We start from the raw sequence: 71,157 nt of genomic DNA, 5'->3' as shown, positions 1-71,157 counted from the left end.
CATCCCTAAGAAAGTGCAAAGTTCTCCTGGGTTTTTGGGCTCAGGAATCTGACAGATAGCTTTCTTTCTTCCTTTCTTCCTTCCTTTCTTCCTTCCTTTCTTCCTTCCTTTCCATGTGGCCATTTCCATGGGAGTCCATGGACGGTAGACAGCGAAGTTGGTTACAACTGCAGACCGCTCTCCTTCTCCATTCCCGGTCTGAGGTCTCAATACTAAGGGTTGGGTCTCTAGTGGGTACAGCAGGGCTGGGGCTGTTGGCTGGGTTTCTACTCTGCTGTCTGCATATGGTGGGGGTGAGTGTAGTGTTTTGGGCCCTCACCAGGGAGCTGCTGAGGCTGTACACTATTATCCCCCCCACCCATTTCAAGTATATTTTTAGTTGGACTTAAATTGCATTTGTCACATAAGTCCTTTCTATTCCACAGGGTCTCAAACAGCTGGGCATACACGTGCTCAGTCCATTTGTCAGTCCACTGGAGAAATAGGAGCAGCTGCAAGATGGTGTTTCCATCCACTGAACCCTGGAGCGACCCCTGGGCTTTGACCTACCTTGAACAATTCCTTGACCTTCCTAGGAAGCATCCCTCCAACCCATAAACTTATGGTGTACCTTACCTGTTCCTTGATGTATCCCTGGGCATTCGGTCCCCCTGACCGTTGCGGGTGTTCCTTGACGCTTCCCTGGGCAGCCGGTCCACAGACAGCCGTGGGCCTTCCTTCTGCCTTCGACCTGAGTTGCGTTGTCCTCAGCGATCTCCACCTCTCGAGGCCGGTCCCCCGCAGGGAGTTCCCTCCATTGAAGAAGCTGGTGCATGCTGGGAAGTCCCATTGGTCACCACCGCCAGAGATTTGACACCGTTGAGAGACTTGGACAAGGCCAATTTGGGGTCTGGCCTTTGAGCCCCACGCAGATTGGGTGCCAGAAAACTGTCGTACCCCTGCCCCAAAGGGCAGAGTCAGTTGGTAGACAGGGGTGGGTTCTGTGCAGTGCCGCGGATACCAAATAAGCAAGACATTGAAGGGTGGAAGGCTATGAAAGCTATTTATTGTTTCAGCAAGACATGGCTGCGGCCCCTGGGAGCCGCAGCTCAAATCCAAAAGGCACCCTCTGGTGGGGTGTGACACTTTTTTATACATTTCGGTTGTACTTCAAAAAAAAGCATCTCCCAAAAAGGGAAGTTCTCTGGTAACTTTCCGCTTTGTCCCTCTCACGTACTCGCCACTCACTTTCTTAAGGGAAGTAGCCTTGTTTCGTTTGACCTTTTCAAGTATGTTTGCTTTTTCTAATTTTATAAGTGTCTGAAGGATATGTCTGGCTTGCGGTTTTAGGCACTTTGTTAACTTGTCAGCAAAAAGGGCCTGTCATTGATAAGATTAGCAAAGCAGTAAGTTTTAAGCGTTCCCCTAAATTCATGCTTTTCCTGTCTTTGTTTCTTTCCACCACACCACCCCCCGTTACTCTGTATTGATGGTTGCTACAGGTTCTTGGTTTGGAAGCAGAGAAGGGGATTGAGTCAGGTACGCAGGCATCATCACTAAGGGCCCAATCCTATCCCACTTTCTAGTGCTGATGCAGCCATGCAAACATGGCATGTGATGCATCCTGTGGTGTGGGGAAAGTCAGAGATGCCTTGGTCCCTTACCTTGGGTCTGCATTGTGTTTGCATTGGTACTGTAAACTTGGATAGGATGGGGCTCAAATTTATGTACTTAGGTTGCAATAGTGCACATACATACCAAGGAGTAACTACCACTGAAATCGAAGGGCTTAACTTCTGAGCAGAAATGCATAGAGCTACATTGTAAGCCGGTGGGTATCTGCTGATCAGGCTGGGTTTACATTCCTTCTCATAGAAGTATTAGAGTGCTTAAAAAGATTGCTTGCAAGAGTTATTGGCAGGCTGACACAGACATAACATCAAAGCTATGTTAAAAAACAGTACTATGTACATTAACAAAGTTATTAATATTTTATTTCTCACCTTCAGATGCAGTGCACTGTATCAAGTGCCCAGAAGATCAATATCCAAACAAGAACCAAGATCAATGTCTTCTTAAGGAAATCAGCTTCCTCTCCTACCAAGAATCTTTGGGGATCCTTTTGGTTTCCCTGGCTATTTCCTTGGCTGTGCTGACAGGGTTGGTGGTGCAAATGTTCCTGAAGAACTGGGAGACTCCCATTGTCAAAGCCAATAACCGGAACCTCACCTGTATCCTTCTCACCTCCATCCTGCTCTGCTACTTTTCCTCCCTTCTATTCATTGGCAAACCAGGGAGAATGACGTGCCTTCTCCGCCAAGCAACCTTTGGCACCATTTTCTCCGTAGCGGTTTCTTGTGTGCTGGCAAAAACAATCCTCGTGGTTCTGGCCTTCATGGCTACAAAACCAGGCCACAGGATGAGAAAATGGCTAGGGCAAAATATGGCCAGCTCCATTGTTTTGTGCTGCTCTCTCATCCAGGTGGGCATTTGCACTGCATGGCTGTCAACCTCTCCTCCATTTCCTGATGCTGACCTGCACTCCCAGCCTGGACTCATCATTCTGGAATGCAATGAAGGTTCTACCACCATGTTCTATTATGTTCTGAGCTATATGGGCTTTCTGGCCCTCATCAGCTTCACTGTCGCTTTCCTAGCCAGAAAATTGCCAGACACTTTCAATGAGGCCAAGTTCATCACCTTCAGCATGCTGGTCTTCTGCAGTGTTTGGATCTCCTTTATTCCGGGATATATGAGCACCAAGGGGAAGAACATAGTTGTGGTGGAAGTGTTTGCCATCTTGGCCTCCAACACTGGGTTGTTGGCTTGCATCTTTCTCCCCAAATGTTATATTATGCTTTTAAGAGCTGATCTGAACTTCAAGAAACTCAGAGAACAGAGAATGAATATTTGACACCCTTTAAAAAGTTTGTTTTCTTCATTTTGCTACATTTATATGTTGGTATGCTCACATATGACTGAATGCCTTTCCAAAGCCCAATGGAAAACTTGCTCTGTTACGTGAAAATCCCCTTTTTCCTTTTAGGTGTGATTTTCTCTCTATATCTGGTTATGTACTATGGACTAAGTGTCCATACATTCAACAATTAGGTCAAGTCACAAACGCAACCTCCACCTCCCTGTGGTTACACATAGAGGCATCTTAAATCCACCTCCCTATGAAGAAGTCTGGCATCTTAAATCCACCTCCCTATGAAGAAGTCTGGCATCTTAAATCATTGTTTAAGTGTCTCCTATTCATTGTATTGTTTTAACTCAATCACTGCTTTAGTACTGTATGCAAACTGGAACTGCCTTCTTGTGTTGATGATTCATGGTATTGTTTAAGCCAGCCACAGACCCCATTGAATTTTGCTGATAATCCTTTCAATGTTTTACACACTCGCAAGCACCCAGCAGGTAGTAAGGAAGCTACAATCCAACTTAGCTCTATTTTGGAAAAAACCCTTTTTAAGAGAGGGCTTCCGCCCACTTGCTCTCTCTCTGGCTCCCCCTCCAAGGACCAACACATCTGTGTTGTGTCAGAGGGTCCTCCACACAGGACTCTTCCCCCCCCCCCACATCCAACTGACCTACAGGACAGGTAACTATCTTGCGTCTGGAACTTTTTCCCTTCTTCCCCCCCCTTTTTCTCCCCTTCTCTCCCCATCTTTAGTTAGCAACTGGGTTTGGCAGGTCAGGGACCCCTAAAATCCTTCCCTACAACCTTTCCTTTTTTCCAATTTCCTTGGATAAGAATATAAGAACAGTCCCACTGGATCAGGCCATAGGCCCATCTAGTCCAGCTTCCTGTATCTCACAGTGGCCCACCAAATGCCCTAGGGAGCACACCAGATAACAAGAGACCTCATCCTGGTACCCTCCCTTGCATCTGGCATTCTGACATAACCCATTTCTAAAATCAGGAGGTTGCGCATACACATCATGGCTTGTACCCCATAATAGATTTTTCCTCCAGAAACTTGTCCAATCCACTTTTAAAGGCATCCAGGCCACTCACCATCACCAAATCCTGTGGCAAAAAGTTTCACAGAACAACCACACGCTGAGTAAAGAAATATTTTCTTTTGTCTCTTCTAACTCTCCCAACACTCAATTTTAGTGGATGTCCCCTGGTTCTGGTGTTATGTGAGAGTGTTATGGAGGCCTCCTCAAAGTAAGGTAATGTTTATCATTTACACTGGGTCTGCATCAGCACTGGAAAGTTGGAAAGGATTCGGCCTCTTAGGACCTGATTGCAGAGGCACAAAAAAGCTCCCGAAAGAAAAGCTGAGCTATGCTGTTAACCTTTCCATTTCCTCATGGAAAGGTGGGTTCTTGGGTCTTCCACCACCTGGTGCTTCTGAGGACATTTGCATGGGTCTCTGAGGCTTGCGGTTGCAAAGGCACTTGACTTGAAGAGTGAAAACGGCCCCTTCATTTGGCCCATAAACTTGCATGTAAGCAACACTCAAAATGGAGGTGGGTTTTCTTCAAAGGGGGGGCGTGGTCTCTTATAAAATTGTGCTGCTTGCTGTTGGAAAGTTGGTTAGGATTGCACCCTATATCATTTTTCTATACTCCTGCTAACTGGGAAGAGAGGCACCTTTAAAAATATGCTCATCTTATGTTTAGCAGAGGGAGAGCAACTTTCCCTCTTCCACAAGTCCAAGAAGCCCTATGTAGGACTTGTAGGCCAGGGTCAGGGGTTAGGATACAACAGTGGCCTTCTCCACTGATTCCACGCAATCCTCTTCCACCCCATTCCACCCTCCCCCACCCAGAAATGCCCCCTCCTTACATCCTTTCCACCCTTCTCCTGCTCAGTGCTGCACTGACCTCCATGCACCAGTAGCCCCAGGAAAGGCTGTGGTGCCAGAACACCAGTGCAGGGGGTGGGCAGAAAGTGACAGGGAGAGGGAGAAAGGGGTGCAGTTTAGGGCAGGGAGGGGTGTGTGTTGAGGCTGGGATGGGGACAGTACCAGCAACACGAGAACTCGTAATCTCCTTTCCCCCACAAACCAGTTCAGCCAGCGAAAGATTATCCTGAGCAAGGGAACAAATGACTAACTCCCCCCCCCCCCCCACAGCAGGATGCAGCATGCATACTGTGGCTGAGTAACATTATTTTCAGGAGACATGAAAATTTCTGCAACCATATTAAAGTCAGCTTCTTGCTGCCAGTTGTCAGTGACCGCCCCCCTCCCAGTGTGTGTGTGTGGGGGGGGTGAGGAAGGTGGATAGTGCTGTTTATGTCATGTTCCAAGCACCCACAGAGATGGTAGGCAGGGGGTGTAAAAATAAGGCCCACAGGCCAGGTGCGGCTTCCAGAAGCAATTTCTCCAGCCCCCGTTATAATTAAGGCCTCTCAGAATAATTGGGCTCTCTCATATTTTGACAATATGAACGAGATTTTTCTCTTCTGTCATTTGAAGCTAATGAGTTTCTATGTGAGAACAAAGTGCTCATTTCTGGCCATCATCTGCTTAATGATGTCACTTCCAGCCCTCAGCAGGCAGCATGAATGCAGACTTTGTCCCTCTGTATGAAATTTGACATCCCTGTGGCAGGCCTTTTTAAAGGGGTTGGTAGTTATGGCCACTAAGCATTTTACTCCCTCAAAATCATGGTGTAAATCCTGCAACATCATGATGTCATGTCACCTCCCTATACTGCATTTTAGGAGTGTAGACTTAAAAAAATGTGTAATCAGCAAGGACACCAGCTGTGAGCTGAACAATAGACAAAGCAGGCCATGTCACACATCCCATGTTGTTTGCTCTAAACCAGGTTACAAAGCCTCATTTGCAAGATAGCAGCAACCTTTCAAAGCCTGCCACATACAGGAACAAAAATGGCTCAAACTTCATTTCCATTTATTTTACATGATTAGCCACATCCACTACATAAGGCGGGGGAGGGATTGGGTGCCGGAACAGGGGCAAGATTGGTAGTGGGTTCCCAATATCATATGCAATGTATGTACTTACTTACTTGCTTGCTTACTTATTAGGGTTGTGGCAAGAAAATGATTGAAGAGCACCGCTCTAAACTTTTAAAAATGACAATAGGATATACCAAGAGTTACATTTCAATTTATGGCCCAATCTATTGGACAGAAATTTTTGTCCTTTTTCATCTCACAGCACTCTGACAAGGCAATAAAATTGTCAAGACACACTATCATTTTCTTAATCATTTAAAAAAGTGATTGTTGATAAAGAAACAACAAAACAAAATGCATTAGCGCAAGCTGAAATGGAAAAACACATCCGACTCAAACAGCAGCTGACTGAAGAATGGAACAGGTTCTGTCCTCCCTCTCACTCCCCCAATGGCCCAATGATCTTCCTCCAAACTCTCTCATGACAGGTTCCTGTATCTCACAGTGGCCCACCAAATGCCCCAGGGAGTGTTAAGGTTATTTTACAAATTATGAGATGATTGGTGTAGGATCCCAGTCTTGTCCCAATGTGAGCAGGATGCAAGAAAAACATCAAATACAGCAGAGTACTTTCAGCAGTTGTATTGAGCAATTGATATCACATTCAGAGTAATCAGAAAACAGTCCAAGAGTCAGCACGGAGAGCAGTCAGTCCAAGTATAACAAATCCAAATCAGTTTCCAATAATACACAGTCAAAGGTTCAGTCCATAAGTCAGTAATAACATATACATACAGTATCCAGCCTCCTCAGTCACTGGCAACAGTTATCTCCATCAACTCCCCTACTGCTGCACTGGAAGCTCCAGCAGACTAACCTTATGTAGTCGGCTTAGCCAATCAGGGTGTGTCAGTCCCAGGTGCCTGCTTATTCTGCTGACTCAGCACTCAACACCTGCTCCCTGAACCAACTTGTAAGCTGTGGTTCTGCTTCCCTCAGAACTCAAAACTGACAGGGAGCGCACAAGGTAATAAGAGACCTGCATTCTGGTGCCCTCCCCTGCATCTGACATTCTGAGGTGGCCTACTTTGTGGGCTTTTTTTCCACAAAAGTGAGAATCTTTGAACCTTGAGCCCAGTTATGGAGAACGTCAAATTGGCATTTAAGACCACCTCAAACCTACACTGAAATTTCACTTCAGGCAAAATTCATTCAAGCAATAGAAACTACCGGTGTTGTTGGGGGGGGGGGGGGAAGATCAATTTCATTTTCCCTGCAAACAGTGGCATATATATCCCACCCATTTAAACAAAAAAATAAAAATAAAAGGACTTAGGTCGGGGCTAAACTGCTGCAGAAGCTGCCTGAAAGGCTTGTGTTGAGAGTCAAGTTCACAAGTGAATGGAGAAGGGATCCGCTGCATTCCGTATCCATGCGCTGTTCCCTGCGGCCAGAGATTACCAGACACAATGGAGGACAGAGTGCGTCTACCTTTAAAAATTGTGTAGAAAAAGCAAATTTGGCAGCTGCAGCCTAACAGGGAGGAGTTCAAAAAGCTGAACATGCTCTTCTTTTCCTCTTCTATACAATGGTTAAAGGTAAAGGCACTCTGTCCTCCATTGCATGTGGCCACCCTGCCTGTAGCCCACCACCAATGGAGCTTTTCCAATCAGTGTTCTGATTCACTTCCACTCACTGGCACGCAGAGCATCCAGGCAATGGTCATAAGAGAAAGAAGGGGGGGAACCCATCTATGGCTGCGTCTGTCTCACCCTTTGTCCTCCTCTTTCCCCTGCTTCACTTTGACTTGCATGGTCCTCTCTTCCTGATCATTTGAAACAGATCCAGTGGAAAGCAGGGGGCTGTGCCAAGAGCAGCCAAAGGTAAGGTAAGAAAAGGGATGGAAGTAGTTTGTCCCCAACCCTCCATCCCACCCTAGACAGGCAGGCTTTGTTTCCCAGGTGGTTGGTACTGATGATCTCAGTAGGATGCTCCAGAAATGAAGAGGAACTCCAAACAGCATGAGCATATGGCTGGCTGGTAGCACCTCAGCCAAAGGACACTCAACACTTCAAACAAAGGGCAACAGCACCTCAAACAAAAGACAAAGTCTGCAACAAGAAGATGTCCCAGTAGCTCTTAGGCTCCTGAACCAGTGCTGAGATTCATGGGGGGGGGGGTTCAAAGAGTCCAAAAATAAATAAGAGAAGCAAAAGTAGTGGGGGGAAAACTGGACATTCATCACACAGGGAATGTACAATCCCGGCCTTAGTCATTTTTCCAAATGGCTCTGAATGCTGCTCACCTGTAGTGGTGGGCCTGGAGGTGTTGCACGTGTAGGCCTTGTGGGGGTGGCAGCTGCTACGGCAAGGTGAGGGAAGGATAGGATTGTGTCAGTATTCAGGCAATTAGGCTACAATTGGATTCACACTTTTCTGGGTGTATTAGGGCCCAGTCCCATCCAACTTGGCAGGTCCGATATGGCTGCAATGCCGTCCTGAGGTAAATGTTTCCTTACTTTGAAAAAACGTTCATGACAGCTACACCACTGAAGAATGCCCTGTTGATACAACTGCATCAGCCCTGCAAAGTAGGACAGGATTGGGTCCTTAGACATAGTAGGATATACTTCTGAGCAGAAATGCTTTGGATTGCACTGTTAGAATCAATGCAACATTTGGTAAATGACATGTGCAAATGCTCAGTCATCAGCAGAAATTAACTTTTCCCACTACTGCCTCTCTGAGGAGCAGCAAGTAGAGTTCATGAAATCTTTCAAACCTTTTTTTCCCCCAGTAACATTCAGACAAACAACAATTCCCATCAGGGAGGTCTTGACAAATGTGTAATTATCAAAGCACAACTAATAATTTTTCTCCTTCTTGCAACTGGCAGAAAACATCCAGAAGAATAAAATTATGCGTAGCTACATTCAGAAAGCAGTTCTACGCAGAAGTCAGAGCTGAGATCCAGAGAGGAGACTGGGCTTCAATCTGTATTTTTTCTTTAAATGTTTAGTCCATCAAACAATCAGAAACTTTTGGTGGCAGCTCTATCTCAATAAATTCTATTCCTCAGTGATTCTTTGGAGAACTGTGTGAAATTCTAGAAAAGTTTTTATTTAACAACTTCTTAGCTCTTCTTCTGTTAATTTTGCAAACCAATTTACAGAAGGAAAAAATGAAGACTTATGAATAGATACATAAATATAGTGCATTGGCAATAAACTGAATCAATACCTAGGAGAGAACAGAGCAGCAGAGTGATCTGAAAGGGATTCCTACTGTGGGAGCCACTGAAAAAGAGAGAGGAGGTTGGAATGGAGGCTGGCAGCTGTGACCTGCTTGGGGGTGCAGTTGCACCCAGATGGTTATCTTTGCTGTACTTGCTGCTGCAGTCCCCTCGAGTTATGTGTGAAGACATTAATCGCAGGTGTAGTTATGACAGAACCAGCCAAGACAACTTGTACAGGCCAGGAGAAGCTGTGGTTGGTGGGATTCTCTCTCTCATACGTCATCGTAGATATCTGTCAGACCTTAGGCATACTCCACGACGGAGTCGTCTCTTGTATCAGTAAGTTTCTCTTTATGTTTTAGTAGGGGTAATAGTACTAAAAATGCTAATTTCCTGTCGCTGATAATGGTTGCAAACCGCTGAATTAGAGATGAGTTGACAATGACAGTAGATTTCACACTGTGGATCGGAAGCAGGTTGTTTATGGAAATATGTTTACACTTATTTTAAACTGGCATTCAAAGAGAGAAGAAAGCAGGAGCTTGTAAAAAGACAAGATCTGGATCTCTCACAATTGAAATGCACCCAAACCTGATGAACTAACCGATTGATGGAATCTTTCTGTAGCACTTACGTACAAAGGAAACAGTAACTTTGATGAAAAATGCATATTGTATTGTTAGAAAACACAGGCGTGTGTGGCAACAGACAAAAGGGCATGCTCAATTCTAAAGCCTTGCCTGATACTTTTGATCCCTGGAGTTTATAATCCTAACAATAATTTTTTTGGGGGAAAAATTTTTCCCAGTTTCAGAGGGGACACAGTTTTACCAAATATGTATTTATTTATTTATTTATTTATTTATTTATTTATTTATTTATTTAGTGCTTTTCTAAAAACCCAAAGTGGTGTATAACAGACAAAGCACATAAAAAACAAAACACTAAAATCAATAGTTAAAATAAAACCATAAAGAATCAATGAAACAATTTAAAAGATTGTTTTAATTTACGATTAAAAACAATTGTTAAAATAATTTAAATTGGTAAAATAATTTAGGCTGCAATCCTGTCCTCACTTTCCTGGAAGTAAGTCCCATTGAACACAATAGGACTTATTTCTGAGTAGACTGCTTTAGGATTGTGCCTTAAACAATTTAGGCTACATGTGAGTAAGCACCTTTGTACACAATGAGATTTGCCTCTGAATAGACAGGGATAGGATTGCAATCTTAAAATATTTAGGAACTGAGGGCGCAATCCTAACTTGTGCTGGAACAGGCAAGCCAGGAGGCTTGCGCTGTATCCAGCGCAGGACTGTGGCAAGCAGCAGCTTAGCCAGAGGCAAGGGGAAACATTTCCCCTTACGCTTGGGTAAGGGCTGCTGGCCACAATGGGTCTTCTTGGACTTGTGCCACCTCAGGAGGTGGCGCAAATCCAAGGAAAGTGGAGCGGCTTGAAGCTGCTGCTTTCTCCCTGGGGACGGGGGTTGGGATCTGGCGTAACTCCCTCTCTCCACCCACCTGCCTCCGGGGCTGCCTGTTGCCCTCCCTCCCCCTGCCCAGGAATGCCTCCCTCCCTCTTCCTCCTCACCCCCACACCTACATTTAATCCTTGTGTCAGCTCATCTGAACCAACACAAGGAGCTGGGGGGAAGCTGGTGTGGAGGCTTCCATCAGCCTCTGAAGGCCGACGCATCTCAGACTGCCAGCCTGGCTTCCTCCCTAGGAGACACAAATGTGCTTTATGGCACTTTTGAGACCCTCCCAGGCCGGCCCAAGCAACTTGGGCCAGCATAGGGGGCAGTTAGGATTGCGCCCTGAGCGATCTAATGAATTAAATTCTGAATAGTGTACTCTTTAACTGGTTTCTCAGTAGGAAGACCCGCATTTTTTAAATGGGACTTACTCCCAAGTAAGAGTAGATTGGATTGCAGCTCGAATTCACTTCCAAGTAAACATTATTAGTGCAAAATAAGGCTAGACTACATTTACTCTAACCTGGAAATAAAAGCTCACGTATCAAAAAATGTGGGGTGGGCAGCCCAATCTGCATCCAAGTTGGCACAGCCAGGCTGCATGGCATGCCCTGAATTCAATGCAATCTGGAGGTGGCTGCAGGTCTCCTCAGGTTAAGGGGATTTTTTTTTCCTCGCCCTGAGTAAAGCCCCAGCTATTCTATGAGGCTTCTCAGATTGGTGCTTACTTAAAAGACTGAAGGGAAAGGAGAGATGCAAAAGATCAAAGCAAGACAGGTAGGAATGTCTAAAGGGGAAATGTTTGACAAAGATGGCAAGAAGTTTAAAATGCAAAGAGGAGGTATAACAAGTTCCTGATGCAGTTCACTGAGTAGTCCGTTCCCCCCCACCCCCAACATTTCCTATCCAGGCTGTTCCAAGTGGATCTAGTTCATGCACTCATTCGGTGAAAGGGAGTGCTTTTGGTAAACTAATAGCTGTTTTAATGACGAACTTCTCAAACCAAGGGTCACAAATTAATCTGATTGGATGAGTTACAACTCCCTGAACACCTAGATCTGCTCTTTGACCTGGTATGGTAGGTGGTCCCCAACCAGCTGAGATGTGCCAGTGTCAACAGGAGGGCTGGTTGGGACCTATTCTCAAGGAGTCACACAAGTAGGCAGTCAACTGCTACTTCGGCTTGGATGCCCTAATAGACCATTCTTCTGTGCTGGCTCTCAAGGAACAAGGTTCTTTCAGCCAGAAATCTCAATTGCTTGGTATAAGAGGCTGAACATAACAGAAATATCTGTTTTCTCAATTCCAATCTCAATAGTTTGGTATAAGAGGCTGAACGTAACAGAAATTCAGCTGCGAGTTGAGTGGATGCCAAAAACAGGCAAATACTTTCATCAATCAGGGATTCTTAGCATACATGGAAATGCGAAGCAATCCATATATCCTACTACTTTTTAATTCCAGATTCTTTTTTAAGAAGGACCACACAGATAAAATGACATTAAAGCAAACTAATGAAACAGGAGTTCCACATCAATGACAAGGTATTTGATTTACCCTTCCCATCGCATCCAAACTCTAGTGTTCAAACAGTAAAGAAATACTGATAGCATCTGCATGAAAAGATCAGGATATTCAAACATCAAGAAGGTCTATTATTTCATTTTGTGTGCGTTGAATGCAAGCTAATTGTTGGTTCTTAAACTCAAGGATTTCATAATCAATAAGAAAACCACTAAGCATAGCCATCTATTAAATAATTGATAATTGACACCCCACCCAGAGGCATAGCTAGGTCATTTGGCACCTGGGGCCCATAAACTTTTGTTACCCCATATGACACAATCAATTATCAATTATTATTAATTATATTATTAATTAATTATATTCTCAATTAATTTATTGATTCACTTTTTTTACCACCCTTCTAAGCAACTCAGGTAGGTGAGACTGAGAGATAGTAGTAGTCATGACATGAAATGAATAATATGAATGGTCAGAAAATAAATGCAGTGAATATTTCCCCACAAGCAATGGATGAAATTCTGCATCAGATGGGATATAACATGATGGTATTATTTCTAAAAGTCACAATTTCCAAAATTTTGGAGGGAAAATCCATCACGGATTACAAGCCATGACGTGTTTGGTCTGTTTTGAGTTGCAGTGGTTCTCAAACTTTTAACACTGGGACCCACGTTTTAGAATGACAATCTGTCCAGGACGCACTGGAAGTGATGTCATAGCTGGAAGTGACATCATCAAGCAAAATAAAATAATTATAAATAAATTGAAGAGATAATTAAATAAGGGGAAGCCAGCCCTGTTTCACCAAGTGAATTTTTGCTATACCCTGCCTGCAATAACACCCCCTCCCCACAAAAAATCAGTGCACTTTTCAGCCCTCTCCAGTGCCCACCTTACCAACTGAAGTCTCTGTTTATTCTTTTGGGGGGGGGGGTGCTGCCTTCTGGAATATTTGTTGAGCTCCACTTTCATCAGATTGGGACCATGCACTAGCCTTGCATTCTCCTTTGCTTGACTTGACAAACAGCCAAAGCACGTTGGCTTACTCATGAGTAAACACAACCCAGTGGCTGACTTTTGCTTTCCATAGGGCTCAATAGCCCTTTCCATAGGGTCCAGCTGCTTGGAGGGAGGGACTTCCTTCTTGGGTATTTTTGGGGGGCTGCTTTTATTGGATAGGAACCATTCTGGTGTCGTTAGATTCCTCTCAGACTACCATTTCCGATGCACTAAGGCAAATTCGCCTACTCACAAGTAAAAGCGCAATAAGGCCCGGTTTCACTTTCTATAGGACTCCATACATTTTTTTGTTTCCATTTTTTTGGCCATAATGTTTGATGGAAAGGAGATATTTTACCCCAGTTTTTTCATTTTATTCTGCTGGAAATTCCGCATCCAACAATAAATAGCATGATGGGGTTATTTGTAACCTCTGTGATGTTAGCGATGTTGGGTTATTTGTGGTGTTCCCCCCCACAAGTCTAGTACCTGGGATGGATCTCTCCTGCCCCTACTAGCTACGCCACTGACCCCACCCACTAGTAGAGGATATAGAAATGTTTCCATGTTCTTGCCCTTCCTTTCCCAAAGTGTATCCTACTACCAATGATGAACGGTTTGGGGCAGTTGATTGCAATATCAAACATCCCTGCTTGTAAGATTGCATGCAGGATTGGGTTGAATCCAGTTCTTCTCTGGGGTTAATCTTGCTTGCTCAGTCTGGCATGGATAAGATGTTCTGCAGCTTGTGTGTGTGTGAAACTAATGACAATTATCTGTGATCAGAACTTTCTCATTCTCATGTGATATTCATTGCAGGATACTGAACAAAAATTATCAGCATGTCCTATCTTTGATGTTTACCATTCATGAGATCAACAACAATCCCAAGCTCTTGCCAAACAACACCTTGGGGTTCCACATCTATGACAACATGTTTGATTCAGCCATCACTTATGAGACCTTGTTCAACCTCTTGTTCAAAGACCAGCGGACCACATCCCAAGACTCCTTCTTGTTTATACCCAATTACAAGTGTGGCAGAAGCAGTGATGTGATTTCAGTCTTTGGGGGGTACACCTCAGACAGTGCCATGCAGATGGCCACCATCCTGAGTCCATACAGGATTCCACAAGTATGTCCATGAGTACTTTGAATCCCTTTGCTGTTATGTTTTCATCGGATGCAATTTTCTTATATTTACCTGCACATTTTTTGCAGTACAGAGTGGGGCATGATTTCAGCATGCAGAAGGTAAGAGGGGGTCTTCTTAGGGTGACATTTGTCCACTTGCCCCAGGATAGACCCAGCAGCTGCAATGGGTTAACTTGAACCTGTGCCAGCAATACCACTGGCTGAAATCCAGTGGATCAGTCCAGTCAAAGGGTTAGGATACAGTATGTGCCGGCGGTGCTGAACATACCCCCTTCTTAGTCTGATCCAACCATTCCCCATTCCCATCTCCTCAACACCTCCTCCCTGCCCTTCCCCACCTTGCACTGAACATACATGATCCAGGGAACATCCTAACAGCTGTGAGAAAGCTCCAACCATCCCGCTAGCACATCAGCTCTCTGTGCTGTCACAAAGCACTTTATGGCAATTTCATGACACTGTGCACCAGTGGAACATGACAAACGTGGGCGCAATCCTCTCCTGCGTTGGAACAGGCAAACCAGGAGGCTTGCACTGTATCCAGCACAGGATAGTGACCATAAACAGTTCAGCCAGAGTGAAGGGGAAACAGTTCCCCTTACCTCCGAGTAACAGCTGCTGGCCGCTATGGGTCTCTTTGGATTTGTGCCACCTCAACAGGTAGTTCAAGTCCGAGGAGAGCGGAGCAGCTTGAAGCTGCTCCTTTCTCCCTGGGAACATGGATTGGTATCTGGCATAATGGGATCCACCTCCCACTCCCTGCCCGCCCACCTCCAGGGCCACCCACCACCCGCCCTTTCCCCCCGCCCAGGGACACCTTCCCCTGCCTTCCTTTTGTGCTCGCGTCGGCCCAAACTTAGGGCATGTTTGCGACCCTCCTGGGCTGGCGCAAGGGACTTGTGCCAGCCCAAATATTGTGCCAGCTAAGTATTAGCACTTAGTGTTAGCTGAATATCTGTTTGTAGTAAACATGGAATTTCTCAAAATTCTAATCAGGTTCATTCCATTCATTAGTTCACTCACAATGCACATGAGGCCATGTTCAGTGATAAAAGAATGTTCTCTTCTTCCTACATCATGGCACCGATGGAGACCCTTCAGCACGTGGGGATTGTCCAGCTGCTCCTGCATTTCAGGTGGACCTGGATTGGCCTCATTGTTGCAGATGATGATGACGGAGAAAGCTTCCTGAGGAAAATGATTCCTCTGCTTGCCCAGAATAGCATTTGCACTTCTCTCTTGTTAAGAACTCAAGAAATGGAAGTCACATATTTTTCTGATGACTTTGAAACTATAAGGTTAGAACTTTTATCAACTGAAGCAAATGTGATTGTTGTCAATGGGAATTTTCAGTCGCTTTATTCCCTAATGGTCACCTTAGATCGCCTAGAATTCTTTTCGAAGATTGAAATAGGGAAGGTTTGGATCACAACGTCCAAGTGGGATTTCACTCTTGGAATCAGTTATGGTGGCTTCTGTACAAAAACGTTCCACGGTGCTTTGTCTTTCTCAGTCCAGACAAACTCAGTTCCAGGATTCCAGGAATTTCTCCAGCATGTGAAGTCTGATGAACCTCTGATGCATTTTCTCTGTGTGTTTTGGCACTACGCATTCAATTGTATACCACCCAGTTTAACGTATAAGAATCTGGATGGAAAAAAGTGCACAGGAGAGGAGAAGTTGGAAAACCTGCCTATCACAATGTTTGAGATGAATATGGGTGAAGAGAGTTACAGTATCTACAATGCTGTCTATGCAACAGCACATGCTCTACACTTGTCACATTTATTCAGGGAAAGGAGACCAGGGGCTAGAAGAAACTTCAAGTATATGAACATTCAGAAGTGGCAGGTACGGTATCCACTTGAAAGAACTCTTAGTGTGGGTGAAATGAGTCCAGAGGACTGAACGGGGATAATGTCAAGAGACTGTCAAGAAGCTCATTGGAGATGGGTGAGTATGGGTGAGATGCAGCCACAATGTTCTCTGGTAAGCTGATAGGAAGGTAAAGGATCTCTGTTTCTTTGCTCTTTTCCTGTAACTTAGAGGTCCACAGTAGGATATTTGCATATGAGCCAACAGTTACGTGAACCCACTGATAGAATGGAAAGCATTTCTCAGGGTTTGTATCTGTGGATTTCATTGTCTCCATTATAGCACCTTTGCAAGTGGCCATGGGTTGTATCCAAAGCAGGATTAATTATGACGAAGTTCACTGAAATTGCGGCACTTACATTCATATAACAAAGGGCGCAATCCTAACTATGCCCTATGCCGGCCCGGTCAGGGAGGGTTGCAAACGTTCCATAAAGCACGTTTACGCCTCCTCGGGAGGAAGCCAGACCAGCGCTCTGAGAAGCACTAGCCTGCGGAGGCTGACGGAAGCCTCTGCGCCAGCTTCCCCCAGCACAAAAGGTAGGCGGGGTTGGGAAGGAGGAGGGACGAGGCATTCCTAGGCAGGGGGAGGGAGGGCAATGGTCGGCCCTGGGGGAAGGCGGGCAGAGAAGGGGAGGCGGGGCTTGGATCTGGAAGTTAAGCTGTATCCCAACCCCCGTCCCCAGGGAGAACGGAGCGGCCTCAAGCTCTTCTGCACTCCTCGGACTTTTGCCACCTCAGGAGGTGGCGCAAGTTTCAGGAGACACATTGGGGCCAGCAACCCTTACACAGATGTAAGGGGAAGAGTTTGACCTTGCTTCTGACTAAGCCGCTGCTGACCACAATCTTGTGCTGGATACTTCACAAGCCTCCTGTGTTGCCTGTTCCAGCGCAAGTTAGGATTGTGCCCTAAGGCTGCAATCCTATACACCAGAGGTTCTCAAAATTTGGCATTGCAACACCTGAGCCCGAGAATTTCTGAGCCTGTCATTCTTAAAATATGGGGTCATCAGCGCTATTTTCAGAATTACGGAGGCCCTCAGATGTCCTCTAGAGGGTGGGGAAAACCTATAGGACACTATGCAAGCCTCCCTGCACCTTTGAATGGCTGAAAAGCTCGCATGACCAACTTCCGGTTTCGCGGAAACTTCTTTCCAGTTTACGAACCGCTGATATACACCTTTATCTGGGAATAAGTCCCACTGAAGTAAATGAGACTTGTAGAAATGCATAGGCTGTTTCATTATTCCAGGGGTACTCAGTCATAACTAATCTGCAAACTTGCTGAGTGGAAGGTGATGGCAGCCACCTATAGCATAGCCTTTTGCACATCATGACTGACTGTAAAATGTGTGTCCAAGACACAACCGTAGAGTGAAGAATAGGATTAAGACTCCACTTTGGTGACACTCAATTGTATGTCTGAATCTAGCTGAATTATTTTCTGGAAAACATCAACTTTAACAATGGTGCTGGCCATGAAGTCTTCTTTAAGAATGGGGAGTTGCAGACCACGTATGACGTCATCAACTGGGTCACTTTCCCGAACCAGACCTTCCTTAAGATTCAGGTTGGAACAATTTCACTGAATCAAGAGTTGCTCATCAATGAAGATGCCATTGTGTGGCACAGCAGATTCAAGCAGGTGGGAATGAACCTCATAGCATGCAGAAAACAAGTACAAAGTACCAAGGTCCAGAAGGAACGTGAGTGAGCCAGCTGGCCACATACTGGACACCCGAGCACCTTGCCCTCCTCCAGTTTGTAAGAGAGCCACAAGGCAAGTTGGTCCGGGGTAATTTGTACCAAAGGCTAAATAAACTCAGCCTGTACTTACCAGATCACGTTATTGTAATCAAGTAAAATCTGTGATTATCCCTTGTTAAAATCCAGCAATTTGTGTCATGTTACTAAGTAGAAATAGTACTAAAGAAAAGAGTTAGGCTGTAATCCTATACAAACATACCTGAGAGTAAGTCCCTCTGAATACAATTGGACTTAGTTCAGAGTAAACTGGTATAGGATTGCATAGTTAGAGTGCAATCCTAACTTATCTTTAAGCCAACGAAAGTCCTCTGCGCCAGCCTGCAAGTTTTGCAAATGTGCTATAAAGCACATGCGTGATGACTCATGCTAGCCAATGTGTGTTAGCCTCCCGGAACTGAATCCCAACTGGGCAGGGGTAGGTTTGTGCCACCCTAGGATAACCATCATGGGGGGTTTGAGAGGGTGACAGGAGATTGGTATGGGGGCATTCCATGGTGGGGAAGCATGGAGCGGTCAGTGGACCGGGCACAGGAGGAGGAGGGTGGGACTGACCTGGAAACCTAGGCTGGATCCTAACCTCCTCCTTGCAAGCCCAGCATTACAGCTGGCTGCACAAATCTGCATCAGTGATTTTGATGGCGCAGATCCAAGTAGGCCCATAGGGTTGACTGCCAGGCTACATGGGTTAAGGGGGGATAAATCCCCTTACTCCAAGTTGTGCAGCAACCACCACCTACCCAATACTGGATACAACACAGGCCAGTAGACCTGCCTGTTCCAATGCAGGATAGGATTGGCTTGCCCATCACTTCAATGGGAATTATCCAATTGTCCCTACTGCCTAGAAATGTGGCCGAGTTCAAGGACTTCCTTAAATATCAGATTTGGCTTTGGTAAAATGTGTAGGGTGTTAGAATTTCTCAAACCTCTTCTGCATCTACACGTTTAATTTAGCTAGCGAATTCTTAATGATTATAAATGTTCATGTCTAGTTCCTGATAAAACATGCCTTAAATAAAATTTTGAAGTGACATCTTCAACTCTTGAGAAGGTGAGTGCCATTTTCTTATAGCTTTATTTTGCTCATGCTCAGAGAGCACTGGAGTTTCAGCAGTGAATTCAGTTTTTGGAATATTTAACACATATTATGCATGAATCTGAAATAAGAAAAAAAACCATCTTCATTCAGAATTTTTAAAGATAATGTAATCTTAAATCAAGTTTGAGCAAATATGGGAAACCTATCCATTTGGTTAACTTTTACATTACATTTGGTGGGTTTCTGCTTATTGCAAAAAGACTAAAAGTTCAACTGGAATTTCTCCTGTCCAACACTGCAAAATTTTGGAAGTAGACTTCAAAATGAAGTCAGTGCAGCAGAAATTTAAAGTATTAGTCAGAATTTAGCAGAGGCTTTTCTGAAAATTTCCTGCAATATGTTTGATTATTAGATGCCCAATTCTACATGTGTTGAAAGCTGCCATCTTGGACACAGCAGGATAATTCAGGACGGGCAACCTGTTTGTTGCTACAGCTGTAGGCCCTGCTCAGAAGACATGATTTCAAACCAGACAGGTGAGTAGCATTACCCCATTTCCCCCCTGAAAATGTCTTCAGATATATGCGTACTATCACAGTTAAAGATAATATTGCTAAAATGAATTAATTTTTTCCAATCATATGGATAAAATGAATCTTGACATAGACATCAGTGGAGAAAAGGAATTCAGGACTGAGTTAAGCCAATTAATTTCAAGTCAGTTGAAACTGAATTCAATTAATTTTCCATTAATTTCTGTAGGACTTAGGGACCAACATATGGGCCATTCACAGTGGCAGAACTCTTGGTCTGCTGCTATCACTTCTGCTGTGGAACTGTAAAACATGTGGTGCTGTCATTCTGGTAAAAGGAGAAGTTCTGGCACCAGGGCTGCCTCCCCTGAATGCCAAATCACACACTTCTGAATGGAAGATGGGAGTTTGTTTGGCCCACATCTGGAACGCCCCACCTTAGTGGGGATTGATACCAAGCTGGAGCAGGGTGGGTCTGAAGGATGTTTAAGCAGCACACTCCCTGTTCACTTCCTCTTTGTTGCATGCTTGCAGGGAAATTCATTGAAATCTCCCCACTTGCCCTTGGAGCAGTCTGAGTTCAAGTGGTTGCCTTTTAGGGCCATTTCGGAGTTTTTCTGTTCACCGGATTGGCCACTGGTGGACAGATTTTTTTGCCTTCCTCTGGCTGTGGGTGCATTGGGTCTTTTTCTTGTAGCCTGAATAACCCCCTGGTCACTTTGCTTTTATAGGTAATGCGGGTTTGAAGGCATGAGCAAGGCCATTGGTGTGCTCCTTGAGGCCAGCAAAGGCAGAGCTAAACCTCTTTTCCGGACAAGATGGCTGTGCCCACTTGTTTCCACTGAACAGAACAACAAGATAACATTATGCATGGAGACAGCCATGTTTCCTAGCCCCAAGCTAGTTGGAAAGATTGCTAGCCTGGGAAATGGGCTAAACACATAAAAGGAACATTACCCTAGTGCTCTAGAAGGGGGAAAAATAGCTCTCTAGCACTTCTAGTGCTAGAAGCTAAGAAATGAACACAGCTTGAGCCCTGACCAAGTTCCATCACTGTCAATGGGATGTTATAATCACTAAGGGTCCAATCCTATCCCACATTTAGGTGGGTTTTAGGCACTTCATTAACTTGTCAGCAAAAAAGGGCCTGTCATTGATAAGATTAGCAAAGCAGTAAGTTTTAAGCGTTCCCCTAAATTCATGCTTTTCCTGTCTTTGTTTCTTTCCACCACCGCCCCCCCCCGTTACTCTGTATTGATGGTTGCTACAGGTTCTTGGCTTGGAAGGAGAGAAGGGGATTGAGTCAGGTACGCAGGCATCATCACAAAAGGCCCAATCCTATCCCACTTTCTAGTGCTGATGCAGCCATGCAAACATGGCATGTGATGCATCATTGGTGTGGGGAATGTCAGAGAGGCCTTGGTCCCTTACCTTGGACCTGCATTGTGTTTGCATTGGTGCTGGAAACTTGAATAGGATGGGGCTCAAATTTATGTACTTAGGTTGCAATAGTGCACGTACATACCAAGGAGTAACTACCACTGAAATCTAAGGGCCTAACTTCTGAGCAGAAATGCATAGAGCTACATTGTAACCCGGTGGGTATCTGCTGATCGGGCTGGGTTTACATTCCTTCTCATAGAAGTGTTAGGGTGCCTAAAAAGATTGCCTGCAAGAGTTATTGGCAGGCTGACACAGACATAACATCATAGCTATGTTAAAAAAACAGTACTATGTACATTAACAAAGTTATTAATATTTTATTTCTCACCTTCAGATGCAGTGCACTGTATGAAGTGCCCAGAAGATCAATATCCAAACAAGAACCAAGATCAATGTCTTCCTAAGGAAATCAGCTTCCTCTCCTACCAAGAATCTTTGGGGATCCTTTTGGTTTCCCTGGCTATTTCCTTGGCTGTGCTGACAGGGTTGGTGGTGCAAACGTTCCTGAAGAACTGGGAGACTCCCATTGTCAAAGCCAATAACCGGAACCTCACCTGCATCCTCCTCACCTCCATCCTGCTCTGCTACTTTTCCTCCCTCCTGTTCATTGGCAAACCAGGGAAAGTGACCTGCCTTCTCCGCCAAGCAACCTTTGGCACCATTTTCTCCATAGCGGTTTCTTGTGTGCTGGCAAAAACAATCCTCGTGGTTCTGGCCTTCATGGCTACAAAACCAGGCCACAGGATGAGAAAATGGCTAGGGCAAAATATGGCCAGCTCCATTGTTTTGTGCTGCTCTCTCATCCAAGTGAGCATTTGCACTGCCTGGCTGTCAACCTCTCCACCGTTTCCTGATGTTGACCTGCACTCCCAGATGGGACTCATCATTCTGGAATGCAATGAAGGTTCTGCCACCATGTTCTATTATGTTCTGAGCTATATGGGCTTTCTGGCCCTCATCAGCTTCACTGTCGCTTTCCTAGCCAGAAAATTGCCAGACACTTTCAATGAGGCCAAGTTCATCACCTTCAGCATGCTGGTCTTCTGCAGTGTTTGGATCTCCTTTATTCCAGGATATATGAGCACCAAGGGAAAGAACATAGTTGTGGTGGAAGTGTTTGCCATCTTAGCCTCCAACACGGGGCTCTTGGCTTGCATCTTTCTCCCCAAATGTTATATTATGCTTTTAAGGGCCGATCTGAACTTCAAGAAACTCAGAGAACAGGGAATGAATATTTGACACCCTTTAAAATGTTTTCTTCATTTCGCTACATTTATATGTTGGTATGCTCACATATGACTGAATGCCTTTCCAAAGCCCAATGGAAAACTTGCTCTGTTACGTGAAAATCATTTTTTCCTTTTAGGTGTGATTTTCTCTCTATATTTGGTTATGTACTATGGACTAAGTGTCCATACGTTTAACAATTCAAGTGTCCTACATTCAACAATCAGGTCAAGTCATAAACACAACATCCACCTCCCTGTGGTTACACATATAGGTATCTTAAATCCACCTCCCTATGAAGACGTCTGGCATCTTAAATCATTGTTTAAGTGTCTCCTATTTGTTGTATTGTTTTATCTCAATCACTGCTTAAGTACTGTATGCAAACTGGAACTGCCTTCTTGTGTTGATGATTCATGGTATTGTTTAAGCCAGCCACAGACCCCATTGAATTTTGCTGATAATTCTTTCAATGTTTTACACACTCGCAAGCACCCAGCAGGTAGTAAGGAAGCTTCAATCCAACTTAGCTCTGTTTTGAAAAAAAAAACCCTTTTTAAGAGAGGGATTCCATCCACATGCTCTCTCTCTGGCTCCCCGTCCAAGGACCAACACATCTGTGTTGAGTCAGAGGGTCCTCCACACAGGACTCCCCCCCCCATCCAACTGACCTACGGGACAGGTAACTATCTTGCGTCTGGAATTTTTTCCCTTCTTCCCCCCCTTTTTCTCCCCTTCTCTCCCCATCTTTAGTTAGCAACTGGGTTTGGCAGATCAGGGACCCCTAAAATCCTTCCCTACAACCTTTCCTCTTTCTAATTTCCTCAGATGCACCAAATACTCTTTACACGCAATCACCATGAAAGCTAGGTACACTGGATTCAAGCATTAGGACAAAGAAACATATACTTATCAATTTTCCATGTGCATTATGTTTACCTTTGTGGTTTTGTAATAAAACTATAATGTTTTATTAAAAGTTACCTTTCTCTCAGTCTCCTTTTTAAGGTAAAGGGAATTTCTCTGCATTACACTGTCTTGTTATCCAGCCTGCGATCCTGAGGTTCCAATAAGGGTAGTGTAATAATTCCCCCTAAACAAAACAGCCCTTTTGGTAACAGCTCCACTTAGAGACTGGCAAACCCCCGGCCAGCTTAGTTTGAGACAGTCACTTATGACAGTGTATTTTTCTCAAAGAATGAGAAATATCCTTTCATTCCCAAGGTCATTACACCCTTTAATACTCCAAAATTGTATCATTTGGAGTGCTATATGGCCACTCCCTTCCCTTTTCCTACAAGTAACCTGGGAGCAGCAACATGGGAAGACAAATAGAGAGAAGTGTAGTAATTATGCACAAGCGCTGGCCTTTGAAATGCTTTAGCATATTTGGCAACATAGCAGACACATCAGCTATGTACGCAAAGCACACTTTGCTAGCCTTGAGATATGCTAAGTCACTAAGCCCAGTGCCTGTAAACAACAGGATGTTAAGCCGTCATTGTTTAGGAATGCGTCTTGTGGTTAGCTAGGCCCAAGCTAGCTGTAACCAGTAGCTTATCAGTTTGTTTCATATGTTTTAAGACTCAATAAAAGCTTGGAGAAGGCTGGCCGGAGGCGAACTCTCTCTCGATCTCACTCCGTCCCGCTTCTAGCTCTCTTCCCCGGCATCTCTACATTTGAATCCTTGTCTGCGTCTCATTCATTGCTCTGACTTCCTGCTGCTCCAGTTCTAACTTTCAACCCTTCAGTGCTCTCTGCACTCCCTCAAGCAACAAGGCCCTAAGCCTTGTGTACTTCCCAAGTAGCGTAAAACTGCTACAGAGAAGCACCCAAACAGCAGCTAAAGGAAAAGAGGGTAAACTCCGGGAAGGTGCAAAATGATGTGGGATGTATTAGGACAATATAAAATGTTTTTACTAAATTATTTCATTAGGCATCTCTTCTTTGGGGATGTTGCAGAAGCAGAGCAAACCACAGCAATTATTCATCATCTCCAAGCAAGAAAAAAAACAGACTTGATTATGTATACTGACTTAGAGCCCGATAATGTTCTTCCCCACTGCTGATGAAGTCATGCCAAAAAGCCTTGTGATGTCCTACAGAGGGAGGAGCAGATTGGGTGGCATGAGAGACATAGGGGACAATACTTTCTCTTACCTCTCTATAAGCCCCTTGACTGGCAATAGGTTTGCTTTGACCTGTGCCAGCCCTTTAGCTGATGCAAGTCCGAGGAAAGAATGTGTGTGCTTGCTGCTCTCGGAGGGGATAGCATCTGGCACAGGTCACCCATACCAGGTGTCACTCCTCCTGCCTCCATCACACCCCTCCCACCTCTCCCACCAACCTACCCGGGCTGCTGCTGCACAAGCAGGCCATAAAACACGTTCTGCTTTCTGGGTACACTAGTTCTAGCAGTGGCCCATTGAACAGGACTGTTTTCCATCTTCATGCGCGGTGCCTTGGCAGATACAAGCCCCGGAGCTATGTGAAAATCTTCAGGAAGCTGTAGGAGATGGGAACTCCCATGAAGAATCCTTCACCAAGTGTAAACCAATAGGTTATTGATATAGCTCATTGGCGTTCTAGAACAGCAGCCTCCAAACTGGAAACCACTGTGTTCTGAAAAAGCACCCCCATCCCCAGCGGCGCTTACTGTTCTGCTGCGGTGCTAAGTTTCTTTCAAGCTGATCTGGACACAGGGAAACAGAATGGTAAGCACTGCCCCCCAAGGAGAGCTTTCTCCAAACTCCAGATCCAGCCCGCAGGTCGGGATTTGAAGCACCCTGTTCTAGAACCTGGGAGCTTTTGTATGCCTCTTTGCAATCAGATCCATATTGATGCTCCTCATGTCTTTTCATTCTCATATGAATGTGCAAACTACCCTACATTCAAAATTGCTGACTCCACACCTTGATTATTTATTCTTGTTGTGTTTATTTATTATTAATAATAATATAAGATATTTGGCTCTTCCTTTCTGCAAAAGCAGAATCCAAGGTGGCTAATGATATGTAAAATGTAATATTAAAATACAATATAAATAGTCAAATTGATGGATTGATCTTACTATGTAAACAGCATTGTGAATTACTTTTTGTTGAAAAAAGTATGTCTGGAAACATGTCTGCACAAGGCAGGCCACCATCAATGTGGCTACACTGCTGCATTGAGGAGAGTCCCATAGCCACGCTTAATGGAGGCCCCTGTGGGCCTGTATTCACAGCTGTTCCTGGACATCACTGAACATCCTGGCACTTTGTGGACCAATAATGTTGGACCAGAATTCAAGGCAGGGCTGATTCACATAGTTGTAGGCAGAGATTTGAAGTGTTAAGGAGTTCTGGGCATCCTCAGCACATCACTTGAGATCCTGTGAAATTTGGCACAAAACAACATTTGGCAATGAATTTCTGGTCTGATTCAGAGATGAACTGGTACTGGAATGCACCAGAATCTCACAGTGCTTTCAGTTTCTTCTGGCACTCCGGCACATACAGCACAGTTGAACAGATGAATGACATCATGACACTGAAATGTGCCAAGTACAGGTGTCCAAGAATACACAAACTGAGGGCTTGAACCTCCATGCTACGGTGCCACTCTTATGCGCTCCTGTACCATAGTGATGGCCATTCTGCAAGTGCCACAAAGCACTTTGCAACGGTCAAGCAGTAGTTGCTGACAGCGATGAGGCTGCTGTGGGTGGGTGCTGGCCTCTCACACCTATGGGAGAGGGTGCGGCCGCCAGATGGGGCCAGTAAGTGCAGCGCGGTGGTGTATTAGGCCATGAAGAAGGTGGGGGGTAGGTGGGAGGGGAAAAAACAAAGTGGGAGAGGGCAGCCTGGGAATGGGTCATGCCTGGAAGGGGGTAGGGATGGCGGCAGAGGCTGCTGACAGATCCAGTCCTCCTACGCAGGTCTCCTTGGTTCTGCACCTGCAATTGAGCTGGCACAGATCCAAATAGACACTTAGTGGCTACTGGGGCTCAACATGGGGTAAAGGAACAAAGGTTTCCTTATCCTGAAGCTCCCTTATCCTCCTCTGACAGCCTCTCTGCCTGCTGTATCACAGCATGGGGAGCCTGGATAGGATTGGGCTGCCTATATTTGTTCACACCCGCTGCAAGCCTGTCCACACTCACCTAGGAGTGAGCCCCATTGTCTATAAAGTAGACGTGCATAGGATTGGGCTCACCACCCCAAACTCTAGTCTGATAAAAGATTTGAGCCTGTTCAGTGCAGACAAGAAAGAGCTGGGAGGGAGGGGTAGGAGACATGTTTGGAACATATAAAAATATGCATGGAATGGATAGAGTGGATAGAGGGATGTCCTTTTCCCTACTGTACAACACCAGAACCAGGGGATCTCCACTGCAACTGAGTGACGGGAGAGTCAGGACAGACAAAACCTTTTTTCAACCCAGCACATAATGAATCTGTGGTTCTCCTTGCCACAGGATGTGTGATGACACCTGGCTGTTTAAATGTCTTTAAAAGGGAGTGGTTTAGGGAGGAACGTTCCATCACAGATGACACCTGAAGATGACTGTATATGCAACTTCCAGCTTTTAGCAGCAGCTGATCTCGGAATGCCAGATGCAAGGGAGTGGCAACAGAATAGGGGTATCTTGCTGGGCACCTAGAAGCACATGGTGGCCCACTGTGAGATACAGGAAACTGGACTAACGGGCCCCATCTAATCCAGCAGAACTCTTCCTCTGTTTTTCACCTCGGAGGCTTGTGTAGCGCAAAAGGTTAAATTTACTCTCTTGCTCCTACTACTGAGACACAGAAGACTCAGGAGACTTTGTCCTTGAAGTATAAAGATTCCAGAGTCAATAATGCCTCATCCACCTTTTCCCCAAAAACAGCTGGTGTGAAGATGTGAGTACTCTTTCAGCACTGTTCTCCAAAGAGAGATATGCTTGTTTGCTAGCAAGTGCAAGGTTGCAGTGCACACATGCTCTGATTATTAAATGGAATGGAACAGCTATGAACTGAAACCAGCAGTGAAGCAAGATGGTAATTAGATTATCCAGTTATATTATAAAGCAGTAATTGATGCTGACCTATGCCCAGTTCTGCACAAGAGCTTTGCTCTGGTATTATTCATGTTGAACTTAGAGGAGGTGCATGATTGCTGCTTTGCTCTTTGTGCACCATTACTCAGATCACATTTTGCATTTCACTTCCTTGTTGAACTGTTGTAGAAAAGGCTGCAAAATGCTGGGACATCTTCAGTTCAGAGAACCGGATGGAGACTGGACAAGGGCTCTGTCACAGCTTGGATTGCGCCTTGAGAGTATTTTCTTCTAGTAGATTGCCATGATTAGCATGTCATTTTTTTTCAGAGCCAAAACAGTTATTTGCTTTTCTCCTTTTTTATATTAGAATTCTATCATGCCTGTTTTCAGTGTTAAAGAAAATTTACTTCTCTTCTTTAATTGATATTACATGGTTGGCAACCTTCAGTCTCGAAAGACTATGGTATAAGCCTACAGCACCCAGTATTCCCAGGCGGTCTCCCATCCAATTATGTACTAACCAGGCCTGACCCTGATTAGCTTCCAAGATCAAATGAGATCAGGCATGTGCAGGGTTGATATTACATATTTTTCTGCCATTAAAAGAGGTTAGTATGATTTATTTTTTGTTCTCTAAAGTAATAGTCATTCCTTTGGTTGAAAATGTTACACTCTGTACTCTCTATAATTTATTGGAGGGTAGTTTTTGTTTGTTTTTACGAGTAATCTTTTCGACTAGTCCTAAGGCAACAATTGGCAGTCTCACTTTCACTCTAAATCAGTGTTTCTCAACCAGTGGTATGGGTACCACCAGTGATACTTGAGGTAGTGTCTGGTGGTACTCATGGGACCCCTGGAGACCAGGAACATGATGCAGCAAACAGCAGTAGGAGATTTGACTTGGTGTACAGAGCTCCTAAGCATGCTTTTCTGTGCTCAGAAAAGCCCTCCCATCCACCTGGAGCCTCTTCCTGGTCTTTGTGGTGTCACATCCTGTCTCCCAACACAGAAGTAACTGTCGATCATGTCATCACCAGTTACTTCTGGTGGTACTTCAAATAGGTGTGCCATGTGAAGTGGTACAGCAGAGGACCAATGTTGAGAAACACTGCTGTAGATGAATAAGACAAAGGGCACTGGGGTGCACCTCGGGCCGCTGTGAAGTTCCTCCTCTGCAGTAATGCTTGTGTTTCTCAGAGAGTAGAACTGATGGAGGCAGGGAGGATGAGTGTGAGGCAGTCGGGGAAAATAAATCTGGTGCTGATGCCCACCATGCCAGCCAGTATTGCACAAAACTGGCATCCAGGTAGACTCGTCCCATTGCTCAAGGATATGTGTTTGCCTTGGTTTTTTCCCCTTCTCTCTGATTTGGCTGCTTACTTCATATGGATTTGGGAAATCATCATATTTCAGGGCAGTCCCCCGTCCCCCCATCCCCAAAGAATAGCAGGTATTTTTTTCCATGTATGCGTTGGGCATGCCTTATACAAAATGCCTGGGACCAGAAGCATTTTGGACATTGCATTTATCTGTAGTATGGAATACTTGCATATACATAATGAGATATCTTGGGGATGGAGCCCAAGAAGTCTATATATAAAGATCATTTATGTTTCATATACCCCTTATATATGTAGCATGAAGGTAAACATATAAAATTTTTGAAATAATTTTTTTGCATGAATCGAGGTCTGTGCATGAAACATTTCTGAATTTATTGCTCTTGGCGTTTCTTTTAAAAGTCATGTTGGTGCTCAAAAATGTTCTGTATTTTGGAGTAGTCCATATTTTGGAATTCCAGATAAGGAATGCCCAACCTGTATGACTTTCCTCAGCATTGTATCTCTTCTGTCTTAGAGTTACCTAGGAAACAACCTTAGACAACTTGTCCATTAGCCACCCAGTATAGATGAGGTTATTGCTACCTAAGGTTCCAGATGAGTGCTTTTCCTAACCCTGCCTGATGATGTCAGGAACCCTACCAGTGAATATCTGCATAAAAAGGATGTGCTGTTTCACTGGAATCAATGCTACAGAAACATCTTAGGGCCTGAGCCTAACTGGCCCCTGGGTCAGCACAAGTCACATGCATGAGCCAGGAGGTGTGGCAAAAATGCTGTCAGAAACTTTTGCACCACGGGGAGAGAAGGGAGGCCTGGTGCATGGATATGTGCCCATCTCTGGAGGCCCCACAGAACCAGCGCAATGGTATGTGCGCGTTGGCCAAGTCAGTCCAGTTTGGGGACTTTGGGAGGGTAGAGGTAAGGCAGAACAGAGCTGTTCCGAATCTGGGGGAGGGCAAGAAGGGGTAGGGCCTATGGGTGGGCCTGGATCAAATGGAGGATGGGGTCCAGATCCAGCACTTGGGTTGGATCTTAACCCCAGTCCCAGGCAACAGGGTGCAGCAATAGGTTGCTTGAATCTGCGCCACATCTATAGGTGAAGCAGATTCAAGTAGATCCATTGGGACTGCTGCTGCATTCCCTGGGGTAAGGGGAATGACTTCCCTTTGCCCCAGGCTGAGCTGCAGGCAGCTGCAACACTGCACATAAAATGGGGTAGGCCAGGGATCCTGCCCGTTCCGGCGTGGGTTAGGATTGGGCTGCCTGTGTCATATCTCTTCTCTCCATTCTCTTCACAGTATAAGAAATGGAAAACCAAACAAGCATCACAGAATTCCTTCTTCTGGGATTTTCAGATCTTCGTGAGCTACAGATTCTACATGTCCTGGTCTTTCTCTCCATGTACCTCGCAGCCCTGATTGGCAATTTTCTCGTTATTTGCATAGTAGTCTAGAATCGGCATCTTCACAGCCCCATGTATTTCTTCCTGGTGAAACTCTCCTTTCTAGATGCTGGCTACATTTCAACCACGGTTCCGAAATCCATGGCCAACTCCATTGTCAACGATAAACAGATTTCCTACTCTGGGTACGTCACCCAGGTTTTCTTCATTGCCACATTTGCAATCACCGAGCCACGTATCCTCACTGTCATGGCTTACGACCACTATGTTGCCATCTGTCATCCTTTACAGTACAGCGTGATCATGAACCGGAACGCCTGCTTTCAAATGGCCGCGGCTTCTTGGCTCAGCAGCGCAATCAACGCCGCAGTGTATACCGCAAACACATTCAGCTTACGTTTCTGCTCATCCAACATCGTTCGACAATTTTTTTGTGACATCCCTCAGTTGCTGAAGATCTCTTGCTCAGATACAAGTGCCATGATCTGGAACCTTCTTGCTGTGACAGTCATTGTGGGTTCTTTTTGCTTTGGGTTCGTATTTTTTTCATATGGTTATATCTTCTCTGCTGTGTTCAAGATTCAGTCAGTTCAGGCCAGGCATAAGACCTTCTTGACATGCATCCCCCACATGACCGTCTTCAGCTTATTTCTGACCACAGGCATTTTCAGTTACCTTCGGCCCAGATCTTTGTCCTCTGCCCCTGTGGATTTGCTGTCTGCTCTTCTGTATGCAGTTTTGCCACCACTTCTGAACCCTATCATTTATTGCCTGAGAAACAAAGATATCCAAATAGCCCAGTCAGAAATGTTCAAGAACACAGATAGATTTCATATGATGAACTGATGACCCATTTCTGAAAGCATTGGGCTGAAATCCTATACACACCTTCCTGAGAGTAAGCCCCATAATGAACAAAAGGGATCTTAATTCTGAGTAGACGTACATAGGATTGTACTATTGAGGTCTCCGACGTCCATAGCTCAAGTAGCTAATGATGTTGTGAATTTTCTTCTAGGACTGTAGTGCATCAGACTGCAAGTGAGAAGCCACACAGAATGCACCACCTTGTTAAAGGCAATCTCACAATATATATAAAACTGGATATTTGAAAAAGGGTAGTTTATGACTTATATATATATATATATATATATATATATATATATATATATATATATATATATATATATATATATATATATAAAACTGGATATTTAAAAAAGGGTAACTTATGACTTATGATATGTCTATTTCTATAGACTTATGTCTATAGACTTATGCCAATTTCATAGATATTTATGTTATACCTGCCCAATGTGAGGCAGAATGCCCATGCTGTCTATCCTTATATCTTATAAGATTATGAGCGCAATCCTAACCAGCTTTCCAGCACTGGCATGACTGTGCCAGTGGAGCATGTGCAGCATCCTGCAGTTGGGGGGGGGCGGAAGTTATGGAGGCCTCCTCAAAGTAAGGGAATGTTTATCATTTACACTGGGTCTGCATCAGTGCTGGAAAGTTGGAAAGGATTGGGTCTCTTAGTACCTGATTGCAGAGGCACAAAAAAGCTCCTGACAGAAAAGCTGAGCTATGCTGTTAACCTTTCCGTTTCCTCATGGAAATGTGGGTTCTTGGGTCTTCCACCACCTGGTGCTTCTGAGGACATTTGCATGGGTCTCTGAGGCTTGTGGTTGCCAAGGCACTTGACTTGAAGAGTGAAAACGGCCCCTTCATTTGGCCCATAAACTTGCATGTAAGCAACACTCAAAATGGAGGTGGGTTATCTTCAAAGGGGGGGTGTGGTCTCTTGTAAAAGGACCTTGCTGCTGGAAAGTTGGTTAGGATTGTACCCTATATCATTTTCTATACTCCTGCTAACTGGGCAGAGAGGCACCTTTAAAAATATGCTCATCTTATGTTTAGCAGAGGGAGAGCAACTTTCCCTCTTCCACAAGTCCAAGAAGCCCTATGTAGGACTTGTAGGCCAGGGTCAGGGGTTAGGATACAACAGTGGCCTTCTCCACTGATTCCACGCAATCCTGTTTCACCCCATTCCACCCTCCCCCACCCAGAAATGCCCCCTCGTTACATCTTTCCACCCTTCTCCTGCTCAGTGCCGCACTGACCTCCCCCAGCAGCCGGGGTCTGGATGGAGCTCCTGCAGGCCAGCGCAGGCCTTCCCACCAGTGCTGCTTACCCATGAATCTTTGCATATGGACTTTATGGCAGGTTTGCCGTGGCTAGCACCAGTATAGCAACTACTGCACGGGCACCAGTAATGAGATATATGATTGTGGGTAATGCTGGAGGTCGGCGTCGACAGCCAGAAGAACTCTGAGACGTAGAGCCCAGTGCTGCATCCCAGAACTCATGTTCCGGTGGCAGAGCATGCCTTACAGCCGCTGGAAATGGCAACAGACCGTTTGACTCATGCTCCTCATCAAAGCCAGCATTAGGCGGCTGCAGACATGCACCAGTGACCCCAGGAAGGCTGTGGTGCCAGAACACCATGCAGGGGGTGGGCAGAAAGTGACAGGGAGAGGGAGAAAGGGGTGCAGTTTAGGGCAGGGAGGGGTGTGTGTTGAGGCTGGGATGGGGACAGTACCAGCAACACGAGAACTCGTAATCTCCTTTCCCCCACAAACCAGTTCAGCCAGCGAAGGATTATCCTGAGCATGGGAACAAATGACTAACCCCCTCCCTCCCCCCCCAGCAGGATGCAGCATGCATACTGTGGCTGAGTAACATTATTTTCAGGAGACTTGAGAATTTCTGCAACCATTTTAAAGTCAGCTTCTTGCTGCTGGTTGGCAGTGACCACCCCCCTCCCTGTGTGTGTGTGGGGGGGGGGGGTGAGGAGGGTGGATAGTGCTGTTTATGTCATGTTCCAAGCACCCACAGAGATGGTAGGCAGGGGGTGTAAATATAAGGCCCACGGGCCAAGTGTGGCCTCCAGAAGCCATTTCTCCAGTCCCCGTTATAATTGAGGCCTCTCAGAATAATTGGGCTCTCTCATATTTTGACAATATGAACGAGATTTTTCTCTTCTGTCATTTGAAGCTAATGAGTTTCTATGTGAGAACAAAGTGTTCTTTTCTGGCCATCATCTGCTTAATGATGTCACTTCCAGCCCTCAGCAGGCAGCATGAATGCAGACTTTGGCCCTCTGTATGAAATTTGACATCCCTGTGGCAGGCCTTTTTAAAGGGGTTGGTAGTTATGGCCACTAAGCATTTTACTCCCTCAAAATCATGGTGTAAATCCTGCAACATCATGATGTCATGTCACCTTCCTATACTGCATTTTAGGAGTGTAGACTTAAAAAAATGTGTAACCAGCAAGGACACCAGCTGTGAGCTGAACAATAGACGAAGCAGGCCGTGTCACACATCCCATGTCGTTTGCTCTAAACCAGGTCACAAAGCCTCACTTGCAAGGTAGCGGCAACCTTTCAAAGCCTGCCACATACAGGAACAAAAACGGCTCAAAGTTCATTCCCATTTATTTTACATGATTATCCACATCCACTACATAAGGTGGGGGAGGGATTGGGTCCCGGGAGAGGGGCAAGATTGGTGGTGGGTTCAAAATATCATATGTAATGTATGTACTTACTTGCTTGCTTGCTTACTTATTGGGGTTGTGGCAAGAAAATGATTGACGAGCACCGCTCTAAACTTTTAAAAATGACAATAGGATATACCGAGAGTTGCATTTCAATTTATGGCCCAATCTATTGGACAGAAATTTTTGTCCTTTTTCATCTCACAGCACTCTGACAAGACACTAAAATTGTCCAGACACACTATCAGTTTCTTAATCATTTAAAAAAGTGATTGTTGATAAAGAAACAACAAAACAAAATGCATTAGCGCAATCTGAAATGGAAAAACACATCCGACTCAAACAGCAGCTGACTGAAGAATGGCACAGGTTCTGCCCTCCCTCTCACTCCCCCAATGGCCCAATGAGCTTCCTCCAAACGCTCACAGGACATCTGTGGACCATTCATGGTGCACCACTGTGATACAGCACAGTGGTTGACAATTTCTGCTATTGGACCTTGCTGCCAGGGGAACTCACATTCCACGGTGGCTACTGCTGCAAAGCATGCTCCAGCAATGCCAAGGTAGCGCTCTGCCTAAGGACTGGTAGGAAGACCAGAGCCTTCCTGCCTGCATTGATATTCCAGGAGGACTCACTGAAGCAGGAAAGATGGCAGGGCAGGCAGGAAGGCGGAGGGGAGAGCAAGGCAATTACCTGATTTCTGAAATCAGGAGGTTGCACATATACATCATGGTGTGTAACCCGTGATTAATTTTCCCTCTTCAAAATTGTCCAATCCATAAGAACAGCCCCGCTGGATCAGGCCATAGGCCCACCTAGTCCAGGTTCCTGTATCTCACAGTGACCCACCAATGCCCCCGGGAGCACACAAGAGACCTGCATCCTGGTGCCCTCCCCTGCATCTGACATTCTGAGGTGCCCTACTTTGTGGGCTTTTTGTCCACAAAAGTGAGAATCTTTGAACCTTGAGCCCAGTTATGGAGAACGTCAAATTGGCATTTAAGACCACCTCAAACCTACACTGAAATTTCACTTCAGGCAAAATTCATTCAAGCAATAGAAACTACCAGTGTTGTTGGGGTGGGGGGGGGGGGAGAGATCCATTTCATTTTCCCTGCAAACAGTGGCATATATATCCCACCCATCTAAACAAAAAAATAAAAATAAAAGGACTTAGACCGGGGCTAAACTGCTGCAGAAGCTGCCTGAAAGGCTTGTGTTGAGAGTCAAGTTCACAAGTGAATGGAGAAGGGATCCGCTGCATTCCGTATCCATGTGCTGCTCCCTGCGGCCAGAGATTACCAGACACAATGGAGGACAGAGTGCGTCTACCTTTAAAAATTGTATAGAAAAAGGAATTTTGGCAGCTGCGGCCTAACAGGGAGGAGTTCAAAAAGCTGAACATGCTGAAATTTCCTCTTCTATACAATGGTTAAAGGTAAAGGCACTCTGTCCTCCATTGCATGTGGCCACCCTGCCTGTAGCCCACCACCAAAGGAGCTTTTCCAATCAGTGTTCTGATTCACTTCCACTCACTGGCACACAGAGCATCCAGGAAATGGCCATTAGAGAAGGAAGGGGGGGGAACCCATCTATGGCTGCGTCTGTCTCACCATTTGTCCTCCTCTTTCCCCTGCTTCACTTTGACTTGCATGGTCCTCTCTTCCTGATCATTTGAAACAGATCCAGTGGAAAGCAGGGGGCTCTGCCAAGAGCAGCCAAAGGTAAGGTAAGAAAAGGGAAAAGGGATGGAAGTAGTTTGTCCTCAACCCTCCATCCACCCTAGACAGGCAGGCTTCTTTCCCAGGTGGTAGGTACTGATGATTTCAGTAGGATGCTCCAGAAATGAAGAGGAACTCCAAACAGCATGAGCATATGGCTGGCTGGTAGCACCTCAGCCAAAGGACACTCAACACTTCAAACAAAGGGCAACAGCACCTGAAACAAAAGACAAAGGCTGCAACAAGAAGATGTCCCAGTAGCTCTTAGACTCCTGAACCAGTCCTGAGATTCATGGGGGGGGGGGAGGTTCAAAGAGTCCAAAAATAAATAAGAGAAGCAAAAGTAGTGGGGGGGGGAAACTGGATATTAATCACACAAGGAAATGTACAATCCTGGCCTTAGTAATTTTTCCGAATGGCTCTGAATGCTGCTCACCTGTAGTGGTGGGCCTGGAGGAGGCAAGGAGTAAAAGTACCAGGTGTTGCACGTGTAGGCCTTGTGGGGGTGGCAGCTGCTCTGGCAGGGGGAGGGAAGGATAGGATTGTGTCAGTATTCAGGCAATTAGGCTACAATTGGATTCACACTTTTCTGGGTGTATTAGGGCCCAGTCCCATCCAACTTGGCAGGTGCGTTATGGCTGCAATGCCGTCCTGAGGTAAATGTTTCCTTACTTTGAAAAAGCTTTCATGACAGCTACACCACTGAAGAATGCCCTGTTGATACAACTGCATCAGACCTGCAAAGTAGGACAGGATCAGGTCCTTAGACATAGTAGGATATACTTCTGAGCAGACATGCTTCGGATTGCACTGTTAGAATCAATGCAACATTTGGTAAATGACCTGTTCATATGCTCAGTCATCAACAGAAATTAACTTTTCCCACTAATGCCTCTCTGAGGAGCAGCAAGTAGAGTTCAGGAAATCTTTCAAACCTTTCCCCCCCCCCCCACCCCAGTAACATTCAGACAAACAACAATTGCCATCAGGGAGGTCTTGACAAATGTGTAATTATCAAAGCGTAACTAATAATTTTTCCCCTTCTTGCAATTGCCAGAAAACATCCAGAAGAATAAAATTGTGCGTAGCTACATTCAAAAAGCTGTTCTACGCAGAAGTCAGAGCAGAGCTCCAGAGAGAGGATTAGCGTTAAATCAATATTTTTTCTTTAAATGTTCAGTCCATCAAACAATCAGAAACTTTTGGTGGCAGCTCTATCTCTATAAATTCTATTTCTCAGTGATTCTTTGAAGAACTGTGTGAAATTTAGAAAAATTTTTATTTAACGACTTCTTAGCTCTTCTTCTGTTAATTTTGCAAACCAATTTACAGAAGGAAAAAATGAAGACTTATGAATAGATACATAAATATAGTGCATCGGCAATAAACTGAATCAATACCTAGGAGAGAACAGAGCAGCAGAGTGATCTGAAAGGGATTCCTACTGTGGGAGCCACTGAAAAAGAGAGAGGAGGTCGGAATGGAGGCTGGCAGCTGTGACCTGCTTGGGGGTGCAGTTGCACCCAGATGGTTATTTTTGCTGTACTTGCTGCTGCAGTCCCCTTGACTTGTGTGTGAAGACATTAATCGCAGGTGTAGTTATCACAGAACCAGCCAAGACAACATGGTCAGGCCAGGAGACGCTGTGGTTGGTGGGATTCTCTCTCTCATACATCATCGTGGATATCTGCCACGACGGAGTCATCTCTTGTATCAGTAAGTTTCTCTTTATGTTTTAGTAGGGGTAATAGTACTAAAAATGCTAATTTCCAGTCGCTGATAATGGTTGCAAACCACTGAATTAGAGACGAGGTGACAATGGCAGTAGATTTCACACTGTGGATCGGAAGCAGGTTGTTTATGGAAATATGTTTACACTTTTTTTAAACTGGCGTTCAAAAGAGAGGAAAGCAGGAGCTTGTAAAAAGACAAGATCTGGATCTCTCACAATTGAAATGCACCCAAACCTGATGAACTAACCGATTGATGGAATCTTTCTGTAACACTTACGTACAAAGGAAGCAGTAACTTTGATGAAAAATGCATGTTGTATTTTTAGAAAACACAGGCGTGTGTGGCAACAGACAAAAGAGCACGCTCAATTCTAAAGCCTTGCCTGATACTTTTGATCCCTGGAGTTTATAATCCTAACAATAATTTTTTTGGGGGAAAAAATCTTCCCAGTTACAGAGGGGACACAGTTTTACCAAATATTTATTTATTTATTTATTTATTTAGTGCTTTTCTAAAAACCCAAAGTGGTGTATAACAGACAAAGCACATAAAAAACAAAACACTATAATCAATAGTTAAAATAAAACCATAAAGAATCAATGAAACAATTTAAAAGATTGTTTTAATTTACAATTAAAAACAATTGTTAAAATAATTTAAATTGTTAAAATGATTTAGGCTGCAATCCTATCCTCACTTTCCTGGAAGTAAGTCCCATTGAACACAATAGGACTTATTTCTGAGTAGATTGCTTTAGGATTTTCCCTTAAACAATTTAGGCTACATGAGAGTAAGCACCTTTGTACACAATGAGATTTGCCTCTGAATAGACAGGGATAGGATTGCAATCTTAAAATACGTATTTAGGAACTGAGGGCGCAATCCTAACTTGCGCTGGAACAGGTAAGCCAGGGGGCTTGAGCTGTATCCAGCGCAGGATTGTGGCCAGCAGCAGCTTAGCGAGAGGCAAGGGGAAACATTTCACCTTACTCTTGGGTAGGGGCTGCTGGCCACAATGGGTCTTCTTGGACTTGTGCCACCTCAGGAGGTGGCGCAAATCCGAGGAATGTGGAGCAGCTTGAAGCCGCTGCTTTCTCCCTGGGGACAGGGGTTGGGATCTGGCGTAACTGCCAGATTCCAGCGCCGCCTCCCCCTCTCCGCCCACCCACCTCCAGGGCTGCCCATTGCTCTCCCTCCCCCTGCCCAGGAATGCCTCCCTCCCTCTTCCTCCTCGCCCCCACGCCTACCTTTCATCCTTGTGTTGGCTCATCCGAACCAACACAAGGAGCTTGGTGGAAGCTGGTGTGGAGGCTTCCGTCAGCCTCTGAAGGCCGAAACGTCTCAGACTGCCAGCCTGGCTTCCTCCCGAGGAGACACAAATGCGCTTTATGGCACGTTTGCGACCCTCCCAGGCCAGCCCAAGCAACTTTGCCCAGCATAGGGGCGGTTAGGATTGCCCCCTGAGTGATCTAATGAATTAAATTCTGAATAGTGTACTCTTTAACTGGTTTCTCAGTAGGAAGCCCCACATTTTTTAAATGGGACTTACTCCCAAGTAAGAGTAGATTGGATTGCAGCAATCTAGAGTAGATTAGATCTACTCTAGAGATCTAATTGTTCTTTAACTGGTTTCTCAGTAGGAAGCCCCACATTTTTTAAATGGGACTTACTCCCAAGTAAGAATAGATTGGATTGCAGCAATCTAGAGTAGATTAGATCTACTCTAGAGATCTAATTGTTCTAATAGATCTAATTAGATCTATACTCTAATTGTATATTAGAGTATATTATTGTAGATCTATACTCTAGAGATCTAATTGTTCTAATAGATCAATCTAGAGTAGAGTAGATTGCAAAGAGTAGATTGGATTGCAGATAGACTACATTTACTCTTACCTGGAAATAAAAGCTTGAGTATCAAAAAATGTGGGGTGGGCAGCCCAATCTTCATCCACGGTGGCACAGCCAGGCTGCATGGCATGCCCTGAATTCAATGCAATTTGGAGGTGGCTGAAAGTCTCCTCAGGTTAAGGGGATTGTTTTTTCCTTGCCCTAAGTAAAGCCCCAGCTGTTCTCAGATTGGTGCTTACTTAAAAGACTGAAGGGAAAGGAGAGATGCAAAAGATCAAAGCAAGACAGGTAGGAATGTCTAAAGGGGAAATGTTTGACAAAGATGGCAAGAAGTTTAAAATGCAAAGAGGAGGTATAACAAGTTCCTGATACAGTTCACTGAGTAGTCTGTCCCCCCCCCCCACCACCACCAACATTTCCTATCCAGGCTATTCAAAGTGGATCTAGTTCATGCACTCATTCGGTGAAAGGGAGTGCTTTTGGTAAACTAATAGCTGTTTTAATGATGAACTTCTCAAACCAAGGGTCACGAGTTAATCTGATTGGATGAGTTACAACTCCCTGAACACCTAGATCTGCTCTTTGACCTGGTATGGTAGGTGGTCCCCAACCAGCTGAGATGTGCCAGTGTCAACAGGAGGGCTGGTTGGAACCTATTCTCATGGAGCCACACAAGAAGGCAGTCAATTGCTACTTCTGCTTGGATGCCCTAATAGACCATTCTTCTGTGCTGGCTCTCAAGGAACAAGGTTCTTTCAGCCAGAAATCTCAATTGCTTGGTATAAGAGGCTGAACATAACTGAAATATCTGTTTTCTCAATTCCAATCTCAATAGTTTGCTATAAGAGGCTGAACATAACAGAAATTCAGCTGCGAATTGAGTGAATGCCAAAAACAGGCAAATACTTTCATCAATCAGGGATTCTTAGCATACATGGAAATGCAAAGCAATCCATGTATCCTACTGCTTTTTAATTCCAGATTCTTTTTTTAAGAAGGACCACACAGATAAAATGACATTAAAGCAAACTAATGAAACAGGAGTTCCACATCAATGACAACGTGTTTGATTTAACCCTCCCATCGCATCCAAACTCTAGTGTTCAAACAGTAAAGAATACTGATAGCATCTGCATGAAAAGATCAGGATATTCAAACAACAAGAAGGTCTGTTATTTCATTTTGTGTGCATTGAATGCAAGCTAAATGTTGGTTCTTCAACTCAAGGATTTCATAATCAATAAGAAAACTACTAAGCATAGCCATCTATTAAATAATTGATAACTGACACCCCACCCAGAGGTGTAGCTAGGTCATTTGACATCCGGGGCCCATAAATTTTTGTCACCCCATATGACACAATCAATTATCAATTATTATTAATTATATTATTAATTAATTATATTCTCAATTAATTTATTGATTCACTTTTTTTACCACCCTTCTAAGCAACTCAGGTAGGTGAGACTGAGAGATAGTAGTAGTCATGACATGAAATGAATAATATGAATGGTCAGAAAATAAATGCAGTGAATATTTCCCCACAAGCAATGGATGAAATTCTGCATCAGATGGGATATAACGTGATGGTATTATTCCTAAAAGTCACAATTTCCAAAATTTTGGAGGGAAAATCCATCACGGGTTACAAGCCATGACATGTTTGGCCTGTTTTGAGTTGCAGTGGTTCTCAAACTTTTAACACTGGGACCCACTTTTTAGAATGACAATCTGTCCAGGACCCACTGGAAGTGATGTCATAGCTGGAAGTGACATCATCAAGCTAAATAAAAGAATTATAAATAAATTGAAGAGATAATGAAATAAGGGGAAGCCAGCCCCGTTTCACCAAGTGAATTTTTGCTGTACCCTGCCTGCAATAACACCCCCTCCCCACAAAAAATCAGTGCTCTTTTCAGCCCTCTCCAGTGCCCACCTTACCAACTGAAGTCTCTGTTTATTCTTTGGGGGGGGGGGTGCTGCCTTCTGGAACATTTGTTGAGTTCCACTTTCATCAGATTGGGACCATGCAGCTAACCTTGCATTCTCCTTTGCTTGACTTGACCAACAGCCAAAGCACGTCGGCTTACTCATGAGTAAACACAATCCAGTGGCTGACTTTTGCTTTCCATAGGGCTCAATAGCCCTTTCCATAGGGTCCAGCTGCTTGGAGGGAGGGACTTCCTTCTTGGGTATTTTTGGGGGGCTGCTTTTATTGGATAGGAAACATTCTGGTGTCGTTAGATTCCTCTCAGACTACCATTTCCGATGCACTAAGGCAAATTCGCCTACTCACAAGTAAAAGCGCAATAAGGCCCGGTTTCACTTTCTATAGGACTCCATACATTTTTTTGTTTTCATTTTTTTGGCCATAACGTTTGATGGAAAGGAGATATTTTACCCCAGGTTTTTTCATTTTATTCTGCTGGAAATTCTGCATCCAACAATAAATAGCATGATGGGGTTATTTGTAACCTCCGTGTTGCTAGTGATGTTGGGTTATTTGTGGTGTTCCCCCCCCACAAGTCTAGTACCTGGGGCAGACCTCCCCTGCCCCTGCTGGCTACGCCACTGACCCCACCCACTAGTAGAGGATACAGAAATGTTTCCATGTTCTTGCCCTTCCTTTCCCAAAGTGTATCCTACTACCAATGATGAACGGTTTGGGGCAGTTGATTGCAATATCAAACATCCCTGCTTGTAAGATTGCATGCAGGATTGGGTTGAATCCAGTTCTTCTCTGGGGTTAATCTTGCTTTCTCAGTCTGGCATGGATAAGATGTTCTGCATCTTGTGTGTGTGTGAAACTAATGACAATTATCTGTGATCATAAGTTTCTCATTCTCATGTGATACTCATTGCAGGATACTGAACAAAAATTATCAGCATGTCCTATCCTTGATGTTTACCATTCATGAGATCAACAACAATCCCAAGCTCTTGCCAAACCACACCTTGGGGTTCCACATCTATGACAACATGTTTGATTCAGCCATCACTTATGAGACCTTGTTGAACCTCTTGTTCAAAGACCAGCGGACCACATCCCAAGACTCCTTCTTGTTTATACCCAATTACAAGTGTGGCAGAAGTAGTGATGTGATTTCAGTCTTTGGGGGGTACACCTCAGACAGTGCCATGCAGTTGGCCACCATCCTGAGTCCGTACAGGATTCCACAGGTATGTCCATGAGTACTTTGAATCCCTTTGCTGTTATGTTTTCATCGGATGCAATTTTCTTTTATCTACCTGCACATTTTTTGCAGTACAGAGTGGGCATGTTTTCAGCATGCAGAAGGTAAGAGGGGGTCTTCTTAGGGTGACATTTGTCCACTTGCCCCAGGATAGACCCGGCAGCTGCAATGGGTTAACTTGAACCTGTGCCAGCAATACCACTGACTGAAATCCAGTGGATCAGTCCACGCAAACGGTTAGGATACAGCATATGCCGGCGTTGCTGAACCTACCCCCTTTTAGTCTGATCCAACCATTCCCCATTCCCATCTCCTCAACATTTCACCTCCTCCCTGCCCTTCCCCACCTTGCACTGAACATACATGATCCAGGGAACATCCTAACAGCTGTGAAAAAGTTCTGGCCTTCCCGCTAGCACACCATTTCTCTGTGCTTTCACAAAGCACTTTATGGCAATTTCATGACACTGTGCATCAGTGGAACATGACAAGCGTAGGGAGCAATCCTCTCCTGCATTGGAAGAGGCAAACCAGGAGGCTTGCACTGTATCCAGCAAAGGATAGTGACCATAAACAGCTCAGCCAGAGTGAAGGGGAAACAATTCCCCTTACCTCCGAGTAACAACTGCTGGCCGCTATGGGTCTCTTTGGCTTTGTGCCACCTCAACAGGTAGCTCAAGTCCGAGGAGAGCGGAGCAGCTTGAAGCCGCTCTGTTCTTCCTGGGAACATGGCTTGGGATCTGGCATAATGGGATCCGCCTCCCACTCTCTGCCTGCCCCCCTCCAGGGCCACCCACCACCCGCCCTTCCCCCGCCCAGGGACGCCTTCCCCTGCCTTCCTTTTGTGCTTGCGTTGGCCCAAACTTAGGGCATGTTTGCGACCCTCCTGGGCTGGCGCAAGGGACTTGTGCCAGCCCAAATATGGGTCTGGATTGTGGCCTTAGTGTTAGCTAAGTGTTAGCACTTAGTGTTAGCTGAATATCTGTTTGTAGTAAAAATGGAATCTCTCAAAAGTCTAATCAGGTTCATTCCATTCATTAGTTCACTCACAATGCACATGAGGCCATGTTCAGTGATAAAAGAACGTTCTCTTCTTCCTACATCATGGCCCCAAGGGATACCCTTCAGCACGTGGGGATTGTCCAGCTGCTCCTGCATTTCAGGTGGACCTGGATTGGCCTCATCGTTGCAGATGATGATGACGGAGAAAGCTTCCTGAGGAAACTGACTCCTCTGCTTGCCCAGAATAGCATTTGCACTTCTCTCTTGTTAAGAACTCAAGAAATGGAAGTCACGTACTATTCTGATGACTTTGAAACTATAAAATTAGAACTTTTATCAACTGAAGCAAATGTGATTGTTGTCAATGGGAATTTTCAGTCGTTTTATTCCATAATGCTCACCTTAGATCGACTAGAATTCTCGTGGAAGATTGAAATAGGGAAGGTTTGGATCGCAACGTCCAAGTGGGATTTTACTCTTAGAATCAGTTATGGAGGCTTCTGTACAAAAACGTTCCACGGTGCTTTGTCTTTCTCAGTCCATACAAACCCAGGATTCCAGGAATTTCTCCAGAATGTGAAGTCTGATGAACCACTGATGCATTTTCTCTGTGTGTTTTGGTGCTACGCATTCAACTGTATACCACCCAGTTTAACGTATATGAAACTGTATGGAAAAAAGTGCACAGGAGTGGAGAAGTTGGAAAACCTGCCTATCGCAATTTTTGAGATGAATATGAGTGAAGAGAGTTACAGTATCTACAATGCTGTCTATGCAACAGCACATGCTCTACACTTGTCACATTTATCCAGTGAAAGGAGATCAGGGGCTAGAAGAAACTTCAAGCATATGAACATTCAGCAGTGGCAGGTACAGTATCAACTTGAAAGAACTCTTAGTGAGGGTGAAATGAGTCCAGAGGACTGAACGGGGATAATGTCAAGAGACTGTCAAGAAGCTCATTGGAGATGGGTGAGTATGGGTGAGATGCAGCCACAATGTTCTCTGGTAAGCTGATAGGAAGGTAAAGGATCTCTGTTTCTTTGCTCTTTTCCTGTAACTTAGAGGTCCACAGTAGGATATTTGCATATGAGCCAACAGTTACGTGAACCCACTGATAGAATGGAAAGCATTTCTCAGGGTTTCTTTCTGTGGAATTCATTGTCTCCATTATAGCTCCTTTGCAAGTGGCCATGGGTTTTATCCAAAGCAGGATTAATTATGACTAAGTTCACTGAAATTATGGCACTTACATTCATATAACAAAGGGCGCAATCCTAACTATGCCCTATGCCGGCCCGGTCAGGGTGGTCGCAAACGTTCCGTAAAGCACTTTTGCGCCTCCTCGGGAGGAAGCCAGACCAGTGCTCTGAGAAGCACTAGCCTGCGGAGGCTGACGGAAGCCTCTGCGCCAGCTTCCCCCAGCACAAAAGGTAGGCGGGGGCGGGGAGGAGGAGGGACGAGGCATTCCTGGGTAGGGGGAGGGAGGGCAATGGGCGGCCCTGGGGGAAGGCGGGCAGAGAAGGGGAGGCGGGGCTTGGATCTGGAAGTTAAGCTGTATCCCAACCCCCGTCCCCAGGGAGAATTCAGCGGCTTCAAGCTGTTCCACTCTCCTCTGACTTTTGCCACCTCAGGAGGTAGTGCAGGTCTGAGGAGTCCCATTGGGGCCAGCAGCCATTACCCAGGGGTAAGGGGAAGAGTTTCCCCTTGCCTCTGGCTAAGCTGCTGCTGACCACAATCTTGAGCTGGATACTTCACAAGCCTCCTGTGTTGCCTGTTCCAGCGCAAGTTAGGATTGCACCCTAAGGCTGCAATCTTATACACCAGAGGTTCTCAAACTTTGGCATTGCAACACCCGAGCCCGAGAATTTCTGAGCCAGTCATTCTTAAAATATGGGGTCATCAGGGTTATTTTCAGACTTACTGAGGCCCTCACAGGTCCTCTAGAGGGTGGGGAGAACATACAGGACACTATGCAAGCCTCCCTGCACCTTTGAATGGCTGAAAAGCTCACATGACCAACTTCCAGTTTCGTGGAAACCTCTTTCTAGTTTACGTACCGCTGCTATACACCTTTATCTGGGAATAAGTCCCACTGAAGTAAATGAGACTTGTAGAAATGCATAGGCTGTTTCATTATTCCAGGGGTACTCAGTCATAACTAATCTGCAAACTTGCTGAGTGGAAGGTGATGGCAGCCACCTATAGCATAGCCATTTGCACATCATGAATGACTGTAAAATGTGTGTCCAAGACAGAACCGTAGAGTGAAGAATAGGATGAAGGACTGCACTTTGGTGATACTCAATTGTATGTCTGAATCTAGCTGAATTACTTTCTGGAAAACATCAACTTTAACAATGGTGCTGGCCATGAAGTCTTCTTTAAGAATGGGGAGTTGCCGACCACGTATGACGTCATCAACTGGGTCACTTTCCTGAACCACACCCTCCTTAGGATTCAGGTTGGAACAATTTCACCAAATCAAGAGTTGCTCATCAATGAAGATGCCATTGTGTGGCACAGCAGATTCAAGCAGGTGGGAATGAACCTCATAGCATGCAGAAGACAAGTACAAAGTACCAAGGTCCAGAAGGGACTAAGGGAGCCAGCTGGCCACATACTGGACACGCGAGCACCTTGCCCTCCTCCAGTTTGTAAGAGAGCCACAAGGCAAGTTGCTCTGGGGTAATTTGTACCAAAGGCTAAATAAACTCAGCCCATACATACCAGATCACGTTATTGTAATCTAGTAAAATGAATCTGTGATTATGCCTTGTTAAAATCCAGCAATTTGTGTCATGTTACCAAGTAGGAATAGTACTAAAGAAAAAGTTAGGCTATAATCCTATACAAACATACCTGAGAGTAAGTCCCTCTGAATACAATCGGACTTAGTCCAGAGTAAATAGGTATAGGATTGCATAGTTAGAGTGCAATCCTAACTTATCTTTAAGCCAAAGCAAGTCCTCTGTGCCAGCCTACAAATTTTGCAAATGTGCTATAAAGCACATGCGTGATGACTCATGCTAGCCAATGTGTGTTAGCCTCCCAGAACTGAATCCCAACTGGGCAGGGGTAGGTTTGTGCCATCCAAGGGTGACCATCATGGGGGGTTTGACAGGGTGGCAGGAGATTGGTATGGGGGCATTCCATGGTGGGGAAGGATGGAGCGGTCAGTGAACCGGGCCCAGGAGGAAGGGGGTGGGACTGACCTGGAAACCTAGGCTGGATCCTAACCTCCTCCTTGCAAGCCCAGCGTTACAGCTGGCTGCTCAGATCTGCATCAGTGATTTTGATGGCGCAGATCCAAGTCGGCCCATCAGGTTGACTGCCAGGCTACATGGGTTAAGGGAGGATAAATCCCCTTACTCCAAATTGTGCAGCAACCACCACCTACCCAATACTGGATACAACACAGGCCAGTAGGATTCCAATTCCAATTTCTGTTCCAGTGCAGGATAAGATTGGCTTGCCTATCACTTCAATGGGAATTATCCAATTGTCCCTACTGCCTAGAAATGTGGCTGAGTTCAAGGGACTTTCTTAAATATCATATTTGGCTTTGGTAAAATGTGTAGGGTGTTAGAATTTCTCAAACTTCCTCTGCATCTATATGTTTAATTTAGCTAGCGAATGATTATAAATGTTCATGTCTAGTTCCTGATAAAACATGCCTTAAATAAAATTATGAAGTGACATTTTCAACTCTTGAGAAGGTGAGTGCCATTTTCTTATAGCTTTATTTTGCTCATGCTCAGAGAGCACTGGAGTTTCAGCAGGGAATCCAGTTTTTGGAATATTTAACACTTATTATGCATGAATCTGAAATAAGAAAAAAAATAAACGACCTTCAATCACAATTTTTAAAGATAATGTAATCTTAAATCAAATCAAGTTTGAGCAAGTATGGGAAACCTATCCATTTGGTGGGTTTCTGCTTATTGCAAAAAGACTAAAAGTTCAACTGGAATTTCTCCTGTCCAACACTGCAAAATTTTGGAAGTAGACCTCAAAATGAAGTCAGTGCAGCAGAAATTTAAAGTATTAGTCAGAATTTAGCAGAGGCTTTTCTGAATATTTCCTGCAATATGCCCAATTGCAATTAGATGCCCAATTCTACATGTGTTGAAAGTTGCCATCTTGGACACAGCAGGATAATTCAGGACGGGCAACCTGTTTGTTGCTACAGCTGTAGGCCCTGCTCAGAAGACATGATTTCAAACCAGACAGGTGAGTAGCATTACCCCATTTCCCCCCTGAAAATGTCTTCAGATATATGCGTACTATCACAGTTAAAGATAATATTGCTAAAATGAATTAATTTTTTCCAATCATATGGATAAAATGAATCTTGACATAGACATCAGTGGAGAAAAGGAATTCAGGACTGAGTTAAGTCAATTAATTTCAAGTCAGTTGAAACTGAATTCAATTAATTTCCCATTAATTTCAGTAGGACTTAGGGACCAACATATGGGCCATTCACAGTGGCAGAACTCTTGGTCTGCTGCTATCACATCTGCTGTGGAACTGTAAAGCATGTGGTGCTGTCATTCTGGTAAAAGGAGAAGCTCTGGCACCAGGGCTGCCTCCCCTGAATGCCAATCACACACTTCTGAATGGAAGATGGGAGTTTGTTTGGCCCGCCTCAGGAATGCCCCAACTTAGTGGGGATTGATACCAAACTGGAGCAGGGTGGGTCTGAAGGATGTTTAAGCAGCACACTCCCTGTTCACTTCCTCTTTGTTGCAGGCTTGCATGGAAATTAATTAAAAACTGCCCGCTTGCCCTTGGAGCAGTCTGAGTTCAAGTGATTGCCTTTTAGGGCCATTTAGGAGTTTTACTGTTCACCTGGATTGGCCACTGGTGGACAGTTTTTTTCACCTTCCTCTGGCTGTGGGTGCATTGGGTCTTTTTCTTGTAGCCTGAATAACCCCCTGGTCACTTTGCTTTTATAGGTAATGCGGGTTTGAAGGCATGAGCATGGCCATTGGTGTGCTCCTTGAGGCCAGCAAAGGCAGGGCTAAACCCATTTTCTGTACAAGATGGCTGTGCCCACTTGTTTCCACTGAACAGAACAACAGGATAACATTATGCATGGAGGCAGCCATGTTTCCTAGCCCCAAGCTAGTTGGAAAGATTGCTAGCCTGGGAAATGGGCTAAACACATAAAAGGAACATGACCCTAGTGCTCTAGAAGGGGAAAAAATAGCTCTCTAGCGCTTCTAGTGCTAGAAGCTAAGAAATGAACACAGCTTGAGCCCTGACCAAGTTCCATCACTGTCAATGTCAATTGGATGTTATAATCACTAAGGGCCCAATCCTATCCCACATTCTAGTGCTGATGCAGCCATGCAAACATGGCATGTGATGCATCCTGTGGTGTGGGGAAAGTCAGAGAGGCCTTGGTCCCTTACCTTGGGCCTGCATTGTGTTTGCATTGGTGCTGGAAACTTGGATAGGATGGGGCTCAAATTTATGTACTTAGGGTTGCAATAGTGCACGTACATACCAAGGAGTAACTACCACTGAAATCGAAGGGCCTAACTTCTGAGCAGAAATGCATAGAGCTACGTTGTAAGCCGGTGGGTATCTGCTGATAGGGCTGGGTTTACATTCCTTCTCATAGAAGTGTTAGAGTGCCTAAAAAGATTGCCTGCAAGAGTTATTGGCAGGCTGACACAGACATAACATCATAGCTATGTTAAAAAACAGTACTATGTACATTAACAAAGTTATTAATATTTTATTTCTCACCTTCAGATGCAGTGCACTGTATGAAGTGCCCAGAAGATCAATATCCAAACAAGAACCAAGATCAATGTCTTCCTAAGGAAATCAGCTTCCTCTCCTACCAAGAATCTTTGGGGATCCTTTTGGTTTCCCTGGCTATTTCCTTGGCTGTGCTGACAGGGTTGGTGGTGCAAACTTTCCTGAAGAACTGGGAGACTCCCATTGTCAAAGCCAATAACCGGAACCTGACCTGCATCCTCCTCACCTCCATCCTGCTCTGCTACTTTTCCTCCCTTCTATTCATTGGCAAACCAGGGAGAATGACCTGCCTTCTCCGCCAAGCAAACTTTGGCATCATTTTCTCTGTGGCGGTTTCTTGTGTGTTGGCAAAAACAATCCTCGTGATTCTGGCCTTCATGGCTACAAAACCAGGCAACAAGTTAAGAAAATGGCTAGGGCTAAAAGTGACCTATTGCATTGTTCTTTTGTGCTCCCTGATACAAATGGATATTTGCACTGCATGGCTGTCAAGCTCTCCTCCCTTTCCTGATGCTGACATGTACTCCCAGTCAGGACTCATCATTCTGGAATGCAATGAAGGTTCTGCCACCATGTTCTACTGTGTCCTGAGCTACATGGGCTTTCTGGCCCTCATCAGCTTCACTGTTGCTTTCCTAGCCAGGAAATTGCCAGACACTTTCAATGAGGCCAAGTTCATCACCTTCAGCATGCTGGTCTTCTGTAGTGTTTGGATCTCCTTTATTCTGGAATATATGAGCACCAAGGGGAAGAACATAGTTGTGGTGGAAGTGTTTGCCATCTTAGCCTCCAACACGGGGCTCTTGGCTTGCATCTTTCTCCCCAAATGTTATATTATGATTTTAATAGCTGATCTGAACTTCAAGAAACTCAGAGAATGAATAATTGACACCCTTTAAAAAGTGTGTTTTCTTCATTTCGCTACATTTATATGTTGGTATGCTCACATATGACTGAATGCCTTTCCAAAGCCCAATGGACAACTTCTTCCACAAAAAATCCTCCACCAAGTGGTAAACCAATAGGTTATTGACATAGCTCACTGGTGTTCTAGAACAGCAGCCTCCAAACAGGAAACCGTTGTGTTCTGAAAAGCCGCCCCCCCATCCTGAGCAGCAATTACTGTTCTGCTGCGGTGCTGCTTTTTTTCCAAGCTGATCTGGGCACAGGGATGCAGAACAGTAAGCACCGCCCCAAGGAAGAGCTTTCAAAAACTCCAGATCCAGCTTGCAGGCTGGGGTTTGGAGAGCCCCGTTCTAGAACCTGGGAGCTTTTGTCTGCCTCTTTGCAATCAGATCCACTTTGAAAAGCTGCTAAGGTTTTTCAATATCATATGTTAACGTGCAAACTGCTGTACATCCCTAACTGCTGATTCCACATCTTGATTATTTATTATTATTGTTGTCATTTATTATTATTGATAATAACATAAGATATCCTGCTCTTCCTTTCTGCAAAAGCAGAATCCACGATGGCTAGTTGTATGTAAAACGCAATATTAAAATATAATATAAATAATCAAATGGATGGATTGATTTTACTGTGTGAACGGCATTGTGAACTACTTTTTGTTGAATAAATACCACATACATGTCTGGCAACATGTCTGCAATATAAGGAGATAACAATGGTGGCACCATCAATGTGTCTACACTGCTTCACTTAGGAGAGTCCCATAACCACACATAACGTATTCCCCTGTGGGCCTGTATTCACAGCTGTAACTAGACATCACTGAACATCCTGGCACTTTGTGGACCAATTCATGTTGGACCAGGGCTGATCCACATAGTCGGTAGGTGGGGCTTTGAAGTCTTAAGGAGTTCTGGGCATCCTCAGCGCATCACTTGAGATGCTGTAAAATTTAACTTAAAACAACATTTGGCAGAGTATTTCTGGTCTGATTGAGCTGATTGAGATCCAAGTAGACATACAGTGGCTGCTAGGGCTGAACGTGGGGTATGGGGACAAAATGCAGTAGCGCAAGCTTAAATGGAAAAACACACCCGATCCAAACAGCAGCTGACTGAAGAATGGCACAGATTCAGCCCTCCCTCAAACTCCCTCAATGGCCCACTGAGCTTCCGCCAAACTCTCACAGGACATCTGTGGACCATTCATGGTACACCACTGTGGTACGGCACAGTGGTTGAAAACTGCTGCTGTTGGGTCTCGCTGCTAGTAGAATTCACATTCCACTGGTGGCAACTGCTGCAAAAGGGCAATGAAGCATGCTCGTAGTGCTCTGCCGGAGGACTGGCGGGAAGATCAGAGCCTTCCTGCCTGCACTGATAATCCAGGAGGACCTGCTGAAGCAGTATAGATGGCAGGGGAGGCAGGAAGGGGGCGGGAAGAGCAGGGCAAAACTGAGAAGGGAGGGGGAGAAATGGGAGATGGCCCCTGTTCTGCCTTTCGCCTGCCACTGTAGACAAAACATTTCAGGATTCCAAAATTAAAAGGATAGTTAGACTTCTCAATAAATTTTCATCATTGCAAGACCCTATCCCCCTTCTCTTCAGCATCCCTACCCACTTTCCTTGGACGTGAGGCAGCAAATTCCGAGTGAGGTCTTAGGAGACTCAATGGGGAGGAGGAGGCTTCAGCAGAATTAGTTAGGTGTTTAAATCCCCTTTACCTGCTGAAGCCTCTTGATACACCCTCCCTCCCTTGCTGAATTCAGTGCTCTTGTCTTTGACTTGGCTCCACCAGCAGGGAAGGGAAAATAGGATTAGATATAAAACTTACACACACACACACACACACACACACACAATCAGTAGAAGAGTGCCTGCAATTGTATTTTGTATTGTGAACTGAGCTCTCTTGATTGTAAGCTACCTAGGGACAGCTTCTGGTTAAATATATTAGCTGAAGTAGCAACAAGCAAGTTAAATTTCTCTGTGTGCCTGTTTCTTAATTATATTGGGCTCCAGTGATCAAGTCTCCAGGGACCCCAGATACCCTGGGGTATCCACAGTAATTCCCATCTACCACATGATGACATCTTTGCCTGCCATTGTAGACAGAATATTGTAGGGTTACAGACTTCAAGAGGATAGTTGGACTTCTCAATAAATCTTCATTAGTGGTTGGATATGGACCCAGTGCTATGAATGGGTTGGAGAAGAATGTGTGTAAGGAAATTCAAATATCTCTGAAGAAAAATAGTAAGTAATTTGTATCCGTTTATCTTTGGTAATACTTGAGTATTTCCTAATGGCTAAATACCTACATATCATTTGTAAGTGAGTAATTCTGTCACCTCAATAGGAAATCCTGAGGATAGACACAGTGGTGTAGTTAGGTCATTTGACACCCGCGGCCCATAAATTGTTGACACTCCCCTTTTTATGACAAAATTATTTTTGGTAATAGTCATAACATGAAATGAATAATAATAATAACAACAACAGCCAGAAAATAAATGCAGACAGTGAACATCTTCTTTTATTGAACTTAGTATATAAACTCTCCACCACCACCACGCCAATATTAGCCCCCCACATGTCCCACTCTCCATGATCCCACCAACCCACCAAGTTCTGATTCCACTCTAAAAGTAGTCTAAGCCAGTGACCAATCACACCCAAGCTTCCCACCTCCCATACATTTTCCAACCTGTTCCTCCTATTCAACAAGCAGCAAGAACTATCCATACAAGCAAGATCCACAAGAAGCAAAATCCTTTCACCCATTTACCCCTCCCCCCACAAGCCTGAAGCTTAGGTTTATGAACGCATCCAAGCTGGCAACTGTATTAAGGAAGTAAAACTTTCTATTCTGCCTGAATGGTGGAGGAGATTGTAAAAGTCAGAAATCTGCAAATCACATTGTGCAGAAAGGTGGGTGCAAAATATGCAGATCTGTTTCTTACAACTGTACAGAGCAGGCAAGAATTAAAGGCAGAGCTCACAAGTTCACCCTCCCACTGTCCAGCTAGCTTGGAATGCACAGAAAGGTGAATGATCTGATCGTGCATTACCGGCAAACCCCCCCTCCCCCAATAAATGCACCAGACTGCAGCTTGGATTGAAAACTGGGCCACTTTATTGATCTTTTAGTTACAGCAGGGTGACTGGGGTGGTTGACTAAACTCCCAGTCCTAAGCCATGTGGGGTTGTTAATAGGGGGAAACGAACCTAGCCGTCTACCTCCCCCAAAGTCAAAGGGCGAAACCGTCCGACTCGAGGCTGTCACCAGACCTGTGACCTAGGACAACCTGTCAGCGTTGCCCAAATGGTTCAAACAGCAGGACTGGTAGCCCGCAGGTCAAGCCTTGCCAGGCATGCCAGTCCAGTCAAAGGGGCTTGCCAGCCAACCTCTTTGAGCCAGGAAGGCATCATGTGAGTGGTTCTGGCTCACCCCTTGACCTTGCTGTCTTAGACGGACACTGGGGTGTGCCTACCTACCCTGACCCTGCACGCTTCATGCTAAAGCGACCAAATTTAGCATACCCATGTGAAAACCTAGCCACAATAGTCCAGGGTAGGCAAAAAAAACTGACAGCCAAAGGCCAATCAGGATGTCAGCAAAAAATTCCTACCCGGCCCCAACGGCGGCCAGCTAATCTCAGACTGACGTAATGGGTGGGAGGGTGGGGTCACCGCTTGCTCCCGGATAGCAAGCTGGGTCGGGCAGCTGCTCGACTCCAGCCTGACTTTCCTGCCCCCAGCAGCAGGCCAATGAGTGGCAAGCCTCAGACTGTCTGCATCAGGCGGGGGCAACATCCGTTAGCGCTGAAGGCACTAACGGTCATTTATCTGAGCTGAGTTTTAAATTAACTTCCCTTTGGTTACACAATTCCAATTTTTGGTGTACAATATAATATCCCAGCCCCAAGACTGAGGACCCCACACCACTTAGAATGAATGAGCAGGGATGGGTAAAGACTAGACTAGGAACTTCCAGCTTTTGGCTATTCACCATCAGAGGGCAGGTCGCGGTGCAGTGGGTGTTCCAGTGCCGGGCTTTGCCTGGAGGTCTGAAGACATCTGGCACCAACACTGAACTGGAGCATTCAAATATTCTAGTTAGAAAATAAGTGAACAGTGGATAAATCATCATTTTCATCTTCATCATCACCATCATAATCATAAATGTGTTAATAAATCAGGTAGTAGTTGTTGAAGGTTTCACTCTGTTTCCTTCTATAGATTGTAGCACACTGAGTGAAAAATGTCCAACAAGACTTCAGTATCTGGGTTCCTGCTCTTACCATTCTCAGATGTTCGGGAATTCCAGATTCTACATTTTGTCTCCTTCCTGCTGTTGTACTTGGGGATTGTCTCAGGGAACCTTCTCATCATCACTGCAATAGCTCTTGACCATCACCTGCATGGCCCCATGTACTTCTTTTTAATGAACTTGGCCATACAAGACACTGGGTTTGTGTCAGTCTTTATCCCCAAATCCATGGCCAACTCCCTCATGAACACCAGGCACATCTCTTATTATGGATGTGTGGCACAAGTCTTCTTGTTCGTTTTCTTTGCATCATCTAATTTTTCCCTTCTCACAGTCATAGCATATGATAGATATGTTGCCATCTGCAATCCGTTAGAATATGAAATGATCATGAACAGGGATGCTTGTATGCAAATAATTGCTATTGTATGGATGACTGGTTTTCTCTATTCGGTGTTGCACACCACTGGCACTTTTGCAAGCCCTTTCTGCTCCAACATCATCAACCAGTTCTTTTGTGAAATCCCAGAGTTACTTAAGATAGCCTGCTCTGACTTGTACCTGATTGAAATGGGAGTTGTTGTGTTAAGTATGTTCATTTTCTTAGTATGTTTTATTTTCATTGTTGTAACCTATGTGCACATCTTCACTGCAGTGCGGAGAATCCGTTCTGTGCAAGGCAGGAAAAAGGCCCTCTCAACTTGCCTTCCCCACCTTATTGTTGTCTCCACCTATGTGTCTACTGCATGTTTTGCTTACCTGAGGCCCTCCTCTGACAATCCATCACACCTGGACATAGCAATAACTATTATGTATTGTGTGGTTCCACCCCTGCTGAACCCAGTGATCTACAGTATGAGAAATAAGGAGATCAAAAATACAGTGAGAAGACTTTTGGGTTGCTGAACACCTAAAAATAGAGTTTTTTATATTCCATCTGTATGTGTGACTTCTGCATGTGTTTAGTGACATGTTGATGGAGGGGCAGTATGTGGCATTCTGTGGGTGTTTGGTGTGACTGGACATTCCACAAGGTAAGAAAAGAGGACTGAAATAAAGTTGTAGTCATGAGGAAATGTGCAGATGACTCATAGCCCTAACTCCATCCTCCCTGAACTTTTTCTAACAATGTTGCCATATGTCAGAAGTTCAGAGAAAAGAGCAGAAGGAAGTAGGAAGTACTGGGGTTGAACAACTTTCATCTGGGAAGAGCAGTCAGTATCTGGGCTAGCCATGTGCAGTGGGATACTTACTGGGGGTCCACCAACTGGTAAACATGGATTGTATGGAAGTTCTTGCCCTGCACCTCTAGAACAACTATTTTCAACCTTTTTCATTGTATGGCACACTGAGAAGGTGCTAAAATTGTCAAGGCACACCAGCCGCTTTGTAATGGCCCGGCAACCATCAAGCATCTCCTGTGCCTGTCAGTGATCTTTTGCATGTCTCCCAGCCTCTGGGAGCTGTCTGCATCTCACTGAGCTGTTTCCATGAGAAGCAAGAGAAGTTGGACCCAAAACAAAGACCTCAGCTTCTGCTCAATGTTTATGAGAATGCAGTGATAAGATGCGTATCTACTTCAAAGCCCCAGACAATGTTTATTCTTCATGTGTATTAACTTAGCGGCACCAGCTAGACTTGCTGTCATTTAACTTATTGCTTACCAATTAGCACTGGTTTACCAATAAGTTGGCACCTATTCTTGCAATAACTTAGTATGCCTCCCAACACTGCATCACTCCTTGAGTCCACCTAACACTTTGTGAGTTTTGTTTTGCTCTATGTTTTGTTTTAGACTTAAGAGAAATAAAGTGCTTTTGTCTGCATCCTGACCCTGGACTAAGCATATTTCTTCCTCTGAGTGCAAATAGAACTCCCAGCTCTCAGCTCTATCTGTCTCTTGGGACAAGCTTTTTTCTAAAACTGACAAAGCACTCCATGCTCAATCCCATGCTGTGGCCATATGGATCCCGTATGAATGGCTGGAATAGGGAACCCTATAATGAAACAAGGAACATGTGAGAGGGCAGGGAGAGTTTGGTTTGTCCTACTGTATTCAGTATAATGCAACTGGGAGCACCGTCAAAGGACAAGAGCTCCATCAGCTAAAATGGAGGTTCATATAATTTTTAAACTGACAAGGTAAGAAATTGACCAAGGTCACTGACAGCCCAATCCTGTGCAGGATTGGGCTGCTCTATACTGTGCTTTGTGGGAGTGGAAGAGACCTCCGCTGTCACAAAATGGCTCCTGATGGAGCAGATTGGCAGCCATTTTGGGAGCACTGCTGCACAACGTTGCAGTGCTTCTGGTCCATCACTGCCTGCACCTGCCTGAAAAGGTAAGTCAGTTGCAGGGGGGACAAAACAGGGCATGGAAGGAGGGGGAATGGGGTGGACCCAGCAGCAATGATGTTCGCCAGAACCTATCCCCTATTTTTACACTCTCTCTGTCACCTTTCTCTCCTTGGACATGTGCCAGAGAAATAATTGGTGCAGGTCTTAGGAGACCCAATGTGTAAAAAGAGGCTTACAGAGGGACAAGGGGACTGAGGGCCCAATCCTAAGTGAGTGAAGCCCCTGCACTGAGCTCCTGCGCTGGGTAACACAAATGTGCTGTAAGTCACATTTGCAGCACTCAGAGAGGAGGGGCCACCAGCACGGGGCCAGCACCAATCAGTGCCAAGTCTCAGTGCCATGTGGAGGGCCGGCTGGTGCTCCTGCAGTGCCAGCCAGTGGTAGCCTTCTAACAGGAGATGGAAGAGAGTGGCAGACACCCTCTCTCTGGTCACATGGACTTTTGGGAGGGAGAGGGAGAATGGAAGACTTGGAGAACTGCATCTTGTGGTCATCAGCAAAATGACCATATAGGGTAGTGCTGTTCTGGGAGTTAGTGGGGAAGTGATAATGGGGGAAATGGGTGTGGGAGGGTGAGGGCCTGAAATTGGGGTCATTCCTACAGAAGTCAAACTTGTGCCTGTGGCTGGTGAGCAGAGGGAATATGTACTTGTTTCAACAGAACACACCAAATCCATGTTTCAAAACAGATTTGATGGTGCCAAGGTTTAATTCCAACTCCAAGAAGTTGGATGGAAGGCTGCTGGAGGAAAAAGAGCAAAGAGAGCACCAGTGAAAGGGGGAGGTTGGAAGGAACATGTGAGAGTCAAGGTGAAAAAATCCTGCTACGTTCTCATCAGTTTGTTCTCTCTTTAGTCTTTTTCTAGCCACTGATAGAGGAAACCTCCAAGACCCAGAGGCAAATGAATCCTGACAAAGACTTCATACAAAATGTGGAGAGGTATATATTTATAGGGGAAAGAACACTTATCCAAAGCTATAGGGCATCGTCAGGATAAAGAGAAGTAGGGATGGAGCAGGTCAGGAAGTGACATTTCAAAGTCAAATAAAATGGGGAAATTCATTCTTTCCAGTTTTGGCAAAACTCTAGAACAGTGATTTTCAACCTTTTTCATCTCACAGCACACTGGCAAGGCACTAAAATGGTCAAGGCACACCATCGGTTTTTTGACAATTGACAAGGCATACTGGAGGACTCACATCCCCCAATGGCCCTATTAATAAATGACTCTCTCCCAAGTTCCCGTGGCACACCTGGGAACCACTCGCGACACACCAGTGTGCCATGGCACAGTGGTTGAAAATGGCTGCTCTAGAAACTGGAGCATGAACTTAAAAGATCCAAGTTTGTCTCCTAAGGCAGCTTTGCTGGCATCACAAAGACTAGTGACATCTTCATTGATGTCACAATCGTTCAAAAGTGGGTGTCTGTGCACAAGGGCTGTGAGCTGTTGCAGGGCTGCCTCATGCTTGGATCTCCTGGATCCAGTCAATGCCAGAGAGCCTCACAGACATCAGGGAGCTGAGGACAGCATTTGGTCAGGTAGTTAACAAATCTGCTAAGGTTTTATGCTTGATTTAGTTTGGACTTTTGTTGAAGCACTTCCACAACTGGTTTTATTTCAAGAGGCATCGTCAACCACCTGTTATGAACCTCTGAGGTTCAAAATGTTGGGAAAAGTGTTAAGTTTTACTGTTCAGAACAAGACCCCCATAAAAGACCTTTCAGTCACCCCTTGGAGCAGCAGTCAGAGAAGGGTGTGTAGAAGTTGGAGGCCCTGACTGAGAACTAGCAAATTAATGTCTTGCACATGACTGGTAGAGGGCTGTGTGCAGAGCTCGAGGGCTATGAGCAGACTCAGCCTATAAAAGCTGCTTCCAGCTTCTGAATCCTTTCCATTGACACAGAGATGAGTTGCTACTGTGGCCTGCTTGTTCCATCTACCTGTCTACTCAGGTCTCTGGTTATGATTTGTCTCTGAGGAGGAGTAGATTAGAATTGTATGGAGCTGGTGGGATTAAGATAATTGTGACTCCCATTGAAATGTAGTTCTCCTTTGGTACTGTCTAAGCTTTGCTTACCTGTTACAGAGAGAAATTCAAACTGTAGTTCAGGACTATGTAGATTTACATGGTGAAATATGACTATGTGTGGATATGGGGCCTCATTAGTAAAGCTGCATTGGAAATACATAAAGCTTGAGTTGTGGAGTAAAATGGGGAAATTAATTCTTTCCAGTCTTGATAAAACTCTAGATAAAACTAGATTTATCTAGTTTAGATAAACTTTAGTTTAGTTTAGTTTAGTTTAGATAAAACTAAAGCATTAAAATATCAAAGTTTGTCTCATAAAGCAGCTTTGTTGGCCTCACAAGGAACAGTGAGAACTACATTCATGTCACAATGGTTCAGAAGTGGGTGTTTGATCACAGGGGATGTGATCTGATAGAGGGCTGCCTCATGCTTGAATATCCTGGATCCAATCAATGCCAGAGAGCCTCACAGACATCAGGGATCTGTGGAAATCGCTTGGTCAGGTAGTTAACAAATCTGCTCAGATTTAGTGTTCCATTTAGTTTAGACTTTTGTTGAACCACTTCCACAACTGGTTTTATCTCAAGAGACATTCTCAGCCACCTGTTATGAACCTCTGGGGTTCAAAATGTTGGGGGAAAGTGTTAGGTTTTACTGTTCAGAACAAGACCCCCCGTAAGAAGCACAATGACTTTTCAATCATCCCTTGGAGCAGCAGCCAGAGAAGGGCATGGAGAGAGTGGAGGACCTGATTGAAAACTATCAAGTTGAGGTCCTGCACAGGACTGCTAGAGGGCCACGTACATAAAGGGCCGTGTACAGACTCGGACTATAAAAGGCTGATGCTCCCAGCCTTCTGGGTCCTTTCCATCAATGGAGAGCTGAGTTGCTGCTATGGCCTGCTTGTTCCATCTGCCTCTCTACTCTAGCTTCTGACTCTAAGGACAAGTAGATTAACACTGTAAGGAGCTGGTGGAATTGAGACAATTATGATTCTCACGATGCCCTTGAAATATAGTTCTCCTCTGGTCCTGTCTAAGCTTTATCTATAAGCTTTATCTATCTAACCTGTTATCTGTAAGTTCGGCTTCATAAATTGTTATACTGCTACTGTTCCCTTGTCTGTGTCTGGAACTGCCATTGGTTGAGATTGTACAGGAGGGGAAGTAAATTTTGGCAACCAAAAGGAGATAAGACAGCTGTTTTCATTATCTCATTATGTTTGCTCGTCTGCATCCTAAGAATCTAGCACAGAATATAGTTTTGCTCATGCATATTCAGGAAAGACCTCTTCCACAGTGGGATAATGACCTCACAGCAATGCTTTATTGCAACTGCATGGTTCCATACCAATGCCGGAGACTGCAAGAAGTTGTTATCAGACACCTGGGAAATCACGAAACAGGGCTGATGTGCAGCATTCCATTTAGGGGCATGAGGAGTTGAATGCCAGAGTTGTCCTTCACATGAGTAAGCATCTGTGATGGTGATTTACAGCATCACAGCCTAAGTGACATGAATCAGTGTTTATTTCCTAATCCGGAAGAGGGATCCATCTTTCTGGGAACCAAACATGTTATGGTGCCTTTATATGACATTTCATTACTTAACATGTTAAGGACTATTCAAGTCTTGAAATGTTTCCTTTGAGGTAAGGAGTCTATGAAGACCATAAACACCATGGAAAGTTTGGCACTTGTCAGTAATACAAGAAATATTAAGAAAATATGATTGAGCCCAGTTGATATAGAGAGAGATTCACACTATAGTTCAGAACAACATGGAGTCACAGGGTGAAATATGCCTATGTATGGGTATGGGGCCTGCATTGAAAATTCATGAAACAGAGTTGTGGAGTAGGTAGGGCTGATATATGGACAATTCTGAAATGTCTTTAAGGAGCACATGGCTTTCGGGGATGAAATGTGTCCAAAACTGAGGACAACACAAGTTGAGGCAGAAGAGGGCCCAAATTATATAGTCTCCCCCTACATCAATGCACTTCTTCATATCAAATAAGTCAAGCTTCCAACTGCCCCATCTTCCAAACACAATAATTCTGGAGTTGCTGAGCAACCGACAGTTGGAGCGGAATGTTCTTTTGCACAAGGGAGGGAGAAGCAAACTACCGGCATCTGCTCCTTCCTAGGCTGATGGATGAGGTTTTCTCTTGGTCTTGCCAAGATGGCAACTCAAGGAAAGAAGAAATGGTGAAGTCCACAGTTTTCCTTCTTCCCATGGCTCTGTTCTAAACTGAAGTGACTATGAGGAACTCCCTCAGTAAGAAGAACCCAACAGTCTCCCCCTTCTAAGTGCAAAGGCCCAGGAGGCAGGCAGAGGTTGGTGGTTTGGAAGTCAACTGAACTAGGAAACGTGACCATTATCCAGATTACTTCAACATGTTGACAGAAGCCTTCTTGAAGGGATAGGGGAGAATGGTGTGGAAATGTTCACTCTAGCCTCAGGTCCTTGTTGGGAGTGAAAAGGAGGATGGAGGACTGTATCCTGTGGTAATCTGCAGAACTGTCACAGAGGATGCCATTATTTTTGCAGATGGGAAGACTGAGGCATTGTGGCCATGCCACAGATGAGGTTCAAATAGGGCTTTTCCTGACGTGTAGTGAGACATAACTGGCTCTCTTTGGTGGGCATGATTTATCTCTCTGTATATCTCCCCCTCTTCGCCCAAACGATGTTCTTGAGCAGTCTGACCCTTCCCTTTTTCAGACACCAGCTACTCAGCAAGATGCCTCCTGGCCCAGAGATTTGTCAGTTGCTTTTATGGTCTTTGAAGACAAATGTATCAGATACCCAGAAATGTGATGCACTCCGTTGTGGTGAGTGCAGTTCTGGGGGTCAGTGGGAAAGTGATGGGGAAAGGTTGACAGAGGAGGACGAGGGACTGGATTTGGGGAAATTCTTATGAAAGTCAAAACTTGTGTCTATGGCTGAGGAGCAAAGGGAATATGGGCTTGCGTGAACAGCAATGACCAAATCCAAATTTCAAGAAAATTGAACTGATACTGCCAAATTAGTCGAAGAAAAACAGTAAAAAGAACACTCACAAAATGGGAAGGTTCACATAAAATCATTGAAAAACCGTGCTAGTTAAGGCCAACGACCCATCTAGTCCAGTTTCCTGTATCTCACAGTGGCCCACCAGATGCTTCAGGGAGCACACGAGACAACGAGAGACCTACATCCTGGTGCATCTGGCATGCTGAGGTAAAAGGTTGGAAGGTGTATGTGGGAGTGGGGTTGGAGAAGTCCTACTACACTCTATGGACATATAGGTTCTCATCTGCTATTTCCTCCTTTCAGCTTTTGATTAAAAAAGAACACTGGAATCTGCCATCGCACAAAAATTTCAGGCACTGCTGAGTTCCTTCAATTAAGGCAAGATGTTCCACAGGCAGGATTAGGCCTTGTTTGCTCTCTGCCCAAAGGAGCACCATCTCTGCAGCAAGAAATGACAAAAGCAAGTTGAAAGAGGTTGGGAATCTTGAGGGGACTTGAGAGCAGAATAAAGTGTAAAAACAAGTGGGGAGGGGCCAATAGTGCCCAAAAAGTTTTCAAAAAGAAAGGGAGAAAAGAAAATCTTCCTCATTCTACAACATTCTTCTACATCAGTTTTTCTCAACCAGTGGTGTCCGGTGGTACTTGCGGGACCCCCAGAGCTCTGCCACCAAGCAACAAAACCAGCAACGCAATGCAAGAAGCAGTAGGAGGCTTGGCTTGGCAGGCAGAGCTCCAGCGTGTGCTTTTTGCATGCTCAAAGAAGCCCTCCTGTCCACCCTGAGTCTCTTACTGGTGTGTGTAGTGTTGCATTCGGCCTCCCAAACTGGAAGTAACTGGTGATAACATCATCGCCAGTTACTTCTGGTGGTACCTCCAATAGGTGAACCATGCAGAGTGGTTCGGAGGAGGACAAACATTGAGATACACTGTTCCACAAAGGCTATTGTGCAATGTTGAGTTCCTATGTGGATTTTAATTTTTGACTTGATCCTTGATGAAATTGGGCAAGATCACTAGGATTTTTAAATTCTACAGATGTTTGACTGGGCAAGATTGAGGTCTGTGTGGACTTCGATTTTTAAAGTGACCCTTGATTAGATTGGGCAAGATCACTAGGATTTTTAAATTCTATATATGATTGGGCAAGATTGAGGTCTGCGTGGACTTCGATTTTTAAATTAGATCGTTTATTTCCTGAAAGTCCCCCCCCCCCACATAATTGAGTCCAAGTGGATCAATATTGTGTACATCATAAAGAATAACGTTGCATTCACTATATGGCACATCCCTGTACTACAAGCCATTGATGCTCCAGTGTTGTCTGCAATGAGGAAGGTTTTTGGCAGATGTCCCAGCTATTTTTAATTCCAGCAGAGCAAAGGTGTCCAGAGGGAAGGCCCATCTCTACTGAAGTCGTCCTACAAATGTGTGCTTTTCGGAGGGAGGGGGCTTGTTGCTTTGCAGCATATCTGGTAAATTGGCAGGTAGTCCCATTACATTGGTTTTCCTGATCCTTATGCTGCTTTTTGAGTCAGGAGGACATCAAATGCTGAGCAGAGCAGTGCTCACCTCTCCAGGTAGCAGGTCATCCTGTGATGGTAAGTGCATCAAATAAGATGTTGGCTGTTTTGCTGGGGTTTTTTTTTCTCCTCATTTCCAAGTCTTCCCAGGATAGCATTCATGGTAGGACGTGCCAAGGTTTGGGGAGATGGCTTCCAGTTGATACTGCAGCGATCCAAGAACAACCAGAGAGGTAAGGGACAGAAGGTCATCTCTAGGATTTTGCTGAATTTGGGGATTTGTCCAGGGGCAGCAGTGTTGACTTATTTGAGTCAGAGGCCTCCCAAGCTGGGGCCACTGTTTTGCTGAATGATTGGCCAGCCTCTTGTTCAGTTTCAGTTTACCAGGATTGTTCACGAGGCATTCAGGGGTTCTGCTCAACCTGCTGGCAAGGGGAGGGAGTAATTCCCTTTTTCCCAGGAGAGAAGCTGCAACTTCAGAGGTGACTGCAGAAATTTGAGATGATCACCTGAAAGAGGTTGGCAGGTGGAGGTCCACAGCATGTGAAGTGTACCTCCACATGGACGGTTTGCAGGAAGTGGAACTGGTGGCAGGACGCTGATAGTAAGTAACTGCGAGAAGGAAGGTCAGTAGGGAGATAGCTCAAAATATGGGGTGGTGTGCCAAGCTGATCCTGGAGCACCCTGCCTTTTCACCTTCCTGACAGATGTTTTCCAAAGAGATTGGGTGCATATCTCTGATTTGAGCCACACCTGGGCAGTTGATTGGGCTTCAAGTCTCATGTAAATTGCAAGAAGAGGGACCTGGGGCTATCCTAAGGATTGAAGATGTAGAAGATGCAATGTTTTCCTGAGGTTGTGCAAATGTCTCGCACTCACTGTTGATTTGTTGGTGGCACCCTGACTTAGATTGGTCGTCCCATTTTGGAGGCCGGGAAGGAATTTTTGTTCAGCCATTGATTGGCTCTGGTGACTGGATTTTTTGCCTTCCCCGGGGTGTTTACTATTTAACCATTTATAGTTCTATTTGGCACTGATTGGCTGCTTTGCATTTTAATCGTCGCAACTGAATGGTTTCTGATCAGTGTGAAGGGAGAGTTGAGTTTGGGGCTTTTAACTAATTAGAGGCTGGAATGACCCTGGGAGATCAGTGACTGCATGGCTGGATGGGAAGGCTGGAGCCTGACAGCAGAGAGGTGAAGACCCTCTGGCAAAAATAAGTCCAGCCTAGTCATGTGGTTCCACCAGGAATTCCCCCACCCCCACCTGTTTTAGTTCTTGGGAGACAAGAAGGAGGGAGCAATTGTGGCTGGGATATGAGGCCAATGTCACCCTTCCTTCCTTTATGAAGTCTATAATTAGGGACTTGACTCCACCCTCCACACTGAACCTTAGGTATGTGATGTTTTGTTAATAAAGTTGTGGCCAAATTTCTAATCCAAGTGCAGTTGTGTCGTCTCTTATTTACCTCTGCAAAATATAGTCCGAGAATGGGAGAATTACGGGTCATCAGACAAAGAGCATCATCTTTTGCTCTTGCCTCCTTCTCAGTTACACTGAAGGTCTAGCACCATCTTCTGATTGCAATGCAACTTCATTCTGCAGCCAATGAGGTGGGTCAAGCGCCATTTAAGGTTACAGCTTCCTGGTCAAGGGGCCCGTGACCTACAGTTTGAAAAATGCTGCTTCATGGCTTTAGGCAATATCAGGTTGAACTTGGAATGGCTTTGGAATGAGTTAGAATTTTTCCATTTAAATTAATGTAATAAAACTACTCATCCAGATTTCCATTATAAAGGGCTGTTTTCATATATGGATTAGATGTGTATAAAGGGGGAAGGGAGTGTATGGTGATTTGTTCCATAACACAGGCTTGCTCATTCTTCTTGTCTATGCTTGTAACAGTTGCTCCAGGATGGATGCCAGACTCAGGGCCTAATCCTATCCAACTTTCCAGTGCCGATGCAGCTGCTATGCAGTCCCCAGGTCAGGGAACAAATATTCCCTTATCTTGAGGAGACCCCAGTAACTACCCCTCTACCACAGGATGCAGTGTAAGCCCCCCTTGGCATGGCTGCACCAATGCTGGAAAGTTGGATAGGATTGGGCTGTCAGGCCTCTGCAAAGAGGGAACAAAACAAATCACTGTGATTTCTGTTTCAGCTTTGAATGGAGTCTGCCATCTCATAAAAATCACAGACAATGTTGAGTTCCTTTCATCAGGACATGTCCAAGGAGAGAAGAATGATTACCCTTTTTTATTTGACTAAGAGCCCAGTCCTGTCCACTCTCCCCCTGCAGATGCAACAGAGCCCCACTGCACCTGCTTGGGGGGGGGGGAGAGTAGTCACGGAGGCCTCCTCTGAGTAAAGGAGCATTCTGGCTCCAAACTCACCTGCTATATCACTAACTAACTCTTTCCACATTGCAACTTCACCATACTCAAATCTCTTTCCCTGAACCTCACCAGAATTGCAGAGGGAGCTCTCCTACGATAGCTGAACAAGACCAAAACATTCCCAGTTCAAAAAACAGATTGAGGAGTTTACGCATTACAGGTGCTTCTTTTAAAATTAATCGCTTATTATACACTTTGCCGGATTGTCTCCAATCCTTTAAAAGCCCCTCAGCAATTTGGCCTGTTAGAAACTGGTGCGGGCAAACCAGCAGTGACATTAAAAATAACATCCAGCAGGAACAGCGCAAATCCTGCTTTCCTTACTTGCTGCCTTGACACATGTGAACTACACTCAATCAGGGATGCTGAGAACAGGCATTGGAACTGGGGCAAGAAGCATGATTAGATATGCTTCCTAACTTTATTCTACAAACTATATTTTACTACATTTTAAAAACATGTTTTTAATTGAGAGTTTTAACTTAGCATGACCAAAACTAAAACTAAAAGAAAACATGTATGAGAATTATGAGAATCTTTTTATTTATAAACTACTTCCTTGAGTAGTGCTACTGCGTTCCTTTTCTTCTACCTCAGCAAAGTCCTCCTCATTTGCTTTTTCTGCTTCTAATAATGCAGGGGCACCCGAGGACTGGCTGTCACTATCTTCCCTCATTAATGAGCAACGATTTTGAAAAAAGCTCCAGGTGAAATAAACTTGCCCAGTCATTTATTGATTTTTCCCCTCTTTTTTCTTTTCTGTGCTCCAGACTTCAATCTGTACTCCATGCTGTTAATTTCACCTCCAAGCAATGCCAAGCAATGTTGGCTTGATCCAAGGCCATGTGTCCTAGACACACACACTAAACTAGAAAACGGGGTGGAGCTAACTATTGAGGCTGGAAATTCTGTGAAATGAACTGGGAGACCAACTACTGGGACCTAGTAGTTCTGGTCTGAAGGTGTAAGTTTCACTTTCCCATGTTTGAATTGTATTAATAATATACTTTGGTGCTTATGGAGAAGACCTGGGCTGTGTTTCCACTACAGCTTTAATCCACTTCCAGTGCACTTCTGTTTGCCCAATACATTCTGGAGAGACTGTAATTAAGGAGAGTGTTAGAGTTACGCTTAACTACAGTCTCCAAAATGCATTGGGGGAATAGAAGTGCATTGAAAGTGGATTAAAGCTGTAGTGCAAGGGTGCCCAAACCCCGGTCCTGGGCCCACTTGTGTCCCTCAAGGACTCCCAATCCGGCCCTCAGGGAGCTCCTAGTCTCCAATGTGCCTCTGGCCCTCCGAAGACTTGCTGGAGCCCGTGCTGGCCTGATGCAACTCCTCTCAGCGTGACGGCCAACTGTTCGACCTCTCACATGAGCTGTGGGATGAGGGCTCCCTCCGCTGCTTGCTGTTTCACATCTGTGATGCAGCAGTGGCAGCAAAGGAAAGGCTGGCCTTGCTTTGTGCAAGGCCTTTTATAGTCCTTGAGATATTGCAAGACCTTCATTCATTCATATAAATTCCATCTCTAATATATTCATTTATGTAAATTTATTCAAATTTGAAAAGTAAATTAATTTTTTTCCCCAGCCCCTGACACAGTGACTGAGAGATGATGTGGCCTGCCTGCCAAAATGTTTGGACACCCCTGCTTTAGTGGAAATGCAGCCCTGGATAGGCTAAGATTGAGGAACCCAAAATTATTTGTAATAAATTTGTTTTGTAGTGTATAGTTTGTCTGCCATGGCCCGGGCCCCCTGGAATCCCAGGCCTCGGGAATTTTGCACCCACTGTCCCCCTCTCCTCAGTCCTGCGACCTGGGAGCCCACGTTTCAAGACTCTTCCAGCTCTTCTGTTTCCCTTCAGGGTGGTTGAGCATACCAGGGAGCCACAAGAATGCCCTAAGCCATAGCTCTCTGAAAATTATAGCTGAACACATGCAGAATTCACACATTTAGATGAAATATCAATTTTTGATATTCAGCAACCCAAAACTCTTCCCATAGCATTTCTGACTTCCCTGTTTCTCATGCTGTAGATCACTGGATTCAACATGGGTGGAATAACACAATACAGTATAGTCATTGCGATATCTAGATTAGATGGATTGTCAGGGGAGGGTCTCAGGTATGCAAAGGACCCAGTTAAAAATAATGTGAAGACAACAGTGAGGTGGGGAAGGCAAGTTGACAGGGCCTTTTTCCTCCCTTGAACAGAACCAATTGTCCGCACTGCATTTAAGATGTGCACATAAGTTACAACAATGAAAATAAAGCAGCCTAAACCAGCAAAAACACTCAACACAACAACAACCATTTCCACTAAGTATAAGTCAGAACAGGTGAGCTTAAGTAACTCTGGGATTTCACAGAAGAACTGATTGACGATGTTGGAGCAGAAAGGGCTTGCAAAAGTGCCAGTGGTGTGCAGCACTGAATAGAGAAAACCAGTAGTCCATACAGTAGCAATTATTTGCAGACAAGCTTTCCTGTTCATGATCATTTCATACTCTAATGGGTTGCAAATGGCAATATACCGGTCATATGCCATGACTGTCAGGAGGACGAAATCAGATGATAAAAAGAAGACAGAGAAGAGGACTTGAGCAACGCATCCACAATAAGAGATGTGCCTGGTTTTCATGAGGGAGTTGGCCATGGATTTGGGGATAAAGACTGACACAAACCCAACATCTTGTATGGCCAGATTCATTAAAAGGAAGTACATGGGGCTGTGCAGGTGATGGTCAAGAGCTACTGCGGCAATGATGAGAAGGTTCCCCAAGACAATCCCCAAGTACAACAGCAGGAAGGCCACAAATTGTAGAATCTGATATTCCCAAAGGTCTGAGAACTGCAAGAGTAGGAATTCTGATACTGAGGTTTTGTTGGACATTTTGCTCTCATACTGTTCAGAAGCATGCTGTAGGAGAAAAGAGATGGAACTTACTCAATTCCATTCTGATTTAGTAACCAATGTAGGATAATCATGATGATAATATAAATGCTGACTTCTACAGCCCAATTCTATCTAACTGTCCAGCACTGATGCAGCTGCAGTGGAGCCCCAAATGTTCCCTTACCTTGAGGAGGCCTCCGTGACAGCCCTCCTACCACAGGGTGCACTGCACGCTCTGTTAGCACAGCTGCAGCAATGCTGGAAATTTGGATGGGATTGCGCTCCTAGTCTCCTCACTAGCAGCCTAATCCTATCCTCACGGTACACTGGAAGATTTTGCGGTCTGCCAGCATGTCATGCATATAACATCACACAGCCCTCACTAGACTGCAGAGCCAGGGCAAAGGTGGAAAGGTCAGGAGGCCATGCACCATCAGCAGCACCCTGCAGGCAGGTTCCCAACATTGAGATATGTTGGGCTATGGGTGGATTGGGGAGGAGATTGGACTGCCCATGCGATGGATCTCAGTGCAGTGGCGACCATCAGTGCTCCTGTTCTGGGCCTAACATGCCCCTTCCACTTTAACAGATCTACACCAGAAAATTACTAGCATAGATACATATGGTTCTGTAGGGAGCCATGGAGCAACAGAGGAGGAGATACATAAATTTTTTTGCTTACCTCTCTCAGCTGGCCTGGTCCCCTGCCTGCCATGGGATGTAGCAGAAGTTGTGTCAGTGGCACCACAGGCTGGTGCTGGACAGAATTGAGCCGTTAGTCTCTAGAATGACAGAAATCTCAAGTTCACTGTTGGTGTCAGATTGTTGGGGACCTTGATAAAAACCCTGCAGTGGTGTCTCCATTGCTCTCCTGTCGGCCCCCTAATGGTGCATTGTTTTCATGGTTTGGGGTCAACATGTCAAGGTAGACCCTCAGATAGATGTGGTCAATTGGTGATGGCAAACTTGATGGCACTCTTGCTAAAGTTTCATATACTTGCAGAATAAGAAAATATCTCTCGTTATGTCTTCTGCGTTTTGAAAGGTAGAGGAAACAAACTATATTTACTTGAATTTGTAGGGTGTCTACCTTATTTGGAAATTATCACTCCAACTTGCAGCCATCAATAGGAACCCCTCTAACCTTTTACATTCCATTTCACTCCAATGACTCATAATCCTTATAGGAAAAACCCATTGTCCATGCATTGTTTCTTTGCATGATCATTGGTCATTGAAAATTCTTGTCTTATTCAAGAAGAGGAAGAAGCAACAGTAAACATAAAACAAGAAGGACACCAGAGAAAAGTGGAGACAAAACGTGAATAGCCTCCAACACCTCAAGCACAAATCAGGATACCAGATGAGCATTTTCTGTCCATTGGGCTCAATAAACTGGATTTGCTGGTCAGCCAGAACAGCAAAATGAGGTTTGTGGTTGAACACTTGGGATGTCACAATACATCGCTGGTAGGCTGCATTCTGTTTGGTGCATTGTGACTTGGGTATGACTGTTGTAGACTAATAGCACAATCCTATGCATTACTCAGAAGTAATTCTCACTGATTTCCATAACACTTACTTCCAGGTAAATGTGTATTATTCATTGTATAAGTAGGTTCCATAGTATTAGTAGTTTTCAGACAATAGAATTCAACTTGTATCCTCAGGATTTTTCACTCTAGGTGACAGAAATATAAATGGTACAGTTAAATAGACATTTAGATATAAGGGGAATGGGGAGAACCGTTCATATCACTAAAGTCAAACATTAACAAATTACTTACTATTTTCCTTCAGGGATATTTAAATTTCCAGGAACCATTTCTGTTCAAACCACATGGATCTGTATGGCACCACCAGTGAAGATTTATTGAAAAGTCCATCTATCTTTTTCATGTTGAGACTATAAAGAGGTTGGTCTACATAGGCATTCAGAAGCTGTGTATTACCTACATTGGATGTTCCTGGAGAGTTTGTCTCAGGAGTCCACCATAAGTAAGCTACAGAGGCTTACTCAGAACATTGTTAACTTTCTGGTCTATATTTCTGCTGACATGATCAAGCACTGCCCCTGAGTAGGTATATGAAAGAATAATCATGAGAACCACTACTTCAAATCTATTTAGAGGCACACTTCTGAAGATCAATATTGGTCAGAATTAAACATTTTAATGTTTAATATTTGAGGCAGCTGCATACACAACCTATTACACCTATTGAAAATTCGGAATTACAGTATCTAATCTCATAGTAGGCGGAATGTGTAACTTGATCTGCTTTGACTAGTGCTCAGTTCATAGCTGGTTGTCTTGCTGATTCAATATTTCTTAAAATCTACTCCTAAAAAAGTAGTAAAATATGAATGTGGCATTCATTACGTATGTGTTGGCAACAGATTGCCTACATGTCCCAGTTAGAGCTGGGCGTTCTGCAGGAGGTGTTTCAAGGTCTGGCTGATAGGTAGGTGAGCATGGAGGCTGGGGTGGGCCATCTCAACACCACTGTGGAGACGCATGCAAGAATTCAGAGAGTGCAACTGAGATTAATCATGGACTGAACTTCATGACACTGATTTTATTCAGTGCCAGTTCCCACACCTTTTTTGTAAAAGGGAACAGGATAATATCACATCAACCGCCTCAAGCGATTCCAACTAAGACAAGGAGTCCAGTGGTTTGGACTCTGTCATCATATGTCAACTGCACACTGCAACATGCCATTATGCAAAGAGGAGCTGCACATCGCCACATGCAGGTATGCACCACATCATGCCACATAAAAGTAGACTCTATAGTTCAAAAGTATTAGTTCAATAGTGATTTAAGATGGGAACTCTGAAGTCTCATGATTTATTTGCTACATAATGGATTTTCTTGAGCCTCATAGAAAGGTACTGCCTTATAAACACACAAAGGTGCCCTCATTATCCCCAGGGGTTCCATTCCACAACCCCCCCCCCCATAAGGAAACCCATGGATAATGAAATCTGTG

The 71,157-nt window shown here is 44.7% G+C and overlaps 5 protein-coding genes and 1 pseudogene across 5 annotated transcripts in view; 5 read left to right on the top strand and 1 right to left on the bottom strand.

The window, feature by feature from the left end:
• Positions 1-2,893, top strand: part of LOC136652954 (vomeronasal type-2 receptor 26-like) — a 12,435-nt gene extending 9,542 nt beyond the window's left edge. Inside the window, exons 3-4 of the mRNA XM_066629877.1 lie at positions 1,482-1,518; positions 1,989-2,893. Of these exons, the coding sequence (XP_066485974.1) occupies positions 1,482-1,518; positions 1,989-2,893 (942 nt within the window). The remainder of the gene's footprint in view (positions 1-1,481; positions 1,519-1,988) is intronic.
• An 11,063-nt stretch (positions 2,894-13,956) lies between these two features.
• On the top strand, positions 13,957-22,151 carry LOC136652953 (vomeronasal type-2 receptor 26-like). Its single transcript, XM_066629876.1, has 5 exons — positions 13,957-14,235; positions 16,817-16,924; positions 17,563-17,700; positions 20,740-20,776; positions 21,247-22,151. Exons 1-5 carry the CDS (start codon positions 13,957-13,959, stop codon positions 22,149-22,151), a joined length of 1,467 nt encoding a protein of 488 aa, XP_066485973.1.
• A 7,663-nt stretch (positions 22,152-29,814) lies between these two features.
• On the top strand, positions 29,815-30,756 carry LOC136652952 (olfactory receptor 14A16-like; annotated as a pseudogene).
• A 10,928-nt stretch (positions 30,757-41,684) lies between these two features.
• LOC136652951 (vomeronasal type-2 receptor 26-like) lies at positions 41,685-49,635 on the top strand. The gene is made up of 4 exons (XM_066629874.1): positions 41,685-41,963; positions 45,306-45,443; positions 47,089-47,212; positions 48,746-49,635. The coding sequence occupies exons 1-4, from the start codon at positions 41,685-41,687 to the stop codon at positions 49,633-49,635; spliced, it is 1,431 nt and encodes a 476-aa protein (XP_066485971.1).
• A 4,294-nt stretch (positions 49,636-53,929) lies between these two features.
• On the top strand, positions 53,930-54,844 carry LOC136652950 (olfactory receptor 14A16-like). The gene has a single exon (XM_066629873.1). The coding sequence runs from the start codon at positions 53,930-53,932 to the stop codon at positions 54,842-54,844; it is 915 nt and encodes a 304-aa protein (XP_066485970.1).
• A 12,401-nt stretch (positions 54,845-67,245) lies between these two features.
• Positions 67,246-68,160, bottom strand: LOC136652949 (olfactory receptor 14A16-like). The gene has a single exon (XM_066629872.1). It carries the CDS (start codon positions 68,158-68,160, stop codon positions 67,246-67,248), a length of 915 nt encoding a protein of 304 aa, XP_066485969.1.
• Positions 68,161-71,157: the final 2,997 nt, after the last annotated feature.

This window comes from Tiliqua scincoides, chromosome 5, assembly GCF_035046505.1.
Source record: "Tiliqua scincoides isolate rTilSci1 chromosome 5, rTilSci1.hap2, whole genome shotgun sequence".
NCBI lineage: Eukaryota > Metazoa > Chordata > Lepidosauria > Squamata > Scincidae > Tiliqua > Tiliqua scincoides.
The sequence above is the reverse complement of the archived record's forward strand: the minus strand, read 5'-3'. Positions and strand labels throughout refer to the sequence as shown.

What these genes read in the sequence shown, in the direction of transcription:
- LOC136652953 (XM_066629876.1), top strand. Translation starts at nt 13,957, where the DNA reads ATGTTTACCATTCATGAGATCAACAACAATCCCAAGCTCTTGCCAAAC. An exon ending in AGACCTTCCTTAAGATTCAG is followed by an intron (nt 17,701 to 20,739) that starts GTTGGAACAATT and finishes TGGTTGCTACAG; the next exon opens with GTTCTTGGCTTGGAAGGAGA. An exon ending in AGAGAAGGGGATTGAGTCAG is followed by an intron (nt 20,777 to 21,246) that starts GTACGCAGGCAT and finishes TCTCACCTTCAG; the next exon opens with ATGCAGTGCACTGTATGAAG.
- LOC136652951 (XM_066629874.1), top strand. Translation starts at nt 41,685, where the DNA reads ATGTTTACCATTCATGAGATCAACAACAATCCCAAGCTCTTGCCAAAC. An exon ending in ACACCCTCCTTAGGATTCAG is followed by an intron (nt 45,444 to 47,088) that starts GTTGGAACAATT and finishes AATTGCAATTAG; the next exon opens with ATGCCCAATTCTACATGTGT. An exon ending in CATGATTTCAAACCAGACAG is followed by an intron (nt 47,213 to 48,745) that starts GTGAGTAGCATT and finishes TCTCACCTTCAG; the next exon opens with ATGCAGTGCACTGTATGAAG.
- LOC136652950 (XM_066629873.1), top strand. Translation starts at nt 53,930, where the DNA reads ATGTCCAACAAGACTTCAGTATCTGGGTTCCTGCTCTTACCATTCTCA.
- LOC136652949 (XM_066629872.1), bottom strand. Translation starts at nt 68,160, where the DNA reads ATGTCCAACAAAACCTCAGTATCAGAATTCCTACTCTTGCAGTTCTCA.